Source organism: Vigna angularis, chromosome 2, assembly GCF_016808095.1.
Source record: "Vigna angularis cultivar LongXiaoDou No.4 chromosome 2, ASM1680809v1, whole genome shotgun sequence".
Classification (NCBI taxonomy): Eukaryota; Viridiplantae; Streptophyta; class Magnoliopsida; order Fabales; family Fabaceae; genus Vigna; species Vigna angularis.
The window spans coordinates 3,415,843-3,487,931 of NC_068971.1; the positions used below are offsets into that span (position 1 = coordinate 3,415,843).

Here is a 72,089-nt window from a genome sequence, read left to right on the forward strand (position 1 = left end):
GGTCGCTCGTCCAAACAGTGACCGTTCGTCCTTCCCCACTGTTGCTGAAACCGTTCGTCCTTTTTAACTATTCGACCGTTCGGCCATTTTGTTCATTTTGGACGTTCGTCCTCGTCCTCAACCGTTCGGCCTCAGATGATCTCTTAGCGTTCGTCCAAACAGTCTGAGGCGTTCGTTCTCTTCATTGCACAAACCGAATATCACAGACGTTCGTCTTTTTGTAAACGACCGCTCGTCCTGGTCATACTCCATCTTCTGCCGCCTCGTCCGTTTCGCTCCAACTCTTTCACGTCCAGCTCCAGCAGAAGCCACACCTTAAGATGAGAAGCAACAACTCCCATCTTGCAAAAGTGGAAGTGAAAGAGGAGAAGCACGTTGGAGAGATCTCACGGCTTGTATCCAGCAAAGGGTTGCACTTCATGCATCTACCAGCAAAGAGGAAGGTGCTCCATGGTCCAGCACATCCAGGGGAAGTGTCTCGGCCTAAGTTGATGCAGCTGCCACCTTGATTGAAGTGTGTAAGATGAAGCATCCAGCTAGTCCAGCAGTATGGAGCCCGACATGAATAAGAAGTGGGTAGCCGTCCCCACATTGTCCACCACCATTTAAGAGTAACACGTGAAAGGGTACTAAGCTTTGATGGAAGAAAACTGATCAGCACCACTAAAAACCACACGGCTCCTATCAAAGGGACCACCACTTAATTCATGGAAGGCCACAGTTTTTGGATGCAGTAAACAAGGTTTTGGTTTTTTAAAAATTTGTAACACCTGAGAAGCAGCTGCATGTCCAGCTAAAGGAAGCTCATGTCCCACAAAGAAAAATAAATGCTTCGTCATGATACATCAAACAAGCAACCTGCACAGTCCGAGAAAAGCTTGGTGAACTTGGAAAGTGTCTCAGATGGAAGGAAGTAGCACATTGAGTAAAGAAGCCACGGCCTTTTTGGGGCAGCCCACAGTCCAGCATCTTGACTTTGGATGGAGAGTGGTGGGGTCATTTGCATTTAACTTTCAGTGCTTCAGTCATTACCATGAGTGCTCCGACCATAAACTTCAGTGCTCCACTCATCACCAACCTCTTAAGTGCTCCACTCACCTACCCTTAATGATTCCCACAACCTTTTCCCACGATCCACTTCCACCATCCCACTGAAACTGCCCACCAACAATTTCACCAATCAAACTTACCGACACTAGTCTCCTTCTGACAATTAAAAACCATCCGACACCACCACCTCCAACGAGGTTTTTCATTATCTTCATCCATATACCATTTCGAATATCATCATCTTCACCTAAAAACGGCCAACATCTATCTCTTCCCGACAGCTCACGATCAAATCAATATCCTCATCCTGATACCACCTCCAGGATTCATCTTCAACCTATCCTCACCCTCCAATACCTCACGGCCAACACCCGTAACCTCAACAAACCACTTCCTTTTCACTCCCAACTCCATTGCCTTCAACCCTTCATCCATTACTTTCAGCTCCATACACCGTCTGCAACACCTATAATCTTCATCCCATCTCTTCCTCATCACTCACAGCCAACCTCATCACTTTCATCTCCAACATTGTTCCACCATTGAGCCTTTAACCCTTATACACATCAATACCATTATCTTCATCCTGAGACGAGGAGGATCGTTTTTTTTGGAACAAGAAAGATCAATCCAAGAAAAGAAGAAGAAGAAGAATTTTCGTTTGAAGCTGCAAAGGTAAGTTCCTCTATCTAAGCTCTCGGCCTTGTATGATGAGAACGCATGTATTTTTTGGTTACGTGTTTAGGCATGAATGAATGAAATTATTGGATATGAATGTTTGGTGCTCTCTGAATAGCTATGAAAGATGTATGATCACTACCTAATTGTAACTTCACCTGTTAATCAAAACTGCATAAGGTAACAACAGAATATAGGTGTTTTCCCTCAACAAAAAAATATTTCAGTATCCATGTACCCAGAAAACACACAACCTCCCCTTGGTGACGCTAGCCGTGGAGCTGTCGTGGATGATGAAGAAGTGAACCCTGGCCGGTGCGGTGGCCGAGCTCGCCTGGGAGGCGATTCACGAAGGAAAGTGTCCCCCTCGCGCGCAAGGAGTAGAGGAAGGAGGAGGCTCGGTTAGCTTGGTGGCCTCTGTAACTCTCGACGGTGAACGGCCGGTTTTGTTCCAGAATGAGAAAGTTTATCTCGCGGGAAGAGAAAGGAGTGAGGACGGAGGCCAAAACTGCTCCGACGATGAAGGTTCGAGTGGCGGCACTGCAGTCCACGCTTCGCGGTGTCCGAGCTTGCCTCACGAACGCATGAAGGGTGCGGCGGTGCTCCCAGCATGGATGATGACGCCGGCGACTTTCTCGGTCGGCCACGGGGATGTGCGGCGGGCTGGTCGAAGATGGTGGTCACAGTGGGTGGTGAAGAAGTAGCTCCCGTTCCCATTTGTTTCATGTTTCTGGATGACAAAGAAGACCTTAGTGGTTTCTAGTGGTTTCTTATTGCAAATAACATAAAATAAAATAAAAAAAGAAAGAGAAAAAAAAGAGGAAGAAGAAGAATTGGACCGAACACACATCTCAGAATACACCTCCAAATTTCATTTCTACACCACTCGGACATATACAAAATTAAAAAAAAAAGGGACATTGGCCCAAACAAAGGAGCTTAAAATTTTACTCCGCACATCACTCCTGGTTTTATCTCTACATCCCTGATTTGTGTTTCTCTTGTTTTATTTTTAGGCTTTTGTTTCTTTATTATTATTTGTTTGGTTATTTAGTTTTTTTTTTACTGATGTAACCCCTTTGTAAGATACCCCCACCCCTTTGTTTTAGTGAATTTGTTCGTTTTATTTCAAAAAAAAATAAATAATAAAAAATATACAAAACTTTAAAAAAAACATTTAATATAATAAATCTCGGTATGAGTACTCGTGCGATCGTACGCATCAGCCTAGTACTTATTGCCCAAATATAAAATAAATAAAAAGCCGTGTGAGTGCTCGTGCGATCGTACGCATCAGCCTAGTACTCATTACGCAAAACAATAAAAGGGAAAGCCGTGTGAGTGCTCGTGCGATCGTACGCATCAACCTAGTACTCATTACGCAAAACAATAAGAGGAAAAAAGCCGTGTGAGTGCTCGTGCGATCGTACGCATCAGCCTAGTACTCATTACGCAAAAAAATATAAATATTACAATAAAAAATAACAAAAAATATAAAATCCTCAAAAAACCAAAAACATTCACTTTTTCAAAACTCAAACAATATCGCCTTGCAGAACTACGTGATCCTTGATTCTCCATCAAAAGTGGAGATACGTAGGAGCAAGGCCAGTCCTTGTCAGGCTCATTCTCCCAAAAAATCCAAATTTATCCATAACAAATTCTCAAACAAATTTTCAAACAAGTTTCTCAAACAGTTTCTAAAAGAACTACGTAACCCTGATTTCTCACATGAGAATACGTAGGAGCAAGGTTAATCCTTGTCGGGCCAAAAAAAGCTAAAAAATATTGTTTGTTTCTTTAGAGTTTTATTTCAAGGGAATGTTAAACACTTTGAAAACCACATCCACATTCGCGCATTTAGTTAAAGGTACTGCCTTAGGGCAGGCGTTGTAGGGTGCTAATACCTTCCCTACACGTAACCGACTCCCGAACTAAGAATCTGGTTCAATTTGACCATGCCTTATCATTTTATGGTTTTTCCGTAGTTTTCCAGAATAAACTATGGTGGCGACTCCAAATCTCTTTTTCAAAATATCTATTCTTTTATTGGATCGTCGTCCCGTCGCGATTCCGGTTGCGACAGATGGCGACTCCACTGGGGAGTGCTAGAGAGTCAGGCCATTTAATTAGATGTGCGAATTCAATGTGGTTTTTCTTTGTGTTTTTTTTCCCCTTTTTCTTTATCTTTGTTTGATATTTGTCATAATTGTATCTGTGTTTGTTTTGATTATATTGAACCCTAGGATAGAAAACATGTTATATCTGCCTGGGAATCTTCTGGTTGTTTTGCAGGTGAGGGTTTGGGGTGTACAGTTGCATTCTCCCTTCACACACACACATCATATGCATATCATGAGTGAGGCCCTATACCCGGGTCTGAGCACAACTTAGAAATAGAGGGGTTGTGTAGCGGTGTCACTCTAGGATGTACTTCCTGTTTGGCTATCGTGAGAACCCCAGCCAGAGTCTGTTCTTTTCATTTGTGTCTCCACATCTAGTTGATTACTCTGACTGTTGTGGAGAAACAGTGAAAAGAGCCATAGCTCTGGTGGCCTGACTTAAGCATTAGGAAGCTATCCTTGTGAGTGCATATATTTGGCCTTAGAACTTCAGTCATCCAACCTTTGATAAGGCACAAAAGGGAGAAATGTGTTTTCCTATAACCCTCATGTTCGCTTAATAAAAATCACGCACCTTGTACATACCTCTTTATCCATTTTTTTTTCATTTTACTTTTTCCTTCTTGCTTAGCTCATGTTTTTTTTATATATATAGTCTTGTCACGTTTTGTGGATTCTAGTCAAAAATTATAAAGTTTTGATTAAGGCCCTTAAGCTAAAGATGGGAATTAACATGGAATTTTGAGTCAAGAGGTATTTGAGTTCATACATTTTGACGAAAAGATGCACGTCGAGTAAAGGAGGATAATATTGGTGGGGTATAAGAATTTGTTGAGTCTGTTAGAGGTGGAGGTCCAAACATCAGCAATTACAACTTTAGCCCAGTACTATGATCCATCACTAAGGTGCTTCACTTTCCAAGATTTCTAACTAGTACCAATAGTGGAAGAATTCGAGAAGGTCTTAAATATACCTCTCAAGGAAAAAGCTCCATACAACTACCTTGAGCAGTATAAAGTACACCCAATGAAGTTGGAAAGCGAGTTCACAATCAAAAGCAAAGTGAGGGGCCTTCCTCAAAGATACTTATAGGAATACCTACATCGTTTGGCTTAAGAGGAAAATTGGGAAATGTTTACAGATGTATTAGCCCTTCTCCTCTATGGTGTCATGCTTTCTCCTAAAATGTTAAGAACCTCGTCGATTATGCCGCTATGAATGCATTTGTGGGAGACAAAGAGCGCTGTGAGAATCTAGTCAGTGCCATCCTGGCTGAAGTTTATGGGACCCTTAATCGTTGTTACGAACTTAAAGGGGAAAAGATGTTATGTTGTCTACCAGTGTTTTATTTGTGGTTCATTTCCCGTGAGACTGGAGACGCCTAAAACTCCCTATACCCCATGGACGAGTTATTGCAGTATATAATCGATTACAAGGACACTGTAAACGATTACCCGAGATAAAACTGGATTTTGTACAGAAAGTCCATCACAGGTACTCAGTCAGGTGAACAGGGGTCACCATTGGAAAAAGAAGTGATTTTTAGGAACTTTTGCACTTGTCTTAGGCTGTTCCTTGTGAACCACATGTGAAAAGAGCAAATGAATGGGCGCAACTTTGTGCAAGTTTAAACGAAGAACAAGATAAATGGTGTGTCCCTTGGCAGCATAGATCAGATTACATATCATTGCAGGAGGTATCCTAATGTACCCCTCATGGGTATTAGGTGGTGTATTAATTGCAATCCTATGTTAGCGCAAAAAATAATTTGAGTATCCTGAGAGGATCGCTAACACCTGCATCTCTCGCCACATTGCAGATCATATGAGGCATGAATCTTTTGCTGAAATGTTTCATCAAGTTAAAGACACTCGGGGAAATGTTGTTCGCTTCAAAGAAAGGTCCAAGATCATGGACTGTTAGTGGAAGTTTCCCTTAGCCAATGAATCATGGAAAGGGTTAAGACAATCAAGTTGTAATTAATTTCCCTAACCCAAATTGCGAAAAGAAATTTCAAAATAATGAGCAGTGGATAGAAGCAGCAGTGACAAAACTAGAAGGAATGTTGCCATTCAGCTAAAAGGGGACATAAAGGTTGATGAGTCAGATGAAGGAATATGTCGTTGAAGAAGGACAAGTCACTTACAATTAGCTTTCTTCATCAATGAAGTCATTGAAAATGTTCCTAAGATATTAGCTGATGCTGGGTCTGTAATGTCAATCATCAACCCGCCTAAGGGGATTGAAACATTCCTCAATTGTTGTGAGAAACTGATCAGACAAATGAAGAATGTGATGACTAAAGCCTGCGATGGTTGACCAAGAAGTCCTATGTCTAGCATTTTGGGGATTTCAGAATGATGAACCACCTTATTGACTCTGTTTCGTGTTAATTTCCAAAATTATACCGGGGCAAATATTTTCACAGCTTTATAGTTTCTGACTAGAGAATTTGAACTATGTTTTCTTTTCTTTTCTTTTTTTATTTTTATTTTTCTTTTTTTTCTTAATTTGTTTCACAAAAAAAAATATACAGATAAGCATCTAAGACACCCTAAAGGACACGAACCAGTAGCAAAATCATGGAGAACCAAGTAGAAGTTCAAGAGGGAATAGAAGCCGATATCCAACAGCTGAAAGGACAAATCAGTCGAATCTTAGAAGCCCTGAATGCCTTACAAATCCCCGGAGATCCATCCGCACAAAGACTACAACAAGAAGTTCTGGGAGCACAAACTTTCCCTTCCCATCGTCTTCCCCCGAATTATACTCCACCCTTAGGAGTAGACTTGGGCCATCTTGACACTCAAAGGGCCGAAGATAATGCAGTTGAAGTAGAAGACGAGCCTGGGGCAACCACTTTCACAATTCCTGGGCAGATTATCCGACCAGATATTGAAAGCATGATGATGAAAAAACAACCTAAGACGAAGTCTCCATCTTGTGTCATTACACCAGGAGATTTTAAGGATGATAAGAGCAGATTAGAAGTCCTTGAGAAGAGGTTGAGAGCCATAGAGGGTGAAGGAAGTTTTGAATTTGAAGATGCTAAAAAACTGTGTTTAGTTCATGATGTGGTGATACCTCCAAGGTTCAGGATGCCAGAATTTGAGAAATATCAGGGAAATACTTGCCCGAGGGGCCATATAACCATGTACTGCAGGAAAATGGCAGCTTATGTCCACGATGAAAAACTTTTGATTCATTTCTTCCAAGAAAGTTTAACTGGCATGGCTCTAACTTGGTACATGCGTTTGGATTCGACTCACATCTACTCATGGAAAGATCTGGTTAGCGCATTTCTAAAGCAGTATGAATATAATAAATATCTAACACCTGACAGATTACAACTGCAAAATATAGTGAAGAAAGAGTCTGAATCATTCAGAGAATATGCCCAAAGGTGGAGAGAAATTGCTGCTCAAGTAGAACCGCCTCTGAGCGACAAGGAGATGACTATCATATTTTTGAATACTCTGCAAACCCCATTTTATGAACACATGATAGGCAGCGTTTCCTTAAGTTTTACTGACATAGTAGTAATTGGAGAAAGGGTTGAGAGTGGCATAAGAAGTGGAAAAATTGCACTAGGCCCAGAGCTAGTAGCCAGTCTAAACGAGTATGGTCTTAGACATGAGAAAGATAAGAAGCGAAGAGCTAATTCCCATTTTACTGCCTATCCTCAAATGTCACATTCCTATGGGTCTAGTCGAGCCACTGAACGAAGAAATTACAATCGTGATGAGAGGGTCGCCAATTTCACTCCTATCCCCATGACCTATACGGAGTTACTACCAGATCTTCTCCGTAGAAACCTCATGAAGATTTGTCCAACTAGGCCTATACGACCTCCGTACCTAAAGAACTATGACGTAAATGCCAGGTGTGATTATCATGCAGGAGCGTGTAGACATTCAACTGAGGCATGCAAGGCTCTAAAGCATAAAGTGCAATTTTTGATCGATTCAGGATGTTTAAAGTTTGAAGAAATGTAATCTAGCACTGCGGCAAGGCGTGAGTTCACCTCTACAAATGCCATGGACGAGTGAAGAGGACTCTCGGATTATTTGGAAAGCATAAGTTATTGTAAAAGTTGGAACTGATGTTGTTTTGCTCGAGCTTTAATTTGTCTCACTATGAGGTTTACGCTCATTGATATCACGCTTTCATCCATGAACTTTTAATGTGAACTTTCATTACTTGGTATCTCCAAGGTTTACTGGAAATCATGTCCTAATAGGGTGTCACCAAACAAAAAAATGATGATATAAAAAAAAAAAAGGAGGTTTGTCGAAATCTCAAATTGTGCAAATTTTGTTTACAAGTTCATTGTTCCTCTCTTCCCATTTCTGCATTGTCTCATATGCATAATGATTTCAAAATTTTGTTTTTCATGCTCATGGCGTTCGCTTTGGTTTTCTTTTCTTTCGAAGTCTTTTTTCCGTTTTTTTTCTTTGTAAATATTTTATTTTCTTTAGATCAGAAATTTTGTTTAGGCTGAAATCAAGGAAAAACCATAAAAAAAGAAAAACAAAAAAAAAACAAATCTTATTTTATTTCATCATCAAAAGCAAGATTTACAGTAAAGTCGGAGAGATATTTTTGAACAATGACATCATTCTGAATACACTCATACGATCTTAACATTTGATAAATAAAATAAAAATGCATAAAAAAGAAAAAAAAAGCAGATATAACAAAGAAGTGCAAGGTCACAAATTCAAATAAAAAACAAAAAAAGAGCAGAAAATAAACAAAAGCAAATAAACAGTGTTCAGGGTTCGATCACTGGTGATCGTTAAGTTACAGACCTAAATAAAAAAATAAAAAAAATAAAAAAATATAAGTGAAGGAAATTTAGCGAAAGTATTCCCGGGCTGGTTGCGGTGGTCTAAGGGAGAGCTCCGTCGAGGGAGCTCTGGTGCGGAATGTGAGAAGCATGGGTGGAGCGATTTGTCGTGTGTCCCTATCGTCGTCGATGATGATCGGAACGGGGAACAAGTCCAGCAGCCTCGGCGCTCTCATGATCACCCAGTCGTATTCTTTCCAAAAAAAAATAAAACAAAAAAAAAATAAAACAAAAAAAAATTGTCAATAATAAGATGAAGAGGGAAATTTTCAAAAAAAAAAGGGGGTGGAGGTGATCAGGATGCTTACCATACATGTATAGCGGCAGTTGTGAAAACTGAGTGCTAGTGGGGTCTATCTCCGCTTGCCAGCGCCTGACCCGATTGCCGTGGTTGTTAAACCAGCAGTGCACTTTGTATTCGCTGACATCTGCGAAAACCCTTAGTCGAGATGCAATCTCGACGACTTGCGCTCTGCTGGGATGTGTGACCCCGTAATTGTAAATATTGGTCATCATTCTGACCTGATCGTCAGTAGGTCGCCACCGCTGACTGGTGTACCTATCCATCTCCATCTCGCTCATCTTTCCTCTCTAAGTTTTCTAAAAAAAAAAATAATAATAAAAAGTAAAAAGAACAAAAACATAACGAAAAGCATAACAAAATTTTTTAGTTTCTTAGTTTGGTGTTTTCTTTATTCGTTTTTGTTTCCTTTTAGTTTTTTTTTTTTTTTTTGTCTGGTCAGTCTTTGTTATTTTCGGTGTCTGGTCTCGGATCTGTTTCACGGTCCTTGCAAAAGGGTCCTAAACGGATCTATGTCCTTTTGTCCTTGTCCATTTGGTCCATGTCCGGTTCATACAAATTAATTCTCTTTTTAAGTTTTCTGTTTTTATGGGGTACGTGGCGTTGTTCTACCCGATTGTCTCTGCCATACCTTCAATCGAAGGGAGATTAACGTCTGGTTTCCAGCCTATATACCCCTTAAGTTTAAGACAGTTGTGTTTTTAAGTGTTTTAAGTTTTTCAAATTAAAAAAAAAATGAAGAAAGAAGATTCAGAAAGAAATGCAGAGAAAGGCGAGACGGAAATAAAAGCAGACAAAGCGGAAAGCAGAAGAAAATGAAGAGCGTGCAGGAAAGGAAAGCAGAAACAGAAAGCTAAAGAGTTAAAGGGAAGGAGGAACAGAAAAACATAAGAAAGAAAAAATGAAAATGAAGGAAAGAAAGGGAGAGCAAGAAAAGAGCAAGAGAAGGAAAGATCGGAAGAGCAGAAAGCTTAAGAGAGATTTAGAGTTCAGATGACTTACCTGGAAGGAGAAGGGCTTGCAAAAGCTTGTCGGAGGACTCAGACGCCTTCGAAGGCACGCGGGGACAGAGGCTCCTAGCAGATCTAGACGCTCAAAGAGGAAGTGAGAAAGAGAAGGATAGACAGAGAGTAAAATCAGAAAATGTCGCTCGACCCCGAAGGGATACCCGTTTTATAGCCGAGCAAATCCACTGTGGCTACAGTTCCGGTCGCTGCAACCGTCTGGTGTCGGTCCCGGTCTTTCTGAGTTCAAAAAAATAAATAAGTAAAAATTAAAAAAAAATTTGAAAATCTGAAAGCGGGTAGGGTTTTGTTGGGTCAATCCGGCCCAATTCAAGACTTCTTAGATGATCCGATTTCACCAAAAAATAATAAAACAAAAAAATCAAAAATATGATAAATGGAAAATTTTCAAAAATAATAATTGGAGTGATGTAAAATTTGAAGTGTTCAAAATTGTTTTTCATTTGCATGATAAAGGACATTTATCAGGTTCGTTGGGCCTCATTGTCATGTTAGCTTTCTTTGAACCCAATTCTTTCTGAAATATAAATTTGAGTGAAGAATTATTTTGGCATGTTTGTAATTTCACATCACACCATTTTGTTTGTTTTTATTCCTTCTTCTACATTTTGAATAAATCTAAGAACAAAAATATTGAAAACGGAACAGTGCTCGAGCCCATTAGGCCCAATGGCCTTCGTGGTTTTCTCTCGAGTATACTTCTTTTGAAAATATGTCAAAAATATTTTGTTTTCACATTTTTGCTGTTGAATGATGTTTTGTATATTTGTTCAAATTGGCTTGTGTAATTTTCTTTGCATTTGTAACAAAAAAATTTGAGAATGAAAGATGAACAGTTTTTGAGCCCATTAAGCCCTTTTGTCATATGAGGTTTCTCTTAAACTGGTGCATCCGAATTTCTAAAAAATAAAAAAATAAAAAATACATGTTTATGTAGATTTTGTGTTTTCAATTCATAATTTCCCTTTTCATTTGTGTGAACAAGTATTTATGCAAAAAAAAAAATAAATAAAGGGATTCAAACTCTTGTCTGAAGATTTTGTCATGGTTGTAAGAAGAATAGTGTTGGGCCCATTGAGTCTGGTGGTGTTGCAAAATTTTCTCTAGTTCAATCTTGTGAGATCCTCTCGTAACAAAAAATTAAAAAATGAATTTCTTTTAGCTTGTTCCATAAACTTTGAAAAAAAAAATGTGTTTTCTTTGTCATCTTCTTGTGACAAGTTCACACGGCTCAGGTCATCTGATCCATTGGGTCAATGTGCCTGGTAAGTCCAACTTCCTTTTATGTTACTTCTCCTCGGGCCCGATCCGATCTGGATTTTCCCGTGTCGGAAAGTAAAAAAAAAAAAAAACTTTTTTATTTTTCAAACGTTTTTTTTTCCTCTAAATCAAATTTTCTCATATCATTTTTGCATTGCTCACCAAGCCTAGTTTCTACACTGGTTCCCAAGCCCTTGTTTCCATTTTAGCACTCAAATCTCGTTTCCCATACTGGTCTGCAAAGCTCAGTTCTCATGCTGACCCGCAGGACCCAGTTTCCATTGGCAAAAACAAATCCCATTTTCCATTGGCCAAGAAATCCGATTTCCCCAATGGCCAAGAAAGCCCATTTCCCATGCTGGTCTGCAAAGCTCAGTTTCCATACTGACCCGCAAGGCCCAGATTCCAAAAAATCTCATTTTCCCCAATGGCTCACAAGGTCCAGTTTCCAGGCTGGTCCGCGAAGCCCGATTTTCAAACAAAAAAAAAAATCTGTTTTTCAACTAGTATCATCATTTTCATTTCATTTTACTTTTCTTCATGCATAAAACCAAAAATACGCAAAAGTTGAGTCATTTTGTTTTCGATGCAAATCATCCATTTTATGAGATTTCAAAAAAAAAAATGTAATGGATGTCATAATCTCCTGTAGTCAAATGTTTGAGTCACATATTCTTAAGAGATATCTGTGTGTGCATTGTTTGAAAACATCATCATTCAGCCTTCGCTATACCAATAGATTGGCCCAATCATGTTCTTGAGCCCAAATGATAAACATCAAGTTTTACACTGGGGCAGATTTTTCCGTTACCTCCACTGCTTTCATTTGGGAGATCCTGGAATCCGTTAAAAAATAAAAAATAAAAAAAATGAAAAAAAAAATGAAAAATGACTCTGTTGAGATCATTTAGTCTTTGTCTCTTAATTAATCTTTTGAAAATAAAACAACCAAAATTTGAAATGATGTGTGGCCATCTTTCTTCATCCAAAAAAAAAAACAAAAATATATCCTTTGATACCCAATTTGAGCCAATAAGAAATTTCTTTTCAAAATTTTACCCAAACAAGGGTTACCATCACGGTAGAAGTCGACTCAAATTGCAAGAGGAACACACTCAGTGATCAAATGAAGAAAATTCCTCAAAAGTGAAGCAAAAATACAAAGAATCACAAAGTGATGGCAAGCAAAGAATGAAATTTGAGAAAGGGCAAAGTAGTCAAAACAGTTTTGACGAATAACTGATACAAAGTATAGATGGTAACCCTTGTTTTTTCAAAAAAAAAATACCCACAAAAATTTATTTGAGCCTTTATATCCTTTCTTTCAACACCCTTTAGCCCAAGCCACATTACAAGCCCAATAAAAGTCCACACAGATTGAATGATGGTTGCTTAATTTTTTCATGAAGCTTAATTTTGGGACAAGACAAAAATGACCAAAAAAAAATGAGTGATGAAAAATAAATGTCCTCGGATGAATGGAACTCCCTTTTGATTAAGATTTTACAAAGGAAAATCAAACCGTTTGGGGCAATCTTTTCAAGCCAACCCTTTCCATATCCATCACAAATTCCTGAACACATTCAAATCCCATTCAAACTCTTCCCTCGGATCCCAAACTTGGGGCAACTTTGTTTGTCTCAGATTTGTTACATCTGTATATTCAGTTCGTACCAAGATCGGGGCATCCCTTGTTGGGCCTCTCAGATTTGTCCGTACTGAAATTCATGGATCCACCCTCAAAACAGGGGCAGACATTTTGGGGCTTTGTATGATTTGAGTCCATCTTATCATTCGTGAACCCAAAATGGGGGGCAACCTTTTGTTGAACCTCGCTTAATTGACTCATACCCAAAACCAAGGCAACTTTGTGACTTTCATATGTTTCGACCCATTCAGAGTATTGAGCAACTTTGTTAAATCTCAAATTTTTTCATCTGAACATTCAAAGCTCATACAAAGACTGGGGCATCCCTTGTTGGGCCTTGCATGATTTTGGTTCGCCCCGAACTTCAAAGATCTAAAAACCACCAAAATTGGGGCAATTTGCAAATCCCACATGATTTTCTCACTCCCTGATTCCTGACCTATTCCCTCACAATTCACAGATACATTTGTCCATACCAATACTTTTACCATGTTCCAGAGTAGCTTCTGGGTATCTACTACCTCACATTGGCCTTTGTAGCCGTTTTAAGGAGTAGAAGGCTCAAGTAGCCAACCCGGTACTCTCCAAATCCTTCCAATCATCCTCCACATATTTTTCCAACCCCTGATATCAAGCATGTACACACTAGTATCTCGTCAAGAAATGCGTAGCACACAAGCTTCATTTTGCACAGTTGACTTTAGAATTTGGACGTCCATTGAAAAGAAATTGGAAGTCTAGATCGTCATAAATTGGATGATTTCAAAGGAAACAAATTGACTCTCGAAAAAAATGTGTCATAGGTTCATAATCTTCCAATACATCATGTACATATTTTCATCAACTTTGAATTTGCCTCCATGTATATTCATCAAATTTCCTTCTTTCAAAAAGACAAAAAAATCAGCATGCATCAAAGTTTTCTTCTCATTTCAAAATTTGCATCAACCAAGTTTCTCTTGCATATCTAGATTTCAAATCCTTGTACAAAAATGCAACACCTCGTTTCTTAATTTCAAAATTCTCAACAAAAAAAAAATCAAAAAAATCAAAAAAAAAAATCAAAAAATCAAAAAAGGTTCTCAAAATTTCAACAAATTCAAAAATTTCAATTTTCAAAACAATCAACCAATTTTACTTTTTGCCATTGGTATCTCGGCCCTCTGTAAGACAATGGTCGAGCCCAATTTTGCTTTTTGCCATTGGTATCTCGACCCTCTGTAAGACAATGGTCGAGCCCAATTTTACTTTCTGTCATTGGTATCTCGGCCCTCTGTAAGACAATGGTCGAGCCCAATTTTGCTTTTTGCCATTGGTATCTCGACCCTCTGCATGGCAATGGTCAGGTACATATTTTTAATCTTTTTCAAACGACCCTCTGCATGGCAATGGTCCGTACATATTTTTTTAATTTTCTCAAACGACCCTCTGCATGGCAATGGTCCGTACATATTTTTTAATTTTCTCAAATGACCAAATTTATGCTTGATAAATAAATTTTTTTTTGCATTACAAAAAGCACACCAAATGAAGCTTTCTCTACTCCCATTCAAAGGAAACTTTATTCTTCAAGCTATCTTCTTAGTTTTCTTCCACTCTTTTCTTATCTTCTCTATATGTTGGGTGTATTACTCAAGCTAACTTTGTCATTGAATGATGTTTTCGTTGAATTGTATCTTGCGAGTATGATAATTATTGATTAAATGAGTCTAATAATAAAATAGGATTTGTATTCATTTGGGTTGAACCATAACCTGGGATTATAATTGTTCACGGTTTGTTTGGAATATGTTGCATGGTTCCATTATTTTAAAACATGATCTGGGTTCATCAAATACAAAGCTCAATGTCAACACTCAATTTCGTCCGGATTGATTAAATAAAATTTCTTTTCATCAAAAGGAAACAAATAAAAATATATAATAAAAAAAAAAAATAATAATAATAAATAAGGGTCGCTCGTCCAAACAGTGACCGTTCGTCCTTCCCCACTGTTACTGTGGTCGCTCGTCCAAACAGTGACCGTTCGTCCTTCCCCACTGTTGCTGAAACCGTTCGTCCTTCCCCACTGTTACTGTGGTCGCTCGACCAAACAGTGACCGTTCGTCCTTCCCCACTGTTGCTGAAACCGTTCGTCCTTCCCCACTGTTACTGTGGTCGCTCGTCCAAACAGTGACCGTTCGTCCTTCCCCACTGTTGCTGAAACTGTTACTGTGGTCGCTCGTCCTTCCCCACTGTTACTGTGGTCGCTCGTCCAAACAGTGACCGTTCGTCCTTCCCCACTGTTGCTGAAACCGTTCGTCCTTTTTAACTATTCGACCGTTCGGCCATTTTGTTCATTTTGGACGTTCGTCCTCGTCCTCAACCGTTCGGCCTCAGATGATCTCTTAGCGTTCGTCCAAACAGTCTGAGGCGTTCGTTCTCTTCATTGCACAAACCGAATATCACAGACGTTCGTCTTTTTGTAAACGACCGCTCGTCCTGGTCATACTCCATCTTCTGCCGCCTCGTCCGTTTCGCTCCAACTCTTTCACGTCCAGCTCCAGCAGAAGCCACACCTTAAGATGAGAAGCAACAACTCCCATCTTGCAAAAGTGGAAGTGAAAGAGGAGAAGCACGTTGGAGAGATCTCACGGCTTGTATCCAGCAAAGGGTTGCACTTCATGCATCTACCAGCAAAGAGGAAGGTGCTCCATGGTCCAGCACATCCAGGGGAAGTGTCTCGGCCTAAGTTGATGCAGCTGCCACCTTGATTGAAGTGTGTAAGATGAAGCATCCAGCTAGTCCAGCAGTATGGAGCCCGACATGAATAAGAAGTGGGTAGCCGTCCCCACATTGTCCACCACCATTTAAGAGTAACACGTGAAAGGGTACTAAGCTTTGATGGAAGAAAACTGATCAGCACCACTAAAAACCACACGGCTCCTATCAAAGGGACCACCACTTAATTCATGGAAGGCCACAGTTTTTGGATGCAGTAAACAAGGTTTTGGTTTTTTAAAAATTTGTAACACCTGAGAAGCAGCTGCATGTCCAGCTAAAGGAAGCTCATGTCCCACAAAGAAAAATAAATGCTTCGTCATGATACATCAAACAAGCAACCTGCACAGTCCGAGAAAAGCTTGGTGAACTTGGAAAGTGTCTCAGATGGAAGGAAGTAGCACATTGAGTAAAGAAGCCACGGCCTTTTTGGGGCAGCCCACAGTCCAGCATCTTGACTTTGGATGGAGAGTGGTGGGGTCATTTGCATTTAACTTTCAGTGCTTCAGTCATTACCATGAGTGCTCCGACCATAAACTTCAGTGCTCCACTCATCACCAACCTCTTAAGTGCTCCACTCACCTACCCTTAATGATTCCCACAACCTTTTCCCACGATCCACTTCCACCATCCCACTGAAACTGCCCACCAACAATTTCACCAATCAAACTTACCGACACTAGTCTCCTTCTGACAATTAAAAACCATCCGACACCACCACCTCCAACGGGGTTTTTCATTATCTTCATCCATATACCATTTCGAATATCATCATCTTCACCTAAAAACGGCCAACATCTATCTCTTCCCGACAGCTCACGATCAAATCAATATCCTCATCCTGATACCACCTCCAGGATTCATCTTCAACCTATCCTCACCCTCCAATACCTCACGGCCAACACCCGTAACCTCAACAAACCACTTCCTTTTCACTCCCAACTCCATTGCCTTCAACCCTTCATCCATTACTTTCAGCTCCATACACCGTCTGCAACACCTATAATCTTCATCCCATCTCTTCCTCATCACTCACAGCCAACCTCATCACTTTCATCTCCAACATTGTTCCACCATTGAGCCTTTAACCCTTATACACATCAATACCATTATCTTCATCCTGAGACGAGGAGGATCGTTTTTTTTGGAACAAGAAAGATCAATCCAAGAAAAGAAGAAGAAGAAGAATTTTCGTTTGAAGCTGCAAAGGTAAGTTCCTCTATCTAAGCTCTCGGCCTTGTATGATGAGAACGCATGTATTTTTTGGTTACGTGTTTAGGCATGAATGAATGAAATTATTGGATATGAATGTTTGGTGCTCTCTGAATAGCTATGAAAGATGTATGATCACTACCTAATTGTAACTTCACCTGTTAATCAAAACTGCATAAGGTAACAACAGAATATAGGTGTTTTCCCTCAACAAAAAAATATTTCAGTATCCATGTACCCAGAAAACACACAACCTCCCCTTGGTGACGCTAGCCGTGGAGCTGTCGTGGATGATGAAGAAGTGAACCCTGGCCGGTGCGGTGGCCGAGCTCGCCTGGGAGGCGATTCACGAAGGAAAGTGTCCCCCTCGCGCGCAAGGAGTAGAGGAAGGAGGAGGCTCGGTTAGCTTGGTGGCCTCTGTAACTCTCGACGGTGAACGGCCGGTTTTGTTCCAGAATGAGAAAGTTTATCTCGCGGGAAGAGAAAGGAGTGAGGACGGAGGCCAAAACTGCTCCGACGATGAAGGTTCGAGTGGCGGCACTGCAGTCCACGCTTCGCGGTGTCCGAGCTTGCCTCACGAACGCATGAAGGGTGCGGCGGTGCTCCCAGCATGGATGATGACGCCGGCGACTTTCTCGGTCGGCCACGGGGATGTGCGGCGGGCTGGTCGAAGATGGTGGTCACAGTGGGTGGTGAAGAAGTAGCTCCCGTTCCCATTTGTTTCATGTTTCTGGATGACAAAGAAGACCTTAGTGGTTTCTAGTGGTTTCTTATTGCAAATAACATAAAATAAAATAAAAAAAGAAAGAGAAAAAAAAGAGGAAGAAGAAGAATTGGACCGAACACACATCTCAGAATACACCTCCAAATTTCATTTCTACACCACTCGGACATATACAAAATTAAAAAAAAAGGGACATTGGCCCAAACAAAGGAGCTTAAAATTTTACTCCGCACATCACTCCTGGTTTTATCTCTACATCCCTGATTTGTGTTTCTCTTGTTTTATTTTTAGGCTTTTGTTTCTTTATTATTATTTGTTTGGTTATTTAGTTTTTTTTTTTACTGATGTAACCCCTTTGTAAGATACCCCCACCCCTTTGTTTTAGTGAATTTGTTCGTTTTATTTAAAAAAAAAATAAATAATAAAAAATATACAAAACTTTAAAAAAAACATTTAATATAATAAATCTCGGTATGAGTACTCGTGCGATCGTACGCATCAGCCTAGTACTTATTGCCCAAATATAAAATAAATAAAAAGCCGTGTGAGTGCTCGTGCGATCGTACGCATCAGCCTAGTACTCATTACGCAAAACAATAAAAGGGAAAGCCGTGTGAGTGCTCGTGCGATCGTACGCATCAGCCTAGTACTCATTACGCAAAACAATAAGAGGAAAAAAGCCGTGTGAGTGCTCGTGCGATCGTACGCATCAGCCTAGTACTCATTACGCAAAAAAATATAAATATTACAATAAAAAATAACAAAAAATATAAAATCCTCAAAAAACCAAAAACATTCACTTTTTCAAAACTCAAACAATATCGCCTTGCAGAACTACGTGATCCTTGATTCTCCATCAAAAGTGGAGATACGTAGGAGCAAGGCCAGTCCTTGTCAGGCTCATTCTCCCAAAAAATCCAAATTTATCCATAACAAATTCTCAAACAAATTTTCAAACAAGTTTCTCAAACAGTTTCTAAAAGAACTACGTAACCGTGATTTCTCACATGAGAATACGTAGGAGCAAGGTCAATCCTTGTCGGGCCAAAAAAAGCTAAAAAATATTGTTTGTTTCTTTAGAGTTTTATTTCAAGGGAATGTTAAACACTTTGAAAACCACATCCACATTCGCGCATTTAGTTAAAGGTACTGCCTTAGGGCAGGCGTTGTAGGGTGCTAATACCTTCCCTACACGTAACCGACTCCCGAACTAAGAATCTGGTTCAATTTGACCATGCCTTATCATTTTAAGGTTTTTCCGTAGTTTTCCAGAATAAACTATGGTGGCGACTCCAAATCTCTTTTTCAAAATATCTATTCTTTTATTGGATCGTCGTCCCGTCGCGATTCCGGTTGCGACACTCAATCATAAGTTTGGTTTGATAATAAAAATTGTTATAATAAGTTGAAAAATCGTGATCTCTTGTGAACCGAATTTCTGTTCATATGATGTTTAATTATGGATTGAGTTATCTGAATTATATTGTTTCACATCTCTGAATGCTTGAAATTAAATATTGGCTTAATTGCTTTCTTGGTCCCCAAATTCAGAGTTTTGTGTTTCTTTAGTAACCGTTTCTAAAAATGTCTCTATTTGATCCCAATGTGGTATAATTTTCATCAATCAAATCTCTTCTGTTAAATTGGCATAAATGGAGTTAACTTCGTGATAACGTGGCTATGAAATCTAATCTTTTTCTTCTCTCTCCTTTGCTCTTCCTGCAACGTTTAACTTTTTCAAAAACATTTAACATGTCATTTAAGTAGATACATTATATTGTAGGAAGAGCAAAGGATAGAGAAGAAAAAGATCAAATTTCATAGTCACATCACCACAAAGTTAACTTAATTAATGCAAATTATAACACATTGGGACCAAATAGAGACATTTTTAAAAGCACGTACTAAAAAGATACAAAACTCTGAATGTGGAGACCAACAAAGTAATTAAGCCTTAAATATTTTTCTCGTTCATTACATTATTTGGTATTAAATTGATGTATATGATAGATTTGATGGACAAGAAACTATCATGAAAATAGGTTAATGGTTTTACCCGTTGTTTGATTATTATGAGCTAAGGTTGAATTCAATTTAGGTGTAATCGTTCTAGCCTTAATAATGATTTACTTTGGATTGTGGGATAGTTAAATGTTGTTGAGTGGAAAAGTTAATTGTATATTTATGTGCTTATGGTTTATTAAAACATGTATTGAGTCTTGGAAGGAAGGTATGCTGATTGATATGCACCTTTTACTTTATTTCTCATAAAACAGTTTTAATAAGATGTATCAATGTTCAATGTGGGGGAAAATATGTACATGTGCAAGGAATGTTGGGGTTGATTATGATTTGGTTTAACCTGGAGCAAGTTGTTAGGAGATATTGTTATGTGTTATTTAGGCATCATTGTTGTTAAAACTATTACATATTCTGAAAATGCATTGCGAAAGTATTGATGTTGAGATGATGTGTGTAATGGTGTTTTGACATATACATTACTTGAACTATATATATGTGATAATGAAACATCTGGACTCTTTGGAGAAAAATGTTCACTTGTTGTTATACTTGGTATTAATATGGTATTTATGAAAATGGTGATTGTGTCATTATATGTTTGTATCTGGATGACATGTTATTTTTTGGTACATGTATTGAAATTGTCATTAGAACTAAATTGTTTCTAGGATCGAACTTTGAAATGAAATATATGGGTGAAACCAATGTAATTTTAGGTGTTAGAATCATAAGGAAAGGAGATAATATATTACTATCCCAATAATAATACATTGAGAAACATCTTAAGTAGTTTGGGTATTATGATTTCAAACCCGTGATTACCCCTTTTGATGCTAACTCTAAATTAATAAAAAATAGAGGAGAATCTATATCCCGGCCTCAATATGCCTAGATGATTGGTAGCTTACTACACTTGATGTGCTTTTCTAGATCTGATATTGCATATGTAGTAGGTAGACTAAGTAGGTACACTTAATGTCCAAATCAATAATATTGGGATGCACTTTGCAGGCTTATGAGATACTTAAGAGGTTCAATAGATTATGTCATTGAATATAGTGGATTTCCCGCTATACTAGAAGGGTACAGTCATGCTAACTGGATCTCTGATTCAGATGAGACAAAATTCACTAGTGGTTATGTATTCATACTTGATGGTGGTACAATAAAATGGAGATCAGCCAGGCAAACATTATTGCAAGATCAAAATTAAAATATGAGTTTGTCGCTCTTGAGATGGTTGGTAGTGAGGCTAAGTGGTTGAAAATCTTCTTAGCAAACATTCCATTAGGAATGAAACCAACCACATCGGTGTCAATACACTATGATTTCCAATTGTTAATAGATATAGCTAAAGAGTGGAACTATTTCTATTGATTATGTGAAGTCATAACGAATCTAGCAGCTCCTCTGACAAAACACCTAGGAAGACAAATGATATTACAAACATCAAGGGGAATGAAACTTAAGCCACTTGCAAACAAACAAGTTATGGTCACCCGACCTTTGTGATTGGAGATCCCATGAATAAGGCTCATATGGGTAAAAACAAGTCATTTGTTAGTTCTGATAACACTAAATTGATTTTAATAAATTATGTTAATTCCTATGATGTGTATGAAAGTGCTTGAGACTGCATTATGAGAAGTTAAATTTTGTTATTAAAATTCTATGTGGTGAAAGAATTTTAGCTTTAAATTTTTTATGATTTTCATATCCCTTATAAGTGGTGTATGATTTGCAGCATACTTTTTGATGAAATCACATATATAAGTGTCGAGTGAGGACGTTTGCATGAGATCTTGGCATGATCTCTAGAGCACTCATGAATGTCGGGCACACACATGGCTAATAAACGCAACATAAAGATAACAACAAGGATTGTGGGGGCATATTGTGATTGATAAACCTCTAACACACGTCAAGTGTTTTTGCTTCATATAATTTGCTATACCAATTATACTCTATGTTAGGTTTCTTGATCTAAGACTGATTCATATAGCTTGATATACCAGCTCTAATGCATTACAACCTATGAAACCCAAGATAAAATTTTCTTATCTTTCTTTTGCAATATATGGGGGATTGTTGTAAAATAAGAACTTATTGCAAAAGAAATGTTAGTTTTTAAACGTTGACCAACAATTTTATTTTATTATTAACGTTCATAAGTGCACAATTTTTTTTCTCTTCCTAAAATTCATAAGTGCCACGTTCAATTTTTATTATTCATTATTGTAGCAATGATCTTTTATCAAGTTTGTGCTCTATAAGTAGAGCATTTTCTCCATTCCAAAAAACACACCAAATCAAGCTTTCTCTTCTCCTTTCAAAAGTAAACTTTATTTCTCAATCTATCTTATTAATTTTCTTCCTTTCTTTTCTTATCCTTTTTATATCATAGGTTTTTTCTTTTACTCTATTTAAAGTTCCTTGCTAGTTTTGAGATCCTCAGAAATTTATGAGAAGTTCCTGTTGTATCCTTGGACACTTGAATAATACACCGTGAATAAGTCCTTAAGGACGGTTATCTACACGCCTCAAGAAATACGATTTGTGATTTTGTCAACTTTTCTACGACAATGACTACGTGCAAAGAGATGATATCAAATTTAAAACTTATAAGACAAGATAACTAGTTAAAACAAAACAAGTGAAAAAGCAGCAGAGTCAATCCAAATAATACTTGTAGCAATCTCATGAGAAACAGAATGATTGATCCAAGATAAAACTAGATTATTGCAACGCTTCCATGCTTGAACCATTGGATCTGTACCAGCTGGACAAGGAATGGAACCATCAACAAAGCCAAATTTATTCTTCATTTGTAGTGCCATAGACATCGAGCGAGCCCATCCATGATAATTGTGACCTTCAAGAATCGGGGAAACAAGCACCAATGAAGGATTCTCATTAGGATGAATGTAATAGTCATGTGTTGTATCTTGCAACGATGCGAGAGTAACAGAGGGAGTAGCCATAAAAGGAGAAGAAAAAGGCAGAAAAGCCAAGAACGAAAGGTAGAAAATGAAGATCTGGACAGGAAAAGAATTGGTTGCGGAAGAACGTGATAAAAAATTAATTTTCTTCTGATACCATGTTATGAGAAAAGAAAGGATAGGAATTGTATTTCTTATTCCATAAGAAGAGAGTACAATTTTACATATATATAATTGTTTGAAACAATATATAAACGAAATATAAATATAAAAATAGAATATAAATATATGAAGATAAATGCACAGATATGAACGGAAAATAAATTAAATCCAATAGAAGTATCCAAAATGGATTTCACAAACTTTTTCAGTCTTTATGCCTCTGACACTTCAACTTTAAGTTGGGGTTGTGTTCCGTTTTGATTGTTTGAGATCTGACCCGATACTTGAAAGTGAATAGAATGCTCACAAGTCAATCCAAAACCTATAAACCTATCAATTAGACCTAAGTCCAAAACCTATAAACCTATCAATTAGGCCTAAGTCTTATAAGAAGTTTTGATTTAATTAAGGAATCTTATAATATAGGAAATATTAAAAAAAAAATTTACATCTTATTATTTTTATTTTTATTTTATAATTGAAATATTATTTTCTTATTTAAAAAATACATTATTTGTATTTATAACTAGAAAGATATACATGAGTTTAAGGTACATGGATTTTTTTTTTTACTTAAAGCATGTTAAGTTTGAGTTAAATTATTTCATCTTTATATTTGTTGTTCGATTTAGGAGATTATTATTTTTACTAAAACGATTGTAACATTCTATTTTACTAATATAAAACTACTAAAATAAATGTTACAAATATGATAACTAAGGATAAACTTGAGATTTCTAAATTGAAGACTTATACCTTGAGAATTCAAACATAACTATGTCACTGTTTCGTCCGCATCCTACATTTGATAAACTACAAGACATCCTTATCTGTGCTCACCATTAAGGTGATCATTGCAAATAGGAAGATGAAAAACAAACAAACAAACACATAATCAAAGATAAGCTAATATTGTAAAAGAATCAAATCATGTAATTATAATTCAGCATACAACACATTTCACTTTAAAATCAAATAAGAACCATAGCATATATACATATTCTAGACTTGACAAATCCGGATATAGGTATTGATGTCGACCTATGACGGGTCATACACTTGTGGTGACCTATATTGCTGTGCATAGCCATTGTCAATTGTTTTTACCCTATCACACACACAAGGTTAGTTCATTTCGCGTCTTAGGTCATGATGGAGCACCTAGACTAGACTTTCTGCTACTCCTCACAATATAAGCACCTTCTCTACTTAAGATGGAATGATTATTGGAGCCTGAGGATAACTCCCAAGAGTAAGCTTCCTACATCAATGCCTACACTAAAGGGAACCCCCATGAAATCTCTCCACAAGAGTAATAGTTTTACGTCCATCTACCATGCACATGATCAATATATACTCATCCTCATCACACATCATATAGTTCAATATATATTACCAAACAAGCATCAAAGTACTAATACAGCTCAAACCTAGCAAGGCACAAGAGAAAAGAATACACAAACCAAAACTACATAGAGGGCACCCAACGCCAGCATTCTGGCGCTCAACACTGACCTTGCTCGTCCAGCGAGCAACTCTCTATCACCCAACAAGAGTACAAACAGAGAGTTGCCCCAGGTTAGCGAGAAGTCTCATCCAACCTCTCAAATTCACTACCAAAACTCAATATTACTTTCTTAGCGAGTTATCTACTCACCAAACTAGACTGTAGAATTCTGCAGAACATCAATTCTGCAGAATTTACACCCCAAAACCTCACATGTTCTAACTTCTACACCTCCACATGCGCCTAACTCTCCTTTGTTATTCAAAACCTTACATTGAATTAATCCCAGTGTTTATAACTCAAGTTAAATGATATTAGCCTTATTTTCTCACAAAGTTTCTAACTCAAACAACTAAACATCTTTCTAAAAGCTTAAAAGTTAATTCCTACTCATTCCTAAAAATAATTTGGTGAACTTAACATATAAACAAGTCACAAATAGTCCATAAACAAACTTTAAACCTCAAGATTCTCCATTCCACTCTTATATCAAAATCTCACCTATCAAAACTCTTATTCATCACTAAATTATCCTAGAAATCTTACCAATTCACAATTTATCAATTTACCATAATCCTTTTGGTTATCTAAGGACTTATACAAGTTTTAAATGACCCTAAACCAAATCTTAAACATCAATTATCACTCCAAAATCGCTTCTCTAAAAATTCACCTATCAAAATATCAATTTAGACTAAAAACTAGTCTAATAACACTCTTTGTTTCCTACTTTCAACTCTATATCAAATTTGCACCTATCTAACTTCAAAACAACAACATCCAAAGTTTATACCATTATCAAAACACAAGCATACATCGAAATATTCATAAATAAACAATTATGCACTCGTCAATATACAACATCACACAACAAGCAATTCAATTAATATCATATTTAACCAAGCATAAATTTCACTACCTATCAAACACAATTTCATGCTTCTGATACAAAAATTAAAGCGAATATTAAGTTCCCTTACTTGTTAGAAGACCAAACGACCCTAAAGAGCCTTAAATAGCTCTCATAAATCAAAGGACACTAATTGCACCTATAAAAAACAAAATATAATGAGGGTATGTCATTAGGGTAACTGATCAAGTTTTATAGAAGAATCAAAATCAACATGCAAAACAAGGAAGGATAGCATGCAAGGAAAATCAAAGTTGACCAAAGAAATGAGCAAAAAGCTAACTTACTCTATTAAAAAAAACCAATTAGTTAAATTTAAAGATCTCGCCGTTGTGATCATTCAAGCGATCTCTAATGTTTAAACAAATAAACAGTGGATGAAAATCCTTATAGAGAAGTCAGATAATTCTAGAAAGATGATTTCTAGAACATTTTAAAATAATGAAGCTATTTATATTAAAAAATTTTAATATTAAAATAATAAAATCTCATTATTTTTAAACCAATACCACTTTTAAAATATTTTTTTAGTCTTTATAATGGTTATAAAAATATTTTTTTAGTCTTTATAATGGTTATATTAAAAATTGTGTGTAGCATGTGCTTGTCACTCTTCTTAATTAAAAATGTATTGATATGATATAAATTATATATATTGAAAAATATATACTGAGAGATATAATTAATTTATATTAATATTGTGAAAATATGTCAATTATCTTGCACATAAGTACTGAAATTCAATTATTTCTATATTTTTAGAACCTTCATGTAATTTTGGTAAACGTTCCAGAAGTTTGTAAGAATATTATAGTGGGTGTTTCTATAATTATTATAGTATTTAAAGAATAAGTTTATGTGTATAATAGGCTTAATTTTAAAACTAACTTACATTAAGTGGAGGAGTAACTTACTAGTATCAACTTAATTAGAAACAAAAATGGAAAAGAGGGTTATTAATATAAAAATTGTATATGTACACTTTTTCAACCTTTTTACACTTATCTGTGACGTTTTCAAACGATATTATACCGTGTTTGAGAATGAAATAAGAATAAGAAATTTCACTTCACAATTTTCAACCATACTTATTGGAAGGAGACATCTTTCTGTATTGATTGAAAGTTTATGACTTCTGCTTTGTAGGGTTCGTTTGTTTTCACAAATGTCTGGTTTAACAAGTTATACGGGAAGTGAAATATAAATCACTTTTACAGTTTATTTTAAATAATTTTTATTTCTCTTATAGGTTGTTTATAATTAAAAATATTAAATTTTAAAAAACGGTTAAATAAAAACGGTTATATTAAAAAACATTTAGATAAAAAGAAAAATTAAAAATAATTCTTTTAGTTTAAATCTTTTTTATTTAAAAGCTAAAATTGAAAAGCATATATTAATAAAAAATGAAATTCTTTTATATATAGATATAGATAATTATGAAATTAAAAATAAATAACTTTTATAATTTTATCGTAAATAGTTTTTATTTATTTTATACATAAACTCTTAATTAAAAAATTTAAAAGTTTTAATTTTTTAAATGAAATATATTAAACTAAAAAAAGTCATTTAAAAATTAAAATTGATAAAATAGACGTTTTAATTTAAAAATTATTTAAAAATAGAAATAAAATAGAAAAACAAACGTGGACAAAAAAGAAGAATCCACTTAAAAACTTATTATTACATATTTCAGTTTTAATTAATTATTCATGAAAATAATAAAATTATATATTTTTAATGTAATAATATATATATATATACACACTAAAGGTTTCTATACTTCTAAGAAGTTAATTTACACCAAACACATATAAAAGGATAAACTAATTTAATGAAAAACATACATATAACTTAAACATAAATATCAATACATAAACATAGATATATCAAACATTCATAAACATATTCTAGACTTGACAATCTTAAGCATACATGTATTTATTTTTTTATTTTAATTCTAAGTTAAATTATATTTTATTTACAATCTATATTTTAAAAATTAGTTTTATGTCAAATTAGTTTCAAAAAATTATTTAATTATTTTTAAATATATATATATATATATATATATATATATATATATATATATATATATATATATATATATATATATATGGAGAGAGAGATAGATAGAAGAAAAATCAAATATATTAATAAACAAATTAAATATAAAAAAACTTAAATAGGTTATTATAGTTCAGTCAAATCTATATTTTATTTTTCGAGTTCTTTCTTAAAATATATATTTCGAAAATAATTTCTTAAATACATTTATTCTTATTCAAGTTTGAATTCTACCTCTCATATAAATCATTCAAAAATACATACAAAAAATATTCTAATATAAAAGTGAGTTTAATGTTGACCGTTAAAAAACTAATAGTTTTTTATCTTAAGCTTGTATTTATTTATTTTAAAGTGAGTTTTTTTATTAATAGTCGTCTAATCATGATTTAATAGTATATAATCATTCTTTATCTCTAAGCTAATCAACACTGATGTTAATTATATTGACTTATAACCGATATTACTTTTATAAGTGCGGTGCAAATCTCACGTTACAAATCGATTTTAGTGAGATTGAGTTGGGCTTAAAAAAACACTTTATATTATTATGACTAACTCGGCGATTCTTCGATATAATTTAAGTAAATTATATCTTAAATTATATCAAGTTTATTTTGAAAAGGAAACTTTTATTTTTGTTTTGATTTTATTAAAATTATAGCGAATAGAAGAAGTTATTATTTTCACGGAAGAATCATTGTATACACTTCATAACCCATCAAAATGAAAATCATATATACAGGTCCACAAACAGTCGTGATATGGAGAGAAAAATGTTACAGGGCACCATTTTATTTATAGAGAAAAATGATATATGATAAGTATAAATAGAAATGATTATATCAAAGTATGGATATTTTTATTTCAAAATATAGTAATGGAGAAGGTTAAAATTCTAATTCTAATATTGTATTGAAATCTTAGTTTTTTTTTTTTAAGTTATCTTAATTAGATTTTTATTTTTGAAAGTGTGATACAATTTGGACATTTATATTTAGTACATTATACTAACGAGATTTAGTGCCGCATTGGGTTCTTCTGAAAGAAAACTAAAGGATTGGGGGACATACATGGTATTTTTTTTCTTTTATTGAAAAAGAAGGATGAAATCCACTATTTTAGATGTTTTTTCTTTTCTGCTTATTTTTGTTTATGAAATGAAGATTGGGGGGATTCCTCAGTAGTTAAGGAAATTAACTAATAAGATGAAAAGTATCACTTTCTGTCATAAGTCATAATAGCATTTACCGCAAAACAGAATTACTCAGCCCACATTATCGTCATCTCTCCAAGTTGAGAAATTGACACTATATTTTGTAAAAAGAAAACTAAATCACTTTCGTTTTGGTAGAATTTAAACCAAAAATAACATATTAATCAAATAAATTGTAGGCTCTTTAAATTGAATTGGATGGGAGGGTTTATTATGATGTCTGTGCCATCAGTGTTTGATTTTTTTTTTTTAACTTTTTTAATCTTTTGTTATTTTTTAAATAAAAGAACTTTGTTACGTGTTAAATGATAATCCTACCACGTGGCAGAGATAGTGTGAAAAAGTAACAATGTTATTAAAATTTAGCTTTAATATAAATCTATAGTAATATTTTCATTAAAATTTTACTTTTCATTCTAATCTAATCCTTTTTAACATGTCAACAAGGTTAAACGGGTTGGATTGACCCATTTTACGACTTCTAATAAATGTTACCATTTTTATAACAATATTTTATTAAAATTGATATATTTTATTAATAATTTTAATAATATTAAGCTTATTTAAATTAATATTTTATATTAAATTTTCTTTTAAAATTTTTAATATATTTATTTTTAATTATTATTAAATTATTTTAAAATTTTATATTTGAATTTATAATATTGTTATTTTTAAATCAATTTCTATAAAAATTATTAAAATATAAATATTTGAAACAAAATTTAAATAAAATTTAATATAAAATATAAATTTATATGAATTTAATATATTTAATAAAGATATCAATTTTAACGAAGATATAATTGTATATCACAATATAAAAGTTAATTTTGGTATGAGAAGAATCAAATTGCTCCAATTTAACACTGAATTAACGTGTATCGTAATAATAAAAAAAACTAAATTACATCATATTTTAAAAAATAAAGGGACGAAATTAAAATTAAACATCATTCAAGAGTTGTAACATAATGCAGAAAAAATCTAATATTTCGGTAAGTAAGTTAGACAATTCAAAAAAGAACTAGTAGCAAGTAAAATTGAAAAAAAGTAAATAAATGATGATGAAACTCACTGAGAGAATTTTTGAAGCAAATGCACAAGACTTTCGGTTTTCTGATAAAGAAGAAAAGGGGAAGTTTATGAGTTTCTTCAATTTCAGATATGCAACGTTGAATCACTCATCTGACAATCCTCCATGAAAAAAAGTGGCAAATAGTTCCATCACTGGTCTCTTCAGAACAAGTCCAATTTCAACACCGACTTTCTCATCTCTGTTCTCCTAAACCCATAACAGAGTGATTTGGAGAGCCATAACAGAGGCATGAGAATCAGAGGATTCCAAGTGGGGCACCAAGAAACGTGACTCTGATGCTTCTTTGGGTGCGTTGTCCAACGCGTGGTCGAAATCGGCTTCGGATTCTGCAAGCACCACTGAAACAGCGTCGCCTGGGGTGTACTGAACGACGGGGTTGGAAGAAGCATTGGGCCACAGGACGTTGCCGGAGAGTGAAGTTTTGAGCTTTGGAACAACTTGGGTGAAGAAAATGGATGGGTTTGAATGGGTTACGGGGAGGGAATAGAAGAAGATGCGTTCTACAGGATGAAACCTGAGCCAGAACAGGTCGAAGAATACGAGAGGGAGGGATGTTTGGGGTGCAGAGGGAGGCGCAACAGTGCACTGTTCATGGATTTTGAGGTTGTGGAAAGCCATGTAAAGAAAGTTCAGAGTGTGTTTCTTTCAATATTGAATAAATCAAAGATGAAGCTTAAGTCTTAGAGCGATGGAGGAAGCATGGTGAGGTGAAAATGTGTATTATTACTAAGCTGACGTGACCTCGAGTGATTATGTAGTATATATTATGAAAATTGGTTTTACCAAATTATTAGCTTAAAAATTCAACTCAAAATTGCGAGATATGTACTGTCCAAAATTTGACTTATACTTGAAGATGGATAAAACGTCAAATATTTATCCAAAACTTATAGATCTAGAAATTAGGCCAAAGTCTTATAATAAATTTTGATTTAATTAAATAATATTGTAATCTAAGAAATATTTTAATAAAAGATAAGAAATTTTATATTTTTCTTTTTTGTATTTTGTAATTAAAAAAATATTTTTTTTATTTGAAAGATACATGTAACTACTTTATTTGAAAGAATTTTATGGGCTTGAAACATTCTTATAAATCATGGGTGCAAAAATTTCTTACATGGGACCCTTCATTTTCCATTATTTTCTTATGGAACGATTGCTAAGCTAGCTGCCAAAGAGAATTTATTTCTCCTTATATAACATCTATATGGCCAAAAGAGAGGGCAAGAGAAATAAGATTTAAGTTACAAAATACTTTTACATTTGAGAAGGAGAGCAAGCAAGGGTGGTGGTCCAGAAGTATCAAGAGTGAGGAATTCTTGCAAGGAGAAGAGGTAGGGGAGTTAATCCTTTCTTGTTATGATCATGAATATGAGTATGAATATGTTAAAATTTTGGTAATGGTAGTTATCTATTGACTTGTGTAAAATTTGGTTTTCATGACTATAATTTCTTATTTTCGAGTTACTGTGGTGAAATTTTTCTATTAATTGTTTTCACCGTTGGATTTAGCTAAAATTTTAATATGTGAATCCTAAGACCTATTACTAAACTTTGCCCGTTTGGATTTGAAAATAGAAGTCTGTACTGGGAGAAACAAATCCTGCAAGTTTGAGTAAATTAGTTACCCCTGTAGTTCTGTTACTAAGTTGTCTCGAAAAAAATATAGATTTTGACCTATTTGACCGTTGGATCAACCTCAAAATTTGATATATGATCCCTAAGACATATTAATACAATTTGACCGATCGGATTTGTAATTAAAGGTCTATGTTTAGAGAAAGAAATTTCGAAAGTTTGAAATATTTGATGAACACTGCAATTCTGTTCTTAAGTTATAATGGTAAAAATTTCATATATATTCCATTTACCGTTAGATTGAGCCCAAACTTTAGTATTTAGTTTATAAGACCTATTAGGTGATCTTGACCGTTCCGATTTGGAATTAGACGTCTGTGCTTAGAGGAATTCATTCCGCATTTTGAGTTTAACCGAGAACCACTTAAATTTCTATCTCTAAGTTACCTCGGTAAAACCTCCATATCTACTTAGTTAGCCGTTGGATTACCCTGAAATTTAATATGTTGTTTCTAAAAGATAGTGTCATACTTTGACCGTTCAGATTTTAAATCGGAGATACAGATTTATAGATATTAGTTTCGTATCTTCTCAGGGATCTCAATACTGTTTAATTTATGTTTTTGGATCACTTATACAAAATTGATGATTTCCGCCTCATTAACCGTTGGATTGGACTGAAAAGCTTACCATATGATCTAAACATGTTATTGATTAGTTTGATTGGTTCAGATCGTCAATAAATAATATGTTGAAAAAAGTAATTTGGTTAATTTGTGCTACTTTGGTAAGTAGGCAGAATTGAAACTGAGATATGTTGATTGGTTATTATGTGCTTGTTGAGCATGATTGGTTTGGGATTAGTGGTTGAGATGGCATATGATTGGTTATGAATGATATGTTAGGAAAATGTAATTTGGTTAATTTGTGTTGCATTGGTAAGTAGACAGAAGGGAATTGAGAAAAGTTCACTGGTTCTCTTATGCTTGTTGAGTATGATTAGTTTTGGATGGGTTGTGGTTGATTATGAATAATAATTTGTTGAAATAATATAAATGATGTTGATTTGCGCTACTTTGGTAAGTAGGCGAGTAGATGTTAGGTCTGTGTTACTTTGGTAAGTAAGCAGGGTGATTTGCGCTACTTTGATAAGTAGGCAGGATGAGATGATGAATGAAGAGATAAAGAGAATGATATAAATCGGGCTACTTTGATAAGTAGGCGAATTAACTATATTGTGCTACTTTGGTAAGTAGACAATATCACTTTGTTGTACTACTTTGGTAAGCAGACAATATTACTATGTTGTGCTACTTTGGTAAGTAGACGATATCACCTTATTGTGCTACTTTGGTAAGTAGACAATATCACTTTGTTGTACTACTTTGGTAAGTAGAAAATAAAAATCACCTTGTTAGATTACTTTGGTAAGTAATCAGTATATCATGGTTATACTACTTTGGTAAGTAGACAGAAGGATTGTTGACTATTGTGCTTCGGTAAGTAGGCAGATTAATAATATGTTGTATTAACTCTAGTAAATCGACTGATGATTTTGACTCGAGAAATATTATAAAGTATCAGTGTAATAGTTGTTTTTTTTAGTATGTTTGAGATGCATGTATTGGACTGATTGTCACACTTGTGATGTTAGTAAGATTGTGGATGATGTATATTTCTGGAATCGGTTAGTTCACCCTACTGTTTGTGTTTGTGTATGTGAATGCAATGATCGTATAATGTGTGATATTATACGGGAGCAGAAACTATTTCAGATGAATTAGCCGATGGTTCTGGACTTGCTTAGAAGATGAGAGAGCTGTGGGGAAAAAGAGACATGGAGAATTTCTAAATAAACATATTTGAAATTTTAAACTGTGTGAAATTTTAAATTTCAGAAGTTTATGAACTGTGTGAAATTTTATTTTAGAAGACTTATGTTGTAATAAAGCACTTAATATTTTGTTGGTGTTGAAAATTGTTAAAGAAAAATTATGTATGTATTTTTTGTGGAAAATAAATTGTAACGCCTAAATCGGGGTGTTACAGGAACGGTTTGATATTAATTTTTTTTTACAGAAACGGTTTTATATTAAAAATGATGTGTAGTGTGTGCTTGCCACTTTTCTTAATTAGAAATGTATTGATATGATATAAATTTTATATTAATATGTGAAAATATGCAATTTATCTTGCACATAAGTACTGAAATTCAATTATTAAGGTGCTATCTATTTTTATTTATATATTTGTAGAACCTTCATGTACATTTTGGTAAACGTTCCAGAATTTGGAAAGAAAATTATGAGTATGGTAAGAAAATTATATGTACGCGCGTGGGTGTTTCTATAATTATTATAGTATTTAAAGAATAAGTTGAAGTTTATATTAGACTTAATTTTGAAAGGTTATATTAATGGTATAGCATAAGTCTTAAACAAATATATGTTATAGAGGGAGGAACGGGAGAAAGAGAGAAAGAAAAAAAAAACTAAAATTTAACTAACATGTGATACAATTTCTTATTCGAAAGATGAAGCACCATAATTAGGTTAATAAATATGATATACGGATATTTTAAAACGAACTTAACATTAAGTGGAGGAATAACTTACAAGTATCAACTTTTGAAAAATGGAAGAGAGGGTTCTTAATAGAAGAATTGTATATGCACACTTGTTCAACCTTTCTACATCTAACACTTGTTATTGACTTTTTGAAAGATATTATAACGTGTATGAAAATGGAATAAGAATGAAAAATTTCACATCACAGTGAAAACTCCTTACAATTTTCTACCACTGCCTACTGTAAAAGTATACTACAATAGTTATTTTGATAATAAATAATAGTTTTTGAATAGAAACTGTGACTATGGACTCGCATGCTACCGATCGGTATCAGTCTACCAACTTCTTAGTTGGTCGGTCTTGATAAACTTCTCAGTCGTTTGGTCCCGACAACTGTTGAGCAGATTTAATGCACAGACAAATTTGGCAACGGCTACCGTTAGACAATTAAGGTTTGCATTAATGACCATTAAGAGGTAAATTAATTGGTCAGATTCCTTTGAACTCTATAAATAAGAGTTTAGGCTTGAGGTAAGGGGATGAAACTCAAACTCCACTACGCCCTATTTACGTCCGATCAAGACTTCAATATTTAACTGTAACAAACAGTTCATAAAACCGCTCCTAACTTGAGCGTCAGAGTGCCTTTTGCAGGTACCTCCCTCTTTTGCCAAGAGGGTGACCGAGCGGTCAAGACTGAAGTTCACCGAGCGGCCAGTGCTGAAGGTGATCGATCGGTCCAAACTGGAAGCAGATGGGCGGAACGCACAAGTCAAAGGTTAGTGTCTCGGTCTCACAAAATTCCTATTGAAACATTTTGGTGCCCACCGTGGGGCTGAGAGCAAGCTGAAGACACCCAATGGTGACCACAAGAAATATGGAAGAGCAGAGCACCAGAGATTTAATCAGAGAGTTACAAGCTCAGATTGAGGCATAGGCGCAGACCATACAAGCACAGGCGCATGCACAGCAAGAGATACAACAGAGGCATGCAGAGGAGATGGGGGCACTAAGGGCCGAACGGGTCCCTCCCGAGCGGTCTGCCTCGAATCGAGAGAATGCTAATGAAGCAAGCCATAATCACGCCAACCCGAACGGTCGGGCTAGAAGGGAACCAACACCCTTGCAGACCGTTCGACCTACCAGTTTATTTTCCTTTACGGCGACCATCATGCAAACCCAAAGCCGGAAAAAACTCCTCCCATATTGGTTGGATAAGTATGATGGTTCAGCTGATCCGGATAATCACCTAAGGACGATCGGTAATGCAATGACATTCTATACAAACAGCGACCCGATCATGTGCAGAGCCTTCTCATTATCACTTAAGAGACATTGGAATGGTATAACACTCTTTCTCCCAACACAGTGGATTGCTTCGCTACTGTGGAAAACCTCTTTAGAAGACAATACGCATCCAATCGGAAATAGGAGATAACACCGGCGGAATTGATAAATACTAAGCAGGAGAAAGGAGAAACTTTGAAGGCTTTTATGAAAAGGTATACTGAAACCGCGCAGCGGGTTAAAGAGATCGATCAATCTTTTATCATCAACAATTTGCCTTCATGTATGAGACCAGGATATTTTGCGGAAAAATTGTATGCACGACCACCAAAAACTATGGAAGAGCTCCAAGAGAGAGCAGTTGAGTTCATCCGTATGGAGGAAATGCGATTGTCACAAAGGAAGCGGCAACAAGAGGCTGATGTAGGCGGAAGTAGAAAGGATGGCAAGCGACCGTTCGGCGGTAATGATAAAAGTGAGGAGCTTCCCTAAACATTCAAGTTTCACCATTATACAACCCTCAATGCACCTAGGGCAAAAGTTCTCGAAGAAACCCTCAACGCGGAACTTCTCACACCTCGAAGGAAACCATCTCCAAGAAACGCAGATGGAAGGAAGAGTTGTCGGTACCATCAAAATCATTGACATACTACAGAAGACTGCATAACATTAAAAACTGAAATAGAAAGTCTTATTCGGACGAGACATCTCCGTAGGTATATAAAGGAAGCAAGAAACAACCTCCCCATGGAAGGATATTCGCGAAGAAGCCCCGAACGGGCGAGTAGGAAGGACGAGCGGGGGCGGGGCTATAGTCGCAGTGCCAGTCGTCATCGGGAACTATCGATTCATGGATTTATCAACTGAGGAGATACATCCAAAACTCTATAAATGTCATGTTTAAATTCAGTTTCATTTCATTTAGACTTTTGTTATTGTCTTATGCTTTCATTATGGAATAAATAAGGCCAGCTTTCAATCGTTCCCTACATTGCTAAAGAAGTTCATATTCAACGAAAAAGTCTCTCAAGAAGAGTCTGAAGCTAAAGACTGAGCGGTAAATCCCGCTCGGCAGAGAGGTAAACTCTTATCGTTGAAACATAAGAAAAAGAAGAAAAGGTTATTATTTTCACAGAAGAATCCTTTGTACACTTCATAACCCATCAAAATGAAAACCATATATACAGATCTACAAACGGTTGTGATTTGGAGAGAAAAATGTTACTGGACCACCATTTTATTTATAGAGAGAAATGATATATGATTGGTATAAATAAAAAATAATTATATCAATGATTAAGTATGGATATTTTTACTTCACTTTTTATATAAAATAGGAATGCAGAAAGATAATATTTCGGTAATTTAGACAATTGAAAAAAAGTAAATATATGATGGCGAAACTCACAGAATTTTTGAAGCAAATGCAGAAGACTTTTGATTTTGTGATAAAGAAGAAAAGGGGAAGTTTGTGAGGAGTTTCTTCAATTTCAGATATGCCATGTTGAATCACTCATCTGACAATCCTCCACGAAACAAAGTGGCAAATAGTTCCATCACTGGTCTCTTCAGAACAATCCCAACTTCAACACCGACTTTCTCATCTCTGTTCTCTGCCAATCCAATTGTTATGGCTCTATCCACCGATGCTATCTCCACCTTTGAAGGCTTTCCCCAACCAAAATCATTCTCATAAACCCCAAAACGGTTAGACCCCGCAGTTCCTAACATCTGAACTCCCTGTTCTGCCATAGCTGCATATCGAGAAGCAACTTGATCTGCTTCATGAAAAACACCCTTATCTGATATCTCTTTTATTTTACTATGAATACTTTTCGCAATAATAACAAACCCTTCTTTCTCTATAAATGCCGATGGCTTATCAACCACCATCTTCCCCCATACACAGTTCCCAAAGTAGTTTTCAGGAATTGGAGGCTCCAACCTGGCCCTGCAATCCACAGTGAACACACAAGCAAACTTATTTTTCTCCTTTTCAACTCCGTTCCAGGCTTTGGCAATGCAAACAAAAGCATAAGCGCAAGTTACAACAAAAGTCGACACTTTGGTTTGTTTTGAACAAATCGTTGAGTTTGAGTTTGAGTTTGATTCTGCTTCAACTATGTCTACACTGTCCCACTTGGACAGCACCCTATTCTTTAATCTCTCCAAATCTGCTCCCGTTAGCACGAATGTCCCTCGAACCTCATCCTCCAATCTTGGAGGGAAAGGTAGAAGCTTCAAGCATCTGCTGTCGCTGTTTTCACCTGGTATATTTTTGGTTGCGAGCTCAGCAATATCGAGTGATACGTTGAACCCTAACTCACTCGGGCTTTTGATGACTGTTCTGTCAAAGAAAGGCTCCAATTCTGGAGCCAAAGATGGTGATGACTCAGAGTAATCATCATTGGTTTTGCACAGAGAAGCCCAAGCTTTGATGAAGATAGTTGAAGATTTTCCGTCGAGGACGGCGTGGTGAGTGCTGATTCCTATGGCGAACCCTCTGTTAGGGAACAGAGTGATTTGGAGAGCCATAACAGAGGCATGAGAATCAGAGGATTCCAAGTGAGGCACCAAAAAACGTGACTCTGATGCGTCTTTAGGTGCGTTGTCCAACGCGTGGTCGAAGTCGGCTTCGGATTCTGCAAGCACCACTGAAACAGCGTCGCCTGGGGTGTACTGAACGACGGGGTTGGAAGAGCCATTGGGCCACAGGACGTTGCCGGCGAGAGGGGAAAAGTGTTGGAGGGTGTGAGAGAGTGAAGTTTTGAGCTTTGGAACAACTTGGGCGAAGAAGATGGATGGGTTTGAATGGGTTACAGGAAGGGAATAGAAGAAGATGCGTTCTATAGGATGAAACCTGAGCCATAACAGGTCGAAGAATACGAGAGGGAGGGATGTTTGGGGTGCAGAGGGAGGAGCAACAGTGCACTGTTCATGGATTTTGAGGTTGTGGGAAGCCATGTGAAGAAAGTAGAGAGGTGTGTTTCTTTCAAGATTGGATAAAACAAGGCTGGAGCTCTTTGGTTTTATGGTGATGGAGGATGAGGTGAAAATGTGTATTATTGCTGTCATAAACCAACAAATTTTGCGGGTTGATTTCTATATGTGAATTGAAACTGTACGGTTCATCTTTAAGTTCTTCTTCACTTAAATGAATGAATTTGAGAGAGTAATTAAAAAGATTGGAGAGAATTTGAATATAAATTTTTGTTGTTAATTCGAGTGAATTTAAAGATAAATAATAATAAATTTGAAAATAAATATTTTTAATCTATTATGTTAATCAAATTCTACACTAATTTTTATAAAATTTTATTTTAAATTCATTTTCACTTACCTTTAAATTCTCTCAAATAACAAAAAAAAATATGGTCAAATATTCTCAAATTCCCTTACTTATTTTCCCTAAAATCCCTTGAAGTGATCAAACCTAAGACAAAGAATCCGTATGTAATTATCAGTGTTCAATAGTGTTTCTTGAACGTTAGGTGTGTGATTTAGTTTTTTTTTTTGGTTTTTTGTTTTTTGTTTTTATTTAGTCGAATGGTTCCCATTGGCAGAGTGTGTTAAGTTGCTCTGATTTTTAAAAAAATGTAATTATGTTTTAAATTTTGAAACATATCAATTAAGTTTTTTTAGAAAAAAATTATTAACGGTGTTAATATCATTAATTAATATATATGAGTTTTTTAATTTTTTAAAAATTTTAACTTTATGAGGTTTTTAGTATGATACGTTGTTAGAGTAGGTATGAAATGTTATTGTCTTTATTTTAATTTAATTTTTTTATATATTTTTTATTTAATATAGTTTCAATTTTTATTAGAATAAATAATATCATCTCTTTACGATTAAAAAAATTATTATTTTTTTTTAATATATAATATTAATATATTTAATAAAAATAATTTTTCTTTTATTTTGCTTTTTATATTTATTATTATATCATATTTTAATGTTGCTTTCTTATTCATAAATAAATTATATAATAACATATTTTTCGTAAAAGAAGATAATATTGTGGTTAGAAATCTATAATATAACTTTTTTTCATGTTTAGATAAATACGTCTATAATACACATGTATATAATATAATCTGTTTTTAAATTTTTTTTTGATACATTTTGATTTGAAGATTCAAAAAATAAATTAATATATATTTTATTTTAGTTTAATTGCTGTTACAAAGGATTATATCATGTTTACCAAATTAAGCACATCTGAATTTGTGAAATGAGAAAGCTTAGGTATCATAATTCTGTTTGCACAAATAAAAATCATCATTCTAACTTAAAGACTAATATACTAACCAAAATATAACTAAGAGCTCTTAACACCGTCAGAAATTTAAGAATATGACAAGAATAACTATAAAAAATAATACTCAACCCATTAATTTTACTTATTTTCAACCTTCAAAATTATAAAAGAAAAATCATCTCTGATCTAATTCTCATTGTAAACCCTCGTTACTCTTGTTAAGATATTTTCTATCCTCAATTCATCAAGTTTAATATATAAACTCTACTATTTAAATTTGAAAAGACATGACAAATCCACAATTGTAAGATTATCCTAAGATGAACTACTCTGATACAAAAATGTAACATCTTAATTTTCATAGTGTTCAACTATTATAAGATATATTACATTTTTAATAAAACACAACAGTTGAATAAAAAACAGACATATAAACTACCATTACAATTATCCCAAATAATATATATATATATATATATATATATATATATATATATATATATATATATATATATATATACACACACACACACATTGTCTTACACTATAAGGAGATATACTACACCGAACCAAAAGTGTAATATAGATTTTAAAAATCCAAGAAGGAACAACGAAACGTCTTACTCTAAGTTTGTTTCAGCTTTACCACCAGCTAGGTCATGCTCACCAAAAACACCTCCTAAGCTCACACCATTAAGGTGATCATTGCAAAAGAGAAAACAAACACACATACAATAGAAAAAAAAACAGAAGGGTAAGCTAAAGTGCCAAAATAACATATATACATTTTGGAAAAAAAATATCACATTCTTAATATAAATCAAGCAATACAGAAATAGTCATATCAACCTTAAACTTTGACTATCTGGATACATGTATTGATGTCAAACTCATAGGGGACTTGTCCCGTGTGTGGTAAAACAACTTGTTCAAACCATACTACCATTCCATCAAACTTTCACACACCAAGGTTAATTTGTCAAACATCTATGACCCAAACTAGTGACCATAGACTAGTAGAACCTCTTGCTTCTCTCTACAATATAATCACTCATCTATACTTAAGATTGAAAGTTATTGAGAGTGTTAGAATTATCCCTCAATCCCGAAGTCCCTACTTCAATACATAACACAACACAACAACCATAAAGATTTTCCTATGGAATTCTTTTCACATCATACTTAATCCATACACACATCCATGTTTACCATTCATAAAACATTCATATGTATTAAAATTATACATATAATCACAACCATCATATCATGTTTCAACAACTATACCATACATCAATATTGAAATTGCATTTCATGAAGCATCATATGTACCATCGAATTCATCCTCCTTAAACATATACATAAACATGTTCACAAACCATAAATATCCATTTTCTTATGGGATAATCGATTTTCAGGCCTAATAATAGAATATTACAGAGACTTTTAGGCAAATACAACAATACCTAATGAAATAATCAATTATCAGGTCTGATTATTGATTATCATCATAATACCTACTACAAAATCGATTATCAGATCTGATAATCAATTACTCCAAAGACTTTTTTAGCAAAAGATGTAATTTTGAGGGAAATAATTGATTATCAAGTCTGATAATCGATTATTCATATCAATTTTTCACAACAACATGGTTTTCCTAATTTGGTTATCCCTAAAACATATCCAAATAACCAAAATGGTATCCTTGACATTACGATTGATTCAAAAACATGTTTATATTCAAAATTGAATACAATTTTTCTCATTTGGCCAAAAATGAAATGCATCATATCAACCACACTTCAAAAATCAATATATCATATTATACAAGTTATAAGTAATATTTTAAGTGTACTAAGATGTTAAACAAGTCTCAAATGACCTCAATACATGCTCCAAACACCAAGTTTACTTCTATATTGATTCCTTTATAAGAGTTTTATCTATCAAAACCTCATTTTAAACCAATTTCACAACTTTTTACCCATTTACGTGTATATATATATGTATATATGTATATATATATGTATATGTATATATATATGTATATATATATACATATATATACATATACATATATACATACATATATATATATACATACATACATACATATATACATACATACATACATATATACATACATACATATATACATACATACATACATATATACATACATACATACATATATACATACATACATATATATACATACATATATATACATACATACATATATATACATATATATACACATATATATATATATACATACACACATATATATATATACATACATATATATACATATATACATATATATACATATATATACATATATATACATATATAACAACAGATTAAACACACTACAAACCACTTCTTCAGTTAACCGAGTTGTACCTACAAAGCACATATCATGATTAGGATACGCGCTTAGAACCACTTAAATGAAATCTTAAATGACATATGTAGTGGAAAATTGCTCACATGCATTGAAAAACATGAAAAATAGAGAAAAAGAGTAGAAACTAACTTACTCTTTTGTAATAATTTTTTGACTGGATTATAAAACCTTGTTGCAGTGATCACTTTAACATCCTCTCAAGATGATCCAGCAGGTAGAACACCTAGAGAGAAGAAAGAGCTGTAGAGGAAATTGTTTTTAAAGAGATAGTATAACTTGAAATAATGAAATTCGTTTTATAAAATTTCTATTAATACTCTGAATATTTAATATTAAAATATTTAAGTCTCACTACTTAAGCTACACTAACCGTTTTAAAAAGACAATTTTATAAGTTCTTACAGTTTTAACTAAAAAATTATATTTATTTATTTTTAAAATTTAAGATCAAATTTTAGTTTAGATATAATCAAATTTTTTAATTTTATATTTAAATTTAAAAGTTAAAAACATATCTAATCATGTAATCAAATACTAAAATCCTCTCATGGTTATATTTTTTTATCTTATATTACTTAGTTGTTGATTAATTTAAAATACATAATATTACATATCAATGGAATCAGTGATTTGAGTCCGTGGCTGATTGTAAACCAAAAGCCAAACTAACTGAATCAAAATTTTGCTGTAGCGATGCAACTTGTTCCGTCAGACAGGCAAGCAGGAAAAATCGACAACTGCTACAAATATTGGTTAAATAAAAAAAATAATAGTATTATATGTTCATTTAGAAAAAAGTATATTTCTTGCTATTTTATTTTGGTAATAACCTTACCTATCTTGTTAGGATTCTCTGAAAGGATTGGTCCTACAATTTAAAGTTGACCTGTCTCTGAAAGGATTGGTCCTACAACCTTACCTATTTTATTTTATTTTATTATACTCAACAACTGAAGACAAAATTGGAGTAAATGCATATGTTCCATGAATCACTACTAACCACGTGGTGGAGTTTTTAGTTGAGTTTACACATGTGTGGAGGGAGTTATCACGGTATAAATGCACTAATATCTGAAAAAAATTGTTGTCAAATTTTAACCGCCAACATTTTATAATGTTTTCTATCATGAATTTTAAACCTTGTTTTGCATGTATATTTTCAGCCGGTTGCTTTATATTTTCGCATAAAATTTTAAGCCAAAAATATTTTTAAAAATATATTATTTGCCGTAATTATTAATTACAATAGATTTTCACTTTCGTAACATCCTTATCATTCATATATTCTATATTAATGTAATTCAACCACACACAAGCCGATAATATTATATATATATATATATATATATATATATATATATATATATATATATATATATATATATGATATTAGTTTACATTCTTTTAATGAAATAAAGTTTTTTAAAATGAAATATAAACAAAATCATTTAGAAAAATATACTTCAAACACCTCTATATACATATATAAAATTATCTATAATCTATCAAACTCTTTCAATAGTTCATTATTCAAAACTTTAGATTATACTAAGTAAAACCAATAACAGTTTATTATTCAAAATTTTAGATTATACTAAGTAAAACTAACAACAAAACTAGATAAACTAATACATCTAAAATATTTAATACTATACATCATACATACCCACTAATTAACTTGATGAATTACATTCAAATCATACAAATATAAATTATTCACACTATATGATTACTTTTGAAAAACTTGTATGTTGAATTAAACATAAAAAACTTTGTACTTGTCATGTCAATACTAAGTAGATTTTGACAATTATTATCAGATCCTACTTCACCTAAAAAGATTGCAATAACTCAATTCCCTTCACATGATAAAGGTAGTTCATTATAGTCTATTAAATTAGTTCTCTTTCTCAGTTAATCTTGTTATAGGAACCTCTATTGACTCTCACCACTAAGAAATCTTCCTTTATGAGAGTTAGAATATCTAGTACATAGAGTATGGATAATTTCTTCAATAAATCATTTATTCAATACACCACATAAATAAACATTATAGCACTTCTTTATTAAAAATACCTCATACATATTTAGTACATAACCATTATTCACAACAGAGTAGATTTAAGCTACTACTGAGACTCTAATCACACTTATTCTCTTCTAAAGATATCTCAACTTTCCTTCCAAAATCTTTTCTCTTTCACCAAATGACATTCCACCTTGTCCAATAATAGTACCCAATGATTTTATCAAATAACATGCTTGTCTTGATGACTTTTCTTGCACATCCAACGACCAATACCTCGAAGCTAGTTAGATTTTCTAAAATAAATTTTCGTCCAACGAGGAATTATCTCATCCAGTGACACTTCACTCGAGCAAAAATCTCACTTTTTTATCCAATGAGCTAACACTCACCTAGCAGCCCTAAATCTGCCTGAGGTATTGGCTTTCAAAATTTATTTTTTGTCGAACAACCATTTTTCTCGACCAACGACCAAGTCTGGCCTATTTATGCAAGCTTACTCAAACGAGTTATGACTTACTTAGCTAGCAAAATGTCTAAAGCTCATTGTAATCTTGCTTCTTCATTTTTGCCTAATGATTTTTTGCTCAACATGTCTACATAAACTCAAAATTATGCATAATATACTAGTTTGTGCTAAATGATGACTCGTAGAGGACTTTATCTCATTTCTCTACCAAAATAGTTGTACATCAATTCAAAATTAGACATTTGTCACTTTTCTTGCATAGACATAATACAACAAATATAATTAATGTTAAGGGTAGGGAGTAGAATAATACACAAAATTTATATTGGTTCACCTTCAACTGAGGCTACATCCAATTTCTTAAGCCAATCGTTTAAGAAATTCACTAACCAACAATTTTAAGTAGTAACAAGTATCAACTTTTTTTCAGATTACAATGAGTTTAACCTCTCAAAGTATCACGAGTCACACTCGAGGTATGAGTTTCAACCTCTATAAATATCACAATTACAAACCTTTTCAAGTTACAACAAGTATCAACCTCTCTAGATATCCTTCTCAATCTCCCTTGATATCATGACTTACAATAACAATAATAATAATCTCTAGTAAAGAAAAATAAAATTAAGCTTACAGGTTTCATTTCACACGGGAAAAGATATACTTATTTATATATATATATATATATATATATATATATATATATATATATATTTAATGTTAGTATAAATACTAAATTATGCTAATATTTTTAATAACAAACAATAATTATATTTATGATTAGGTATGATATTTTAATTTCAATTTTTTATGTAGTAATCCAAGTATCTAAATTTTAGTAAGTTGGACAAATAAAAAAAAGGGAAACTAGAAGAATGTAAAATTGAGGAGAAAAAAAGTAAATACTAATAGAACTCATTGATGTTGTGTTTGGTTTAAGAAATGTGTTTTTTAAGGATAAGCAAGTAAGTTTTGTGTTTGTTTCCAGAAATTGTCGCGGATTTAGGACAACGGATTTGAGAACGGATGAATGAAGATATAAAGAGGAAAAGACACATAAACATATACATAAATGTCCATTACTTTTTTTTTTTGTAGAATTTTAACTGAGATGTTTTTAACTATGCATGCAGTAACTGGATGTATGTTCGTGAAACAGAAATATCCTCTGCATCCCTGCGTTGGTCTATGTTCTTAGGCTATGTATATCTTCAATGAGAAGCGGTTATGGAGGAGTAGAGAGATTGGAGAAACCAAGTGTAGAGGAAACCGGTGTTGAGGTCTGCATGTAGAGGGAGGGAATCGATTTCACCACATGAGAATCCATACTGTCGGGTAGTTTGAGAGAAAATCGGTTCTCCCTACTTATTCTCTGTGTGTTTGGGTTTGAGAGGTAAATCATATAAGCTATTTTGTGTTTTACTTCTAATTATAATAATAGTAGTAATAATTATATTATACTTCATAATCATTTTGACCATAAAAACAAATTTATAATTTAACAATTTTATCTATTAAAAATAAATTATTCATCATATATATTATGTATAACCTTTCATAAATATTACATAAGATTTTTTCACTTCAGTTTAAATCAAGAACAACTACTTCTATTTTAAATAAAGAACAACTAGTATCTCCTCTCTATCTCCGGAAATCCATGTATTCACCTTCTTCATGTCTATCATTTAATAAGAAAACCAAAGAGATTTTTTGTAGCAAATGCACAAGACATTTGGTTTTGTGATGAAAAAATGACATGTTCCATTTCAGTGTTGAATCACTCATCTGACAATCCTCCACGAAACAAAGTGGCAAATAGTTCCATCACTGGTCTCTTCAGAACAATCCCAATTTCAACACCGACTTTCTCATCTCTGTTTTCTGCCAATCCAATTGTTATGGCTCTATCCACCGATACTATCTCCACCTTTGAAGGCTTTCCCCAACCAAAATCAAACTCATAAACCCCAAAACGGTTAGACCCTGCAATTCCAAAGAGTTCAACTCCCTCCTTTGCCAAAGCTGCATATCTAGGAGCCGCATTACCTATCCCATGAAAAACACCCTTATCCAGCATCTCTTTTATTTTACTATGAGTACTTTTCGCAATAATAACCAACCCTTCTTCCTCTAGAAATGCCGATGGCTTCGCATCCACCATACTCCCCCACACACAGTTCCCAAAGTAGTTTTCAGGAATTGGAGGCTCCAACCTGGCCCTGCAATCCATAGTAAACCCACTAGCAAACTTATTTTTCTCCTTTTCAACTCTGTGCCAGGCCTTGGCAATGCAAACAAAAGTATAAGCGCAAGTTAGAACAAAAGTTGACAGTTTGGTTGGTTTTGAAGAAACCGTTGAGTTTAAGTTTGATTCTGCTTCAACTATGTCTACAGTGTCCCACTTGGACAGCACCCTATTCTTTATTCTCTCCAAATCAGCTCCCGTGAGCACGAATGTCCCTCGAACATGATCTTCCAATCTTGGAGGGAAAGGTAGAAGCTTCAAGCATCTTCCGTCGCTGTTTTCACTTGGGAACAATTTGGTTAACATCTCAACCAAATCGATTGCTAAGTCGAACCCTAACTCACTTGGGCTTTTGATGACTGTCCTGTCAAAGAAAGGCTCCAATTCTGGAGTCAAGGATGGTGTTGATGATGGTGATGACTCAGAGTAATCATCATTGGTTTTGCACAGAGAAGCCCAGGCTTTGATGAAAAGAGTTGAAGATTTTCCGTCAAGGACGGCGTGGTGGGTGGTGATTCCTATGGCGAACCCTCTATTAGGGAACAGAGTGATTTGGAGAGCCATAACAGAGGCATGAGAATCCGAAGATTCCAAGTGGGGCACCAAACAACGTGAATCTGATGCGTCTTTAGGTGCGTTGTCCAACGCGTGGTCGAAGTCGGCTTCGGATTCTGCAAGCACCACTGAAACAGCGTCGCCTGGGTTGTACTGAACGACGGGGTTTGAAGAACCATGGGGCCACAGGACGTTGCCGGCGAGAGGGGAAAAGTGTTGGAGGGTGTGAGAGAGTGAATTTTTGAGCTTCGGAACAACTTGGGCGAAGAAAATGGATGGGTTTGAATGGGTTACAGGGAGGGAATAGAAGAAGATGCGTTCTACAGGATGAAACCTGAGCCAGAACAGGTCGAAAAATACGAGAGGGAGGGATGTTTGGGGTGCAGAGGGAGGCGCAACAGTGCACTGTTCATGGATTTTGAGGTTGTGGGAAGCCATGTGAAGAAATTAGAGAGGTGTGTTTCTTTCAAGTTAGGATAAAACAAGGCTGGAGCTTTGGTTTTATGGTGAAGAAGGTTGCATCTTGATCTCAAAATGTGTTTCATAAAGCAACAAATTTTGCAAGCTGGGTTGATTTCTATGTGTGAATTGAAAATGGTAAAGGGTAATAATATTCTACGAGACATTTTCGTACTAATTCTCAGTGCCTTTTCCTGTCTGTTTGGTTAAAAAAATTATTCTAATTAAATATAAAATTTACATAGAGTAAATTTTGATTAAATATAAAATTTGAATATTTGGTGTTTGATTTTTTAATCATTTTGTGTTTTTTATTTTCATAAAATTTTGATTAATCTTAAATGAAAAAATATTATTACTTTTTATATTTATTAGTATATTATACTTGAATTTTGCTCTCATACTCATAAATAAATTACATAATATTTTTCCTAAAAAAAGATAATATTGTACCTAGAAAACTGTAATATAAAATTTATTTCCATGTTTTGATAAATATAATTACAATACACCTGTATAATATAATCAAATACTAAAATCCTCTCTTAGTAATATTTGTTTATATTACCTAGTTGTTGATAATTTAATATGGTATTACATATCATTAGAATCTTTGATAACGTGTTGGTGATTTCACACCAAAAGTCAAATTAAATTGATCAAATAGAAAAAAGTTAGATTAAAAAAGTCACTTTGAAACTGTATTTGACCTCTTTACCAGGTTTTTTTATTACAATTTGGATTAATTTGATCCCAAATCTCCTTACTTCTTTCTAGAACAAATGGGTATCTCAAAACATGTTTTCTTTAATATTTTATATTCTACTATATTAATTATTTACATTACTTTTTTAATTTTTTTCCTTTTCCTTTTCATTTTCTACCATTTAAATCCATCTAGAATGGGATAAATATCTACATCTTTCTAAAATACCAATGAAAAGCAGAACTATCGATGAATACAATAAGTGACATGATAAAAAAATAGAAAAGAATGGGATAAATAATGTTATATTTAATTCTTAACGTACATACGATGACGTGAGGGATGATTCAAATTTGTTGTTGCTTGTTCCTAGGTCCGTCTCAGACGGCAAGCAGAAAAATTTGACAACAGCTGCAAATAGTATTGGTTAAATAAAAATAAAAATAATAATAATAATATATGTTCATTTAGAAATGTATATTTTTTCTATTTTATTTTGATAATAACCCTACAGCTCGTGTTAGGATTCTCTGGAAAGTTAGGTGACACAAGGCAACGTTGACCCGTCTCTTGTCGTGTGTTTTTGTTTTTCTTCCAGAAAGTGCACATTTCCACATTTCTAGTCTTCTTTTTACTGTTCACATTTTAGTCTCTTTATTGAAAATTATCAGTTTGAATTGCTTGTAATGACTGGTCACTCACATGACTAGTTCAGTGAGATTCAATCTACTTTATTTATGATGTTTTAATTGTTAGTTTAGACTCAACTTAATACAAAATTGGAGTAAAGCTTTTAAGATTTTTTATGCTTAAGTTATTATCTTTGTATAAATTTTGGAATAATACTTACATAAAAAATATAATAACAATATAATAAATAATATTTAATCTATTAAATTCTTAAAATTTAATTATATATGTAAATATAAAAATCAAAATAAATATAAATTTTGACTATTTTATAATAAAAAAAATTAATTTTTTTAATAAAGTACACTTTTTAATATGTTTATTAAACATAATAGAAATATGTGTTATATTTTTTGTATTAAATTTACATACCACGATAATAAATACTCTAATGCTTTTGAAAAAAAAAAACTTATTATCAAATTCTAACATGCAAACATTTATTAAATATTTTCTATTATAAATTGTAAACATTTGTAAATAATTCTAAATTTTTTACATGTATATTTTTAGCCAGTGGCTTTATATTTTTGTGTAATATTTTAATCAATAAATATATTTTAAAAATATATTATTTGCATTGATTAAAATTGATGTTTGTTTTCTTGAAATGAGGTTTAGAACTAACGAATTTTGATAAACTTTAATGGACAGTTAGATATATGCATCGACTGAGTAATTGTATGATAAAAATTAATCATTAAAATAAACATAGAAAGAAAATTAACCCTTATTAATAATCTTTACAACTTTTTTTCCCTATTGAGAAGAATCCTATCAGCTTATAAATAGTATAACATGAAAAAAAAATCATTAACATATGAAAAATAAAATAATAATAATAATAATAACTATATTAAATATTTACATTCTCGTTAAGAAAAAAAAATGTTCGACCTTTACTATTTACAATTTTTGATACAATAATAGTTCAACCACTGTATCACACCACACGGATCTCTATTTTCCACTCAATTGTACCTAGCTACATTCCTTTTTCAATAAAAGAAAATAAAATAAGAACATTTGGACTATTAAACAAACATTTTACAATATTCTTATTTAGAATAAATAAATTTCGTATTGAAAGCATTGTATTATGGACAGAATTGATTTCATGGATAAAAGTTTGTAGTAGATTTTATCAACAAATTTTATTAAAAAAATTTAAAATTTTTATTATTAATGGATATTTTTGTAAGTGATAGATTTATTTGTAAACTTTGTGCATAATTTATAATTTTTATTTGTCAATAAAATCATTCGGTAATTTAGAACTTCTCCATAAATATTTTTGTTGATAATCTGTCAATAAATTTTTAAGTAATTAGATATTTTAGTAATTTACAGGTAAATTTTGTGATAAAATGGATTCTAAAATTTTGTAATTTATTTTGAATTTTGATTATTTCATGATAAAATTTATGGATAAATTATGATAGTAAAATTCATAAGTAAAATGAACATCAAACTTATCGCAATATGAGAAGGAGGAGAATAAAAATATTAAATCCTATATCTTAAATCAAATTATCAGACCAATTATGATTGTTATATAATTACTTATTGACTTATCAATATTACTTATAAATATATAATTATTAGTAATTATGATAAAATATGGTCTTTGATAATTATCAACAATTTTTTTCTAATTATCAATAAAATTTATTGATAAATATTTTATTGAATGATTTTTACCATCCTTTTTCATAAATTTTTTTTATTTGTGCGGTTGTTGCACCACTTAGATCCTTTACTCCCAAACTTAAACTCATATTGCATAAAATAAAAATATAGATAAATTTGATAAGGCAAGAGACTGGTCTCTTCTTTACAAAATCCTGCCCATAAAAAGATAGAAGAGTATAGCAAAATGGTGAGGGCATCATTACACTGTGAAAAGAGAAAAAGAAGCATGAGGGTAGAATAGAAAAAAAAGAACGAATGAGGTGTAAAAAGAAACTTTTAACTAGTAGGCACCCTACATTCTGATAAAGGAGAACTAATATTTACATTTAATCAATGGATTAGTTGTTTAGATTTGTGAAAGGTGTGATTGTTGAAAGGTTAGATTAATTTATATGTGTTTCTTTGATTTTAAGGCATGATAATATGATATATAACTGTTGTTATGAATTATTTGGGAGTTGAATAAAATGCAGAGGAATTATATTTTGAAAGATCATGTGTACTGTTCACATGTTACCTTCTGTTCATCGAAACATCATCGTGCCACCTCCACTCGTTGATCTCTCCTCTCTCTATTCTACCCTTGAAGAAAAGCCCTAGGGTTTCTGGATTCCCTCACTTATTTTTTATTAGAACTGGCAATTGTTATTTTGTTTTTTCGGAAGTTCCTCAATTACTTCCAAAACACTAAATGGAAAGAATTATTTATCTTGGTCTGATGTCATTGAGATATGGTTTCTTAGCCAAAGAATCATGATTATCTTGAACAAGATTAAAGTCATCTGTCTGGTGAAAAGCTGACCAGTGGAAATAAGCAGATTTTTAATTATGTGTCATGTTATGACAATCAGTGAAACCAAGACTTCTTAGGTCCTTTAGAGCTTTTAAAACTTGCTATTCTTTTTGGAAGAAAGTTCAAAGCATCTATGCCAACGATAATCAATGACTCTATGATATGTCAAACAAGTTTGCCTCTCTTAAAATAACAGACAATGATACAATATCCTTCATGACTAAAGCCCAATATGTCGTTGAAGGACTGATGATGTTTTGGAAGTCAAATCTTTGGTGGATATGAAGAAGAGATTAGACAAATATCATATGGTGTTGATCATTCGTGTCCTACATCCAGACTTTGATCACATCTGAGATCAACATCTGACCAGTCATAAGGTTCCTTTCATGGAAACTTTGACCACACACCCTCGTCGTGTCTTAATGCCTCAAACTCAAGAAGCTCATAAACTAGTAGAACCATTTGTCATAGTTGCCGCACAAGGAAGAGGAGGTCGTGGCACTAAAGGAGGAAGACGTGAGGGTCGAGGGCGTCCTCAATGCACATACTGTAAAAGGATGGGTCACACCCAAGAAAATTGCTACTCCTTGCATGATTTTCCTTCCAAAACAACCAATATCTCTAAGGTTAAAACTACGAATTCCAAGTTCATAAAGGATGATTATCAAGAGTATCTACGATTAAAATCTAATAGGTTGGCCCAAACATCTCAATCTCCAAGTACATCAACAACTTGCATTTCTAAATCTATGAAAGATCAAAATTCATGGGTAATTCACTCGGGTGCTTCTGATCACATCTCTGGTAATCCTTCCCTGTTCTCAACACTTTCCTTTCAAGAAAAACCTTATTTCATAACCCTTTCAAATGGCTATAAAAATTCCTCACATGAAGTCAGTCAAGTCTCCTTGTCTCTATCCCAAAATTTGAAATTAATGCCTTTTGTCCCTAATTATCATTTCAATTTAATTTCCTTAAGCCGGTTAACCAAAACATTCAATTGTTCAAGAACTTTCAATACTAAATCTTTTGTTATACAGAAGTTTGGTTCGGGGAGACAGATTGAAGAAGGATATGAAGCTGAAGGATTATACAATTTTGGATCTTGTCCACGGGTGTCATGTGTTGCTGCTCCTAGTCCAACAATGTTACATGATCGAACCACATCCTCATATGTCCAAATTAAAAAAAATGTATCGTGAACTTAGTGGTCTCTAGACCTTAGAATGTGAGTCATATCACTTAGGAAAACATATTAGATCTACATTTCCTAAAAGGTCTCAATCAAATTGTAATTCTAGTTTCTCTATTATCCATTCTGATATTTGGGAACGTAGTTGTGTCTCATCTTTTAGTTTTAGGTATTTTGTTACATTCATTGATGAGTATTCAATATGTACTTAAGTTTATCTTATGAAAGATAATTTTGAATTGTTACCTATTTTTATATACTTTTTGAATGAAATTAATTATCAATTTGGTTAAGTAATCAAAATCTTAAGAAGTGACAATGCTAAAGAGTACTTTTCATCCCCACTAGTACAAAAACAGCGTATAATGTCACGCGTTCAACGTCCAACCACTAAATAGTCAACGTTAAAAATGACCGAGGATATTTTTGTAAATAAATGCAATTGTCGAATGTCGAAGCCCCATTCAATTCGACGTTCTATGACGGTAATTATTTAAGTCAGCGCGTCATTCTCTTTCTTCTTTCTTTTAAACCACCAATAGTACGTCGAATCCTGTAGGGGTTCAATGTAATATTTGTCAGTGAGAAGCCAAATATTTACCCTTTTCAATTCTTTTTTCTTTTTTCTTTTAAACAACAAAATAATACGTCAAATTCTGTAAGGGCTTCGACGTATTATTTGTCAACCAGAAGCCAAAAAGTAACCCCTTTTTAATTCTTTTTTCTTTTTTTTCTTTTAAATCACATATAATACGTCGAATTTTGTAGGAGCTTCGAAATATTATTTGTCACCAAAAGTTTCCCCTTTTTAATTTGAGTGAGAGATTGAAAATTCATTTAATTTATCTTAGCGCGCGAGACCCTCTTCTCTTCTTAAACTTTTCTCGAACGAAGTTTGACGACCATCACATGTAATCTTTATTTCATTTGATACAAGTGCATGTTAATTAACTACTTTATGTATAATTTTCGTTTGTTTTGACCGATTATTTTCGTGTTTTTGTCCTTCATAGGCGCATTCTGCTTTCTCTCTCACTGGTGCAAACACTTTATTCCGACGAACTCACCTTTTGAAGGTTAGTTTTTGTTTTTGTTTTCGTTTTAAAGAACTTATTTGTTGTTGTTTTTTGTTGAACTTGTTTGTTGTTGTTTTTTAGTTGAACTTGTTTGTTGTTTGTTGTTGATACTATACTACACGTTCATAGTTCATGTTTTATAAAATACCAAAAACTGAAATTTGTTATTTTTGTGCTTTTTAAGTCTCGTAGAGTTGTAAAAAAGGATTACAATTAATTAAAAAAAATAAAAAAATTGCTTAACGTCGAATATTAACAAAATTCGATGTCAGTTTGATTAACGTCGAATTTTTTAAATTCGATGTCAATTTAACGTCTCCTGATATGATGTTATATGATATTTTTATACTAAAGCCCCTTTTTCTATAGTTTTGAGTTCACATGATATATTACATCAATCCACTTTTCCTCATACACCATAACAAAATGGTATAGCTAAAAGGAAAAATAGACATTTGGTCGGATTCCTATCTATCACCGGGAGGATAACATCTTAACTGTATGTTATTTACATTTTCTTTCCAAATGATCATATATTTCCAAATTGTAGACCGATTACAGTCCTATGGATTCAAATTAGAAATTAATGACAGAAAAAGGTGAATTATTCTCCGATCCAAAGAGATATAGGAGGCTGGTTGAAAAATTAATTTATCTCACTATTACAAGGTCGAGTTTATCTTTTGGAGTTGGAGTGGTTGGTCAATTCATGCAGACTCCATGTGTTGGTCATTGAAATGCTATCATTCACATTCTAAGGTACGTCAAAAAGACTCCCAGGTAAGGATTGTTTTATGAAGATAAAATGAGCATTCAGGTTTCTTGGTACTATGATGCTAATTGGCCAGGTTTGCCTATTGACAGACGATCTACTACTGGATATTATGTTTTCCTAGGAGGAAACATTATTTCATGGAAAAGTAAGAAACAAAATGTAGTGGCCCGATCAACAATTGAATCTGAATATAAGACAATGATGTTACTAACATATAAACTTATATGTGAAGCAGGTTCATCAAGAGATTAACTTTTCTGACATATAGACTATGAAAAAGTATTGCAATAATCAAGCTCATATTCAGATTATATCAAATCCAGTATTTTCGGAGAGAACTAAACATATAGAAATTGATTGTTATTTTGTTCGTGAGAAGTTGTCGATAAAAGAAATATGTACTAAATTTGTTGGATCAAACAACCAACTCGTAAATGTGTTGATCAAATCCTATGCGTTGACCAAATCCTTAAGGGAATTTGAGATTGAATTTATTTGTTTCAAACTTGATACGTACAATTTGTATGCTCTAACTTGATAGGAGTGTTCGAAATAACTTATAAATCCGTATAATCACTAAGACAGGAAGTTGAGTGTTAGATAACCTTTATCTCTATTCAAGTAGCCTCAAGAAAAACTTTTTACCTTTTATTCTTTCTATTGTATCAAAATATATATATATATATATATATATATATATATATATATATATATATATATATATATATATATATATATATATATATATATATATATATATATATATATATATATATATATATATATATATATATGTTTTAACTTCAAGTATACGATCGAAGCAGATTACTAAATTTATTAACTTCTATAATATTATTTTATTAATATATTTGATATTTAATAAAGATATGGGTTTTTAAAAAGTTATTTTACTTTTTAAACAATTAAGTGAAGAAATTATATAAAATATATTTAATTATTTAATTATCTATAAAATGTAATTATTATTTTAAAGAATTAGAACTAATTTTATAAAAAAAAAATTAAATGTTACATTATTAAACAATTAATTAAAGTAAAAACAATTACTTTAGCTGTAAATGAATTTAATAAACTCATAATAGTATATTAATTTTTATATTTAATCATTATAACAAATATTAATTATAATGTCAATGTTATAAATAGGTACGTCTAAATATATTTAATTATATAGTAATTATATCTAATTAATATATTTTTTATAAAATAAATAACTTTTTTGTAAAAGGAAATTTTTGCGTGGATCTTTTTAAGTAAGGAATGTTTTTATACTAAAATAATTATCAATATATATATATATATATATATATATATATATATATATATATATTTATTTATTAATAAAGATATTTTAAAAAATATTTTTATTTTGACACCTAACAAAGTTTTATACACATTTCAAATTTATTATTTTACTTTTTAATTTCTTTTTTTATAACTATAAAAGTTAATTTCTTATTTTTATAACTATAAAAGTTATTTTCTTTGTTTTATAACTATAAAAGTTAACTTTTTAATGACAAAAATACATTAAAATGAATTGTCAAATGAAGCATCTAATATAAAAAAGACATTTTTCTTTAAAAATTAGATATTAAAGGTTTTCTTATACCTATTATTTAATTTATCTTAAAGTTAATTTAAAATAAAATAAAAGACAACATAAAAACAAGTCATCCTCCCATTTATTATTCAATGAATATATATGCAGCAATCTCACCTTTCACGTATAAAATAAAAGACAACATAAAAGTTATCCCATTTATTATTCAAACAGTAAAATATTCTTTTAACAACTTTTTTTACAACTCTTTTGTTATAATTATATATTAATATACCGATCAATAAAATAAAATAATATTATAAAAAAAATGTTAAAAAGAAAATTATTAACATATTCTATCTATCTATATATATATATATATATATATATATATATATATATATATATATATATGCAGCAATCACACCTTTCCACCGTATAAGCTCCATTTTGTCTTTGTACTCACAAGACTTTAGCCTAAGACTCCATGGAAATCCATGAGCAGTGCTTCATTTCTCCTTCGCCATCTCCACCAAACTTCTCTCTCCCATTAACCTTCTTTGATCTTAATTGGCTAAGGTTTCATCCAGTTGAGCGAATCTTCTTCTACCCACTTCCCCTTCCTCACTCTAACCCTTCTTTTTTCTTTCACAAAGTGCTTCCAAATCTCAAAACTTCACTTTCTCATACCCTTCAGCACTTCCCGCTTTTAGCCTGAAACATCATTTGGCCTTCTCATTCACCCAAACCCTTCATCCAATTCAACCCTGGTGATGGCGTGTTATTGGTCCTAGCAAAGTGTAACGATGATGCAAAATTTAATCACGTTTTGGACAATTCGCCCCGTGATGCCTCCGAATCTCGCTCTTTGGTACCCCACTTGGAAACGTCAGATTCTCATGCCTCAGTTATGTCTTTGCAGATAACGTTTTTTCCAAACAAGGGCTTTTCCATAGGCATCAACTGTCACCATGCTGTTCTTGATGGAAAATCGTCAACCATGTTTGTCAAGGCTTGGGCTTATGCATGCAGATCATGCGAAGAGGAATCTCCGCTATCTTTGAAGCCGGAGTTAGAGCCTTTATTTGATAGGGATTTGATCAAAGATCCAACTTGTCTTGAAACTGCGATCATCAATAACTGGACCCAAATGGCATCTGAAATAGACCTTTCTGATACAAGCAACGGACGAAGCTTAAAGATTATGTCACTCCCAACCCAGGTAAACCTAGTTCGAGCCATGTTTGATCTCAAACGAGGAGATTTGGAGAAGATAAAGAAAAGGGTGCTGTCGAAGTGGAGTTGGTGGGGGAGGAAACATTTTCAGCTTTTTCAAAGCCAACCACTTTGTCTACCTTTGTCGCTTGTTGTGCTTATGTGTCTATCTGCATTGCTAAAGCCACTCATGGAGCTGAAAATGCAGGGAAATTTTGTCTAGCGTTCACTGCTGATTGCAGGGGTCGGTTAGAACATCCAATCCCTGAGAACTACTTTGGAAATTGTGTGGCTTCACATATAGTGGATACACAGCCAGATGACTTTATGAAAGAGGATGGAGTGGTTCTGGTTGCCAAGAGGATTTGGAGTAAAACAAAAATGTTGGACAAGGGACTTATTGAAGGATACAAATTTTCCTAGGTTTGGAGCTATGTTGATGCTTTGTCATTGGGAGATGATTTTAGAGGGAGTGATTAATTTGAATGGATTTGAGAGTAATTTTTTTTTTTGTTTATTTGAGTTGATTTGGAAGTAATTGAGAATGTATTTGGAAGTAAAATTTGAGAATTAGTATAAAATTTGATTAATATGACCAATTTAAAAAATTTGTTTAATGGGTAGAAATTAAAGATTACCAAAATATCTCTAATTATTAAAGTAATATAAAATGTTATTTGTTAATATTATATTTAATTATAAAAATGTTTATAAAGTGTAAAAAATAATTATTAAAGAAAATATAAATTATAAAAATTAACAGACTAAATTATAAAACACAAAAATGAAAAAAAAAAAGAAATATAAAGATAGTCACACTATCCGAAAAGATCATCGTGTTCAAAGGTTTCGAAACGTCATGTCCACTCTGCAACTTCACTTCGCTCCCACTTCTTCTCTTTGTTCGCTTTGATCACCACTTCTTGCTTCTTCCAAACCTCTTGCATCTCGCTCCGAAACGCTGTCGTAAGTGAACCTGCTTTCGATTCTCTAGTTTTCTTCGCTCTATTTCATGGAACTATTTAACGGAACACGCATTTCTTCAACGCTGCAAGGCGATAGAAGTAGTGCAATTGGAGAACGGGAGGCCGATCGCCAGCGAGTTCGTCGTCAGCGGAAACGCGATTCCAAGGTACGTCGTGGCGCCGAACGCGCAGATTGGTGAATATGCGTGAAATCAGATACTTTCAAATGGAATCGAATACAGCTTGTCATTATTTTTGTTCACGGTGTTGGAACCGAATATGGGTGCTCTGGAAACCGAATACGCTTGGCGTTTAGGGAATTAGTGTTTCAGGTCCAACCGATTTGGTGTTTATGAAACTGATTTTGGTTGGGGAAGGCCTGCCAAGGTGGAGATAACATCCATAGACAGAGGTTTAACCATTGGTATGGCAGAAAGCAAAGATTAGAAAGATGAGAAAGGTGGTGTTGAAGTTGGGATAGCTCTGAACAAACATGCCATGGATCTGTTTCAAGCAATAATAATAATAAATAATAATCAAAGTGTTGATTTAAGCTCTAAATGAAATATTTGTTCGGTCATATGCTTTTACAACAACTAGCTTTATGTTTAATAGAAACATTTTACATCAAGATATAATTAACTCTCTTCTGTAAATCCTTTTTTCACAAATCGGATGCTTATATTTGGATCTTAGTCATACTAAGTTCATCCCTCGTTATTATTTCATTTGTTTATGTGCGTTGAAGCATATTCAAATAAGAAGTTTCCAAGTTTCAAGTTTCAAGTTTCATTCATCACTAATCTATTTTTTTCAAAAGTTTTCAGTGGGAATTGGTTTTTAGTAAAAGAGAATCAAATTCAACAATTTGAGTTTCACTGTCCTTACTGGCTTCTGGCTCTTCATATTTAATGTACTTTTTCAAAAAAAAAAATATAGATATTCAATTTAGCATATAAAGATGACGTGTGAACTAGAAGAAGGGCCAGTAAGTGGATGAAGACATTGTTGTGGGTGCATGGTTAAGAAGTGAAAATAGATAATGATTTAGTATGAGATGTGAAAACCAACAAAATTCGACAGCTGTCCATTTCTATGTGTATTTTGATAATATATATTCACTTTCATGATGTTTTAGGCATGTCCGGGTGAGTATTGGGCCTTTCTATCTAGCAGGCGCGAAATGCAGTAAGACAGAAAGAGAAAGTGGGTTGACCTGGCTAGTGGTCCAGCGGGTCAGGTGGGATCGGTTTAGATATGTAAGATAAATAACACATTTTTATATTTATTTAATATATAATATAAAAATAAAATTATTATAAAAATAATAATTTTTTATATTTTTTTTATAAAAGAAAAGTAAAGAATAAAATATACTGTTAAATAAATGTAAAATTTTATTTATATTAAATTGTCATTTTTCTTAAAATTAGATAAAATTAAACATTTCATTTAGTCAGGGAATTATCTAATATGTTATTTATTTTTTTTCTTTTTTATTTCTCATTTCTTACAACTTGAATTTATTCTAAAATGAGATATTAAAGTTTTTTGAAAGGAAAAAAAAAGAAAATATACATATAGTAAAATATATACAAGGATTTGATTAATATGTTTTATTGTTGTTTTACTGATTATTGTATTTTTTGTTGGGCTTAATTATGTTTTGAGTTTATGATAAATTTAAAAACTTTTAATTGAATTTTTATTAAAATTTGGTGGTATATTGAGCCTTTAGAATATTAAAATTTTTTAATTGAATCTTTTCAATTATACGTGTTTTATCAAGAATACATGACAATTATTTTGTCATTATGATTAAGAATATGTTCACTTTAAAAGATTGATTTAGGAAACAGTGAATAAATGGATTTGAGAATAAATTAATTATTGTTTTTTAATGAATTTAAAAATAAATAAAAATGAATTTGAAAATAAATTTAATAAAGTTTAGTATAAGATTTGATCAATTTAACAAATAAAATAGTTTGTTTAACTAGTAAAAATTATTTAAATGTCTTTAGTTATAAAAATAATATAAAATAATAATAATAATAATAATAATTATTATTATTATTATTATAAGATGAAAGTAAAAGAGAAATAAAGTAAAAAATAATTTTGAAGAATAGAAATAAGAAAGAAATGGAGAAAAGTTAGGACTCTTGTATATAACAATAAGGATAAAGATGAAATTTCAAAGTAGTCTAAATCTTTGTTAGCGAATAACCAGTTTTTGTGGATATCTCGCAAATTCACTGTTCTCAATTGTCGAAAATCAAAACCAACATTCTGCATCTCACAAATCTGTACGCTCACTTTTTTCCGTGAACAACATCAACTAAAACTATTAAATTATAAAATACATAATAAAAAATAAAAAATAAAAGGTTAATAATTTATAATTATATAACTTTATGATTTTATAATTTTACAATTTTATATTTTGTAATTTTGTAATTTTATAATTTATAATTTTTATATTTTCATGGCTTCACAAACTTATAATTTCATAATTTTTTCATTTTATAATTATTTAATTATATAATTTTATATTTGTATATTTTATAATTTCATAATTTTATAACCTTATAATTTTAAAATTTTCTAATTACTTAATTTTGATTTTTTATTTATTTGACAATTGTTAATTTTTAACTTTATAATGTTATAATTTTATGGTTAAATATTTTACATTTTACCATTATATATATATATATATATATATATATTATGTTGTATTTTATAATTTTAATTATATTTAAAAAATAAATTTTGTTAAATAAAATAAATCTTTACAGGAGTTATTACATAGTCTCTTGTAACAAATATTATGTGACAGATATTTAAGAAAAATGACAATGCAAAATAATTGTTATATCACATATTTAACAAAAATATATAACTATACAATCTCAATTGAAAAATTTTAAAATTTTCATAACTCATTCAATTAGAAAAATTTAATAAGAACTCAACTAAACATTTCAAATTTATCGAAAATACGATTATTGTTATTAAATGGTGTACTTAGTAACATATCATACTCCAAGACAACAAGTATAAGTATAGTCGTATAGTCAGCCGATTAATATCTTGAGTATCATCGTAAAATATATATATATATATATATATATATATATATATATATATATATATTCTACATATTTAAATTCTATATTTTTTGAATATATTATTTTGAGAGTTATATATGCATCCTATAATCCTATACCATATGTTGTATATTATTAGTATATTTAGTATATTATTTATCAGGTTTAAATTTTTGGTTAGTCCTTGTTCAAAAATCTAAATTAAGTCTTTAGTTGAGTATTTATTTTTGAAAATAAAATATAATTTGATCATTAGTTAGTGATTTTTTTTAACTTTTTTATTTTCTTAAAAAGTGTTACATATTACTATTAGCAAATGTGTCAGGTAAAAAATCTCAATTTTATCTATGTATTTATTATTTTGTCTGAATTTAATCTTATTTTTCTTTAAATTGAAAATTTTCATATTTTGAGATTAAATTTAACTTTTATATAAACATTATAATAATATTTTTATTAAAATTAATATTTTAATTAAATATTTTTAACAAGATTTTTTTAATTTATATTTTATATTGAACTTTATTTAAATTTTGTTTTAAATATTTATGTACCTATAATTTTTATTCAAATGTTAAAGTTGGTTTAAAAACAGCAATTTTATAAATTTGAATGTAAAATTTTAAAATAATTTTATAACAATTCAAAATTAAAATATTCAAAATTTTAAAACAAAATTTAAATAAAGTTTTATGTAAAATATAAATTTAAATAAACTTAATCTTATTAAAAATATTAATAAAAATATTATTATAACAATTATAATATTTATATAAAAGTTAAATTTGGTTTCAATTTAGGGAGGGATGAAATTTCTTCAATTTAAAAAAAAAAATTGAAATTGAATTGAAACAATAGCAAAATTGAGATTTTTCACCTAGCATTTGACACGGTAACTAGTAACTGTTACATCATATTGGTAACGGATTGAGTTAGGCACATATAGTGCCTACCAACATGCAAAAAATTGTACCAGCAACTTGACCTGCTATCCGCTAGATATCCGTATAAAAAAACCCTACGGATATTAAATTGTTTTTCAACTCGCTAGATACATGTTTTCAATCCGCAAATATTTAAAAAATATACTTTATGAATTTTTAAATAAGGTCTAAATTAAATTGTAAATTAAAGAGAACAATTTAATATATTTGCTTCATATTAAAAAGAACAAATATTGAACAATTTTTGAAAACAATTTTTGAAAAAAAAAAAGGATATCAGAGAGCATGGAGGAAACCAATCAATGTATGAAACAAAGAGATAAAAAATGTCCACGAGAACGCAAACATGAACCATAAACCCAAATTCCAAAAACAGAATGCAATCACATAAATCTCCAAACGGCGACAACCACCAGGGTCTTATGTGCAAAAATCCAATCTACACCAACGAACTAAAATCCAAAAAAAACTCAAAACACCCGTTTGAATCCTAACCCCAAAATCTCGTCACCAATCAACAGGGAAGAAATCAAGAAACGGACACCCAAAACGAGAATCAAAATGTAGAAAAGAAACCCCAAAAATCAGAGAACAAATAAAACCCTATTTTCAAATCCCAAATCGGAACAAAACCCCAAGTAGAAACCCCCAATCGCAAGCCCTGTTGCCGTGAAAACGTTTGAGAACGGAGACCACCACACCGCCAAACGCAAGCCTACTCTTCTCCTCCACGATGACTGCCTCAAATAGGGATTCTCGAACCGTGCATACGTTTGAGTTCGAGCACTCGTGGGGGCACCACTGCTGAAGCACCCGTTGTCGCGAGGAGAGTACCGCGCCTAAGCCATCGAAGCTCGCCTTTCTCCTAGCAAAACCCAAATTAGAACTAAGAGAGAGTGGAAGAGGGAATGGAGCATACTCCCTACAATGCGAGCTGAACTAAAAGGAAAAGAAAAGAGCCCTCCCTTAAGTGAGAAAATCGCTCGCGACCAATGAAAGGGAAAATGGCAACCCAAGCAGGTCCATCTGCGAGAAAGGAAACATAGTGAGGAAAATTTTCTAATTGGATTCCATGTATGTGATTCAGCATCTGATATCTCTATTAAGGTTAGATCAAAATTAATGTAACCCCTTTTTTTTCTTATAAAAGGTAATTGAAAGGAATTCTAAGCTACTATTATTAAAATTTTCCTTTTTTTAAGAGTAAAAAAATTTGATTTTAAAAAATATAAATTAAATTATTATTATTAGTTTTTACGAGTAACGGATATCCGTGGATCGGATAGTATAATGCCCATACTCAACCCGTTTAGAAGTGGGTACTAAAATACCTGTTACTCGTTATCCACGAGTAATAAATATACATGTATCTGTGCGGATTTTATTAGCAGGTATCTACGAGTGCGAATTTTTTTGCCATTACTACTTATGTGGTAGGACCCTCATTTGATGCATATCAATTTAAAGAAAAAGAATAAATAATTGAAAAATAAATAAATAAATAAAACACATATTAACATGTGTCATATAAGTTAACATCATTAGTATACTAATGGAAAAAATCAAATTATATCACAATTAAAAAAAATTGGAATTCAATTAAGATCAACATCATTAGTGTACTAATAGAAAAAACCAAATTACATCACAATTAAAAAAATTAGAATTCAATTAAGATCAATTAGAATTTGAGGACTTAATTAGGATTTTTCAATAAACATCACCAACCGAGAATTTAAAAATTTAATATATTATTATTAAATAAAATATTATAGTAATTAGACTTTACTTGCCAACGAAATTATATATTGTTTTCATATAAAAATTGTGACATCCCAAGCATATAATACTCACAGTCATATAACATAAGCCTCAACATTCAAATAAAGAGAATAGTTAGAGCATGACTCACAATTAAGTACGGAATTACAGTCATCCAAATTTTAAGACAAAATTTAAACTTAAACAGTTTAGAGTATTCAAAACGTCATTAGTTCAAAAAGGGAAATCCTAAATAGACTGCACTGCAACATTAGTATCCTCCAGTTCTTGCTCCAAAGGTATCTCCTCAACAACATATGCTCCCATCCAAGTGGATGATCATCGCAAAAGAAAACATACACAAGCAGCACACAACAAAGAAGAAAGGGTGAGCTAGATAAACAACGTTATTCATATAACACAATAAAGGAATATCATCAAGTCTAGTTACATATATAATTAGGACAATCCAAATCATACCCTTTAAACCATGCAACATGTACTCAACACGACTCGTCCGGATTTGTATAATTGTTGAACTATTGGTCGTCTTTGCACTTGCATAGTTCAGTTGGCCCTCCCCAACACTATGCAAGGTAAATCCTCATACAAGTCCATGTCTAAACTCTAAGACTATAGACGAGGACCTCCCTCTACTCTCACCACTCACACCGTTTTTCTCTATTTGAGCATGAACAGTGCTTAGAGTGTAGGGATAGACTTACCATTTCAAAGCTCCATACATTTATACAAGACAACAACACAACCTCTACAACCACTTCCAATCATCTCACCCTGAGATTTCCAAATCATACTCAATTTCATCATTCTAATTCACCTTCATGTGTTTTACAACCACCCAAACCTCATACATAAACGTACATAACAATTTGTTAAGCAAACAACATCAAACAGCTCAAACAGATGAGGAAAAATGTGAAACTCACTGAACCAGGTCGCACAACGCACCAAGGTGTCGGAACAATCGGTACCGTTATAGAGTCGCGCAGCGGAATAAAATATTCGGAAAGCGTGTTACGGTCACAAATCAAGTTTTGATGGTCCGTTTTAGAAAAACAATTTTCTTAGAGAAAGTTTATCAAACAGTTGATGTGCATAAACCAGTAAAGAGAGTAGGGAATAGAAAAATTGATACACTGGATTTTTATCCTGGTTCGATTCAAAAGAATCTACGTCCAGTTGTTAATCACTATAAAAAGTGATTAACGTTTTCACTAAAATCAGTTTCACAAATTACAATAAGAGTGATAAAAAATAGAGAGATAAAACCTTCCTTCGACGAACGAACCAGAAGATGATCACCTTGCCAACTCGAAGAGAACCGCTCCGACTATCGACACACGAAACGCGAGCTTCTCCTATTCACGAGACTAGGCAAAACACTTGAACTAGCTTTTTAGAACTTCCTCAGACAAACTGTATTCACAAAAAGCTCAGAGTTGTCTTCTTAGAGTTTTGGAAGAACCTTATATAGCCCACTATTCTGAATTCGCAGAGATGAATTATAACTGCCACAGATAATCGATTATTGTTAGTGATAATCGATTATTTGAGTCCGTTACAGGGTTTTTCAAAAGTGATAATCGATTATCCTGAGGAATAATCGATTATTCCAGAAACTTTGGCATTTCTCATCATAACCAGTGATAATCGATTATTTGGAGCAATAATCGATTATTCCATACCAACAGGGTTTTCAGAAAAGCTCAGGATAATCGATTATAGGTTCTAATAATCTATTAAATGCGTAACAGTTCTAGAAGTACGAGTTTTTCTAAGTATTACATGTTTAAAGCCTTTCCTAATACATTTATAATCTACAAAGTGCTTTTAAAACAATTAGAACAGTCTATCTTCTTGCAGCATCATCAAAATCATTTATTTTCAAATTTACCAATGCTCCTCATTGGTAACAATCTCCCCCTTTTTGATGATGATCAAAAATCACTTTTTAAAAGCAACTTTGAGTTATCTGCAAAAGATACAAACTAACATACAACAAGAAGAGTTAATAGTAACTGCACATATTTCTCCCCCTTTTTTATCATAAGCAAAAAGAGTTATAATGCTCCTCCTTAATATGAGCTCCCCCTCAATTAAACAGTGTATGTACTAAAACAATAGATCATTTTATTTATGAAAACATTAATGATTACAAAGGCACATAAAGCAAGACATGAACATGATAAAACATCCTAGGAATTCAAAACAAAAATTTCTCCCCCTAAATGTGATATTTTCCTTAAACTTAAAAACAGATTCTGAAAAATATTTTAAGATCTATTCAATCCAATGCAATGCAGAAATACTTACAAGCTAGTTGAGATTAGTATTTGCAATTCCAAACTAGTTTCAATAATTCTTAATAGATCAAATTCAACTTTTATCATACTTAATTAATTCATTGAAATCAACAGTCAGTTTTCAAACGAATTAGAAATTAATGATTCTATAAACAATTTATAAGCTAGAATGAATGCAATAGTAGCTTAAATGAATGTGATCACAGCTACTCCAAGTTTAACAAGAAAACATTTCAGCTAGCACAATCATTTCAAAAACTGATTTTGACAACACAAATTTCAACTTCCCAAACACAACTATGATTCATGCACTCTCATATCCCAATTTGTTCAACTTCATAAATTCAGCTATGCATATCAAAACAACATTTGCAAAAATTCAACCACAAGAGCTGATTCAGGTTTTATCTTTCAACATTTTTAAACAAAATAATTTACATCAAAATTATGCAAATTTGATCAGTTCATTTACTGCATCCAAGCTCTCAATGTATATTATCATAGCTCATTCATTATACATTTGAACTTAAAAGCAACTCTCCACATAACCAACTTTGAAATAGAAATGACAATTTAATTTTCACATGCCTTAATCATCCAAAATTGCTAATGAAAATCTGTCAGCCAACTCATTTAAATGACTTTTTCATAGTTTTGATGCTTGACAGAGATTACACCAAAGGTAACTTCAAAGTACTCATGAAATTGAATACTAAGCCAGTTAAACACAAATTCAATACATAATTATCAACAAAGCACTGAAATAACAATGCACATGGCTTTACATAACATGGATGAAATTCAGAACATGAATATCTTAAATAGATGAATTTCACTTGATCAAAATGTGTAAACAGACAAGAACACACCACATGATGAATAAAATAGTGATGAACATATCATTTGCCTAACCAGAAATGAATATAACAGTAATTAAATAATGGAAGATCAAGTAAAAAACAAGATGCAACATCACAGTTTAAACAACACTTAGCTCAAATACTTGGTGCTTGAACGAAGGCTTTTAAATTTGGATACCACTTGGTGGAGTTACATCCTGGCTTGTAGAATCAATTCAAAGAGCAGAATACCATAGAGCTCTCTTATCCTTTTGAAAACTTAACCTACAAAGTAACAACAATATAGTTTTTGTACCCATAATCTCATTTGGGTCCTTTGAGGTTAGAGACATATTACTTTATAACAGGAATCCAAGCATATTTCCCATTTGGAACATCAAAATGTTTAATTCTACATTTGTTTGAAGTATGTCCCTTTTTCATTCAATAAAAACAACAAACATCATGCACCTTGTTTTTCATAAAAGTCCCTTTCTCAACCCAAACTCTACGAGTTCTCTTAACTTTAGACTTTTTATGATGATGCATGTTTATATTTCTAACATTGCTCTTTCTAAAAACATTTTGAACATGTGAGATAGGCTTGATTCCTTTAGAAAGTAAATTTTCCAGTATGTCAATGTCAAACATGTGACTTTTACAAGATAAACACTCAACAGGTTGTACAATAACATCAGATTCAGATAATTTAGTTTCTAGATTACTAACTTTGTTTCTCAAAACAACTTCGTCATCTAGTACTTTTTCATACTTCAATTTCAATTCATTATGCTCTTTCTTTAACTTTTTATGAGCAACATCAAGTTTTTCAGATTCATTTAACAAATCAAGAAATGCCTTTTGTAAATCAAATTCATCACTTGACTCTAAGCTAGAATCACTTACTTGGCTTCCTGCATCTTCTGAGTCTACCATTAAGCACAAATTAGCTTCTTCATCTGAATTGCTTGAACTTGAAGAACTAGAAGCATTCTCTTCCCAAGCTATGTAAGCTTTCTTCTTCTTTGGAAATTTTCTCTCCTTCTTTTCTTCACTTTTCCTATTCTTAGGACAATCAGTCTTCACATGTCCTCTTTCTCCACATCCATAGCATTTAACGCTTGATGGAGAGCCTTGATTTTCTTTCCTTTCTCCACAGTATTTGTCTTTTCTCTTTGCTTTCATAAATTTAGCAAACTTCTTAATCATAAGACTCATATTTTCCTCATCATCATCGGAATCATCGTCCTCAATTCTCTTAGAACTTTTTCCTTTTGAGATTTCAGACTTGAAGGAAAGCGTCTTTCTTTTACCTTGATCCTCTTCTGTAGTTAATCTTCTCAGCTCAAGCTCATGCTCACGAAGCTTTCCAAAGAGAATCGCCGTTGACATCTGAGTGAGGTTTTGAGACTCCGAGATGGCAGTCACCTTTGGTTGCCAAGACCTGTCTAATGATTTCAAAATTTTCACATTCAATTCGTCAATGTCAAAAGACTTACCCAAACCTGTTAGGTGGTTCACAATGTGAGTGAAACGCTTCTGGACATCAGATATTGTTTCTCCAGGTTGCATTCTGAACATCTCATACTCTTGGATGAGTGTATTCTTCCTTGCACGTTTCACGTCGTCTGTACCCTCATGTGTGACTCTGAGGACCTCCCACATTTCCTGTGCTGTCTTACACACTGAAATTCTACAAAATTCGTCAAGTACTACAGCAGATGAAATAATATTACGAGCCTTAATATCAAATTGGGCTCTTCTATTTTCCTCAGGAGTCCAGTTAAAGTATGGTTTTTCTACTTCTAAACCATCAACAGTTCTTTTAGGAATATAGGGACCATTTAGCACAGCTTCCCAGATGCCTCTGTCAACAGACCCCATAAAAATTTCCATTCTGACTTTCCAGAAGGCATAGTTATCACCAGTAAAAAGAGGTGGTATGTTGATGGATGCACCCTCAGCATATACTTGATTTTGATGACCGGCCATTTTCGCAAAAGTTTGAAAAAATATCAAAGCAAGCTCTGATACCAATTGTCGGAACAATCAGTACCGTTATAGAGTCGCGCAGCGGAATAAAATATTCGGAAAGCGTGTTACGGTCACAAATCAAGTTTTGATGGTCCGTTTTAGAAAAACAATTTTCTTAGAGAAAGTTTATCAAACAGTTGATGTGCATAAACCAGTAAAGAGAGTAGGGAGTAGAAAAATTGATACACTGGATTTTTATCCTGGTTCGATTCAAAAGAATCTACATCCAGTTGTTAATCACTATAAAAAGTGATTAACGTTTTCACTAAAATCAGTTTCACAAATTACAATAAGAGTGAATAAAAAATAGAGAGATAAAATCTTCCTTCGACGAACGAACCGGAAGATGATCACCTTGCCAACTCGAAGAGAACCGCTCCGACTATCGACACACGAAACACGAGCTTCTCCTATTCACGAGACTAGGCAAAGCACTTGAACTAGCTTTTTAGAACTTCCTCAGACAAACTGTATTCTCAAAAAGCTCAGAGTTGTCTTCTTAGAGTTTTGGAAGAACCTTATATAGCCCACTATTCTGAATTCGCAGAGATGAATTATAACTGCCACAGATAATCGATTATTGTTAGTGATAATCGATTATTTGAGTCCGTTACAGGGTTTTTCAAAAGTGATAATCGATTATCCTGAGGAATAATCGATTATTCCAGAAACTTTGGCATTTCTCATCATAACCAGTGATAATTGATTATTTGGAGTAATAATCGATTATTCCATACCAACAGGGTTTTCAGAAAAGCTCAGGATAATCGATTATAGCTTCTAATAATCGATTAAATGCGTAACAGTTCTAGAAGTACGAGTTTTTCTAAGTATTACATGTTTAAAGCCTTTCCTAATACATTTATAATCTACAAAGTGCTTTTAAAACAATTAGAACAGTCTATCTTCTTGCAGCATCATCAAAATCATTTATCTTCAAATTTACCAATGCTCCTCATTGGTAACACAAGGTGCAAGGCAAGACAGCAAAAATTCACACAGCGCACCACCCTTGGTGCGCTGAGCGAATTTTCCTGACGGGGGAAGTGTTTTTCAACTAAAATTCGCATAGCGCACCAAGTCTGTGCGCTATGCTAAACTGAAAATTCTGATACACATTATCAGACCCCAAACCCTCGCATAACGCCCCAAATTCGCTATTCGAATTAATTTGGCTAATTTCCCAGGCTAGCAACAGTCGCAAAGCGACTACATTCGCTACGCGACTTACTAAACAGAGAGCAACCCTCTCTAGTCATTCGCATAGCGCACCAACTCGTTGTGCGAATGCTCAAATAGAGAGCACCTCTCTGTGAGGACTCGCTGTGCCAAAACATTCGCTTAGCGAGTCTGCATAATCTGAAGAACTCAAATTTTGCAGAATTACCCACTCACCCACTCCTTACCACTTCTAGGCCTTTCTTCCAACTTTTAAGACTTCTAATTCATATTTTGTACCTAATTAAACTTGTCTAGATGATTATCAAGCGTTATTAAAATGATTTTGAAGTGATCAATACCCAAGTTTTAACTTAAACTCTGATTTTATTAACCCAAGAACTCAATTTCAATTCTACCATGTTGAACATGACTTTACTCAGTTTTATGACCCTAACCAGTTTTGATTGACTCATCCCAGCTAGCCAAACTGTCCAATTGGTCATCGGAGAAGAATCCAATGTCTGAACGCATCAAACTCACCTTCGACGCCAGCACATATGACTAGTCACAACTGACTGGATCAAACCAGGGCTGCTCTATGATCAGGGATGTGCCAACTCAGGTTTTTAAGGTTCCTCTATCCTACCAACAAAGTGCTCTCAACAAGTCACAAATGATCCCTTTAAACTATTTCAACACTGTAAACTCATCCTAGACCTTTGTTACTCAAAATCACTATGTCACTTCCCCTAAATTGACCTGGACTACTACCAATTTACTCAAAACAGTGCATACTTACCTTACCTTCCATCTAACCCTCCTTTAACAGAACCCAAACCTTAAACATATCAAATTTGAAATATCACTCAGTCCAACCAAAACCACAGTCACCAATTTTCATCATACAGTTCAGTTCATACATAAAATCTCAAAAACACAATTTCAACTCAAACAGCATGGTCACACAAGGTTCAACACATTTACACATTTCATACAAATAAACTTTAAGAAAAACCTAGCTCCCCTTACCTGGGACTTTACAGCACAGCTTACAGTACCGTTATCCACAACACTTCCCACAGCAAGGGCACAATCCCAATCTACAAATTACCCAAATGGCGATAGAAACAACTCTTAGAACTAAAATGGACAGAGAAAAACGTAAGGAAGGGCACACTAGGCACATGCAACTTGCCCTAGGTCCCAAACAGCGGAGAACATGGAAGAGCTACTTACCCGTTGAAGACTAAGAATCTGATCGGATGGTTGCGAAGGTCTCTACGCCGCGGTCACCGGAGCACCACCTAATCAACAATGAAACGGTGGGATTTGGTGAAGAGGTAGAGAGAAGGCAGAGAAAAGCTTAGGGCAAAAAGTTCTAGAGAGAGAGAGAAGAGCTCAGAAAAATGAAAAATTATGAAGAGTCCTTCCTAAGGTTAGGTTGGCCCTAGTCTGATGGGCCTGGCTGCCCCACATAGGGCCCATTGGCCTTAAACTTTTTCAGGCTCTTAGAAAAATAATCTATCCAATATTTTCTCCTCAATAATCACATGTTTTATACCTTAATTATTTTTACTATTTTATAATTTTAATTTTTTAGACATTTTTTCTGTAAAATATTAAAATTTTAGATAATGTATATAAGTCCTTAAAACTTCTGGAAATTAATTTAAGAATGACCAATGGCAAGGAGGATATAGCGTCCAATCTAAGGCTTACGGAACCTAGAGCCAAGTCTTATAGAATTCACTATCAAGTGGACATCCAAAGGTTCAAGAGTGACATCCAACGTCTTAACCAATAAGCTCATGAACTTTA

At 33.0% G+C, this 72,089-nt stretch overlaps 4 protein-coding genes and 1 pseudogene across 4 annotated transcripts; 2 read left to right on the forward strand and 3 right to left on the reverse strand.

Annotated features, from left to right (window-relative positions):
* Window positions 1–6,433: 6,433 nt before the first annotated feature.
* Window positions 6,434–7,846, forward strand: LOC128195181 (uncharacterized). The gene has a single exon (XM_052872187.1). The coding sequence runs from the start codon at window positions 6,434–6,436 to the stop codon at window positions 7,844–7,846; it is 1,413 nt and encodes a 470-aa protein (XP_052728147.1).
* A 21,895-nt stretch (window positions 7,847–29,741) lies between these two features.
* On the reverse strand, window positions 29,742–30,173 carry LOC108323044 (phenolic glucoside malonyltransferase 1). The gene has a single exon (XM_017555368.1). It carries the CDS (start codon window positions 30,171–30,173, stop codon window positions 29,742–29,744), a length of 432 nt encoding a protein of 143 aa, XP_017410857.1.
* Window positions 30,174–36,366: 6,193 nt separating this feature from the next.
* Window positions 36,367–38,041, reverse strand: LOC128195599 (phenolic glucoside malonyltransferase 1-like). Its single transcript, XM_052873725.1, has one exon. The coding sequence runs from the start codon at window positions 37,955–37,957 to the stop codon at window positions 36,503–36,505; it is 1,455 nt and encodes a 484-aa protein (XP_052729685.1). The 5' UTR covers window positions 37,958–38,041; the 3' UTR covers window positions 36,367–36,502.
* A 7,626-nt stretch (window positions 38,042–45,667) lies between these two features.
* LOC108323065 (phenolic glucoside malonyltransferase 1) lies at window positions 45,668–47,540 on the reverse strand. Its single transcript, XM_017555396.2, has one exon. The coding sequence runs from the start codon at window positions 47,401–47,403 to the stop codon at window positions 45,943–45,945; it is 1,461 nt and encodes a 486-aa protein (XP_017410885.1). The 5' UTR covers window positions 47,404–47,540; the 3' UTR covers window positions 45,668–45,942.
* An 8,829-nt stretch (window positions 47,541–56,369) lies between these two features.
* Window positions 56,370–57,646, forward strand: LOC108323043 (phenolic glucoside malonyltransferase 1-like; annotated as a pseudogene).
* Window positions 57,647–72,089: the final 14,443 nt, after the last annotated feature.

Bases quoted from the DNA above. Each gene is read 5' to 3' on its own strand.
- LOC128195181 (XM_052872187.1), top strand. From the start codon at position 6,434: ATGGAGAACCAAGTAGAAGTTCAAGAGGGAATAGAAGCCGATATCCAA.
- LOC108323044 (XM_017555368.1), bottom strand. From the start codon at position 30,173: ATGGCTTTCCACAACCTCAAAATCCATGAACAGTGCACTGTTGCGCCT.
- LOC108323065 (XM_017555396.2), bottom strand. From the start codon at position 47,403: ATGGCTTCCCACAACCTCAAAATCCATGAACAGTGCACTGTTGCGCCT.
- LOC128195599 (XM_052873725.1), bottom strand. From the start codon at position 37,957: ATGGCTTCCCACAACCTCAAAATCCATGAACAGTGCACTGTTGCTCCT.